The sequence below is a fragment of the Humulus lupulus genome, chromosome 5 (genome assembly GCF_963169125.1).
Source record: "Humulus lupulus chromosome 5, drHumLupu1.1, whole genome shotgun sequence".
NCBI classification, from domain to species: domain Eukaryota; kingdom Viridiplantae; phylum Streptophyta; class Magnoliopsida; order Rosales; family Cannabaceae; genus Humulus; species Humulus lupulus.
The window spans coordinates 25,441,504-25,513,592 of NC_084797.1; the positions used below are offsets into that span (position 1 = coordinate 25,441,504).

Consider the following 72,089-nt stretch of genomic DNA (forward strand, 5'->3'; position numbering starts at 1 on the left):
TAGCCCTAGAGAGTGAAAGGGAGAGAGACAAGAGCTATTCTTCAGTTCAAGGAAAATATGAGTCGGTTCCCTAAGTTTCTAAACAATTCCTCTATTTTGTTTTATTCAGCTTAAATCTATATGGTTACCTCAAGGCTCGGGGTACCAAAACGTCCCCGAGGGAAAAACGGTAAATTTCCCAAATATTCCCACCTAGACATTCTATCCTCAAATATATCTCCAAATATATATTTTCACGTCCCAATAACCCCATAACTTATTACCCCTCGACTCGCCCCGAGTCCGAATCTCAACCCCGTTGTGACTCTCTGGCTAACCGCTCCCCAGGACTGTCTCGGATCGTGCTGTACAGACATATCACACATATACAACATATATCTCATTTATCACATTTATGCCCCTAATATCCATACGGGCCCCACATGGACATTTAACTCAATTAAACATGCATCATAATCATATATACACATAAATTCACATATAAGCATATTAAACAACTTATTGCCCTCCAGGCACACTAATCAAGGCCCTAAGCCTGATTAGCAAATTCGGGTCGTTACAAGTCCCATCGAAGAAGCACTTACGACCAGGACGACAACAATCGATTACTGGCTGAATCTTTGGATTTTATTGAGGAAAAGCGAGAAAAGGTGAGCATGAGAGTTGCTGCTCATCAACAAAAGGTGGCCAGCTATTTCAATTCCAGAGTTAAAGATCGAAAGTTCCAGGTTGGATATTTAGTTCTCAGAAGAGTGTTCATCAAAGACTTAGGAGATGGAGTGTTGGGACCAAATTGGGAAGAACCATATCAGATTGAGCAAGTCTTGCCACTTGGCACTTACAAACTTTCTAGGCTGAATGGTGAGCTGATCATAAACTACTAGAAAGGCGAGCACCTTAGGAAATATTATCAATAAATACCACTTGTACAATGGTAGCTTAGATTCAAGTGTTTTACTTGTTATTTAAGTATGTTTATGATCTGGTTATTTTCTAACCAATCATTTGTTTTAAAAATATTTTTGTTTGTTTGAGACTCATTATTAGACAAGTTTTGCCATTTTCAAATTGATGAGTAATGAAAGAGACTATGTGCATCATGGTCGATTCTTGCTATAAATATTCATATGTGTTAATTTTTCAAACAGTGTTTAACTGATTGGAAAAATCGGGCAGTGTTCAACTGCTCGGTGTGTTCAAAAAGTGTTCAACAACTTGGATATTTTCTTTATATTCAATGTTTCATGAGTAGTAATTGCTCGAACAGATTCGATCAAGTAGCAAGTGACCAAGGATCTTGCAACCCTAGATCACTTGGGGGGCATGATAAATGAGTTTTAGACTCGTTTATCTATGTCTTTTTAGGTAGAGTATTAGGTGTTTAGTTTGTTTTGTTCTATTTTACACTTGTGTTTTGTGTGTTTTCAGGTGTCGAAGGGCTTAGGTGACTTAGGTGTGGAAAAATGGTGGAAAAACTGACAAAAGGACAAAACTTTGTGGAAAACAGTGTTTCAGAGCACTTTTTGCGATCGCAGAAAGGCTGTCTTGCAGCCGCAATTCTAGAAAAGTTTTGGCATTTCTAGGGCATTCCTGCAATCGCAGGAATGACATCCTGCAACCGCAGGATATGTCTAGAAATATAAAAAATGCAGATTTTTAATGAAGGGTGTTTTGGTCATTTCATGTTTAAAAAACACTAATTAGTTTTAAATCACGATCAAGGAGAGAAAATGAGGCACTTTTTGGCAGACCTAGACTAGAGAAGAGGTTTAGGAGTGCTTTGGATGAAGATTGGATCTATCATTTAGGGTTCTTTTCTTCTCTTTTTACTTTTAGTTTATGTTGATTTCATGATTATAGATTTCTTAGTGATAAACATGAACTAAATTCTATTTAGGGTTTTTAATTGAATCTCTTGAAGCTTTATTATGAATTAATGCAAGTTTTCTATTTCTTCTTCATCTAAGATCTATTCAATTTTTGTTTATTGTGTATGTGATTGACTGCACACCTTTTACATGCTATTTATGAATTCGAATCAAAATCTGAGAAGTGAGATTTGGATATGCTAAAATTGAATACACATAGATTTCAATTTAGAACGAGAGTATCAAATTGGTCTATGTGATTTAGGACTGAGTTCACTGCTTCCTATTGTTTAAATTTCTCATAGAAATATAAAGAATTTGCATTAGGTCGAGTTTTATATTTCTTAACTCGAATATTTAACACTTTTGCATGTCTTCCATCTTAGTGAGAAGAATTATCTTTGTGATTGCATTAATGAATAATAAAGTGGATAGTAGAGGAGATTAGAATCCCTACTTTCTCAATTATATTTGAATCAAGTTTATTGTTCTTTGTTGTTCTTCATTTAATTTTGTTATTTCTTATTTTTATTTCTAAAATAAATTCAAATTTCGATTACCAAATAGAAAATAAAATAGGCTATTGGTACTTGATAATCAGTCTTCGTGGGAACGATATCGGTCTTACCAAAATAAACTACAAAAATGATTACGTATACTTGCGTAGCTTTAAATTTTCGCAACAAGTTTTTGGCGCTGTTGCCGGGGATTGATAAATTTATCAATGTCAAATAGCTAGTTTTGTTTCTAATTTGGTTAGTTCTCTTGAAATAATTTCTAACTTGTTTGGTTGCAGTTGTTCTCCATCTCAGGTACTTTCTTTATATGCACAGTAGAAGGGGAGTTGACAGTCTAGTTCCAATTAATCTTGAGATCGAGAAAGAGTGCAAGCAAAAACATAAGAAACAAGAGGGCTGAAAGTTGTATTGTTGTTACAGCTGATATTAATAAAAATAGTGTGGAAAACATGAACAGGGGAGAACCACAAGATCAGAATCCTGCTTGTCAAAGACCTCTACGGGAATATGTACTCCCTACTATCATAGGGGTACACTCATGCATCCGTCCACCAGTAGTAGAGGCAAACAATTTTGAGATCAAGCCTGCTATCTTGCAGATGGTCCAAACTGCAGTTCAATTTGGTGGCCTCCCCATTGAAAACCCCAATATGCACATAACCAATTTCCTGGAGTTGTGTGCCACCTTCAAGATGAACGGGGTGAGCGATGATGCCATTAGATTGCGCTTGTTCCCATTCTCACTACGGGAGTGAGCGAAAAGTTGGCTGAATTCACTTGAGGCCAATACTATAACCACTTGGGATGCTCTAGCTCAGAAGTTCTTAGCGAAGTTCTTTCCACCTGCCCAGGCTGCTAAACTGAGAGGGGAGATCAATAACTTCTCTCAAATTGAGGGAGAATATTTGTATGATGCTTGGGAGAGGTTCAAGGACTTGATCAGAAAATGTCCTCACCACGGTATCGAGAAGTGGATGTTGGTCCACAACTTTTACAATGGTTTGTACTGTACCACTCGCACAATCATTGATGCAGCAGCGGGAGGAGCGTTTATGAGCAAAAGTGTTAATGAAGCTAATGAACTCTTATAGGAAATGGCCAATAATAATTACCAATAGCCAAGTGAACAATCGGGCAGTAATAAAAAGGTTGCAGGGGTTCATGAACTAGATGCAATCACAACCTTAACTGCTCAAGTTGCGTCTCTAACTAAGCAACTGCAACAAAATACCATGTCTGCCTAGGTTGTGCAAGCTCAAGTAATGTGTGAATTGTGTGGGGGGCCTCATCCTTTTGACCAGTGCTAAGCTGCTTTATAGCCCAACAATGTCCCATTAGATCAAGCTCAAATCCAAGCAGTGGGTAATTTTCAGAGGCCCTATAACAACCCCTGCTCCAACTCATTTAATCCAGGGTGGAGAAACCATCCTAACTTTTCATGGAGAAATAATCAGGGCCAACAACAACCATTTCAACCACAGTTACAACGGCCTATGACTCAAGCTCCACCACAAGCATCAACCTCTCAGCAACCTAGGTCATCATCTCCAACAGAATAGCCTACTGAACTGCAAGCAACCCTATTGACTCTCACCAACACTCAAACTCAGTTTATGATTGAGACTAGATCCTCCATCAGAAATTTGGAGATGCAAGTGGGGTAGCTGGCCAATACATTAAATACTAGGCCTCAAGGGAATTTGCCTACCAATACAGTGGTAAATCCTAAAGAGCAGTGTCAAGCTATCACTTTGAGGAGTGGGAAAGAAAACCAAGATCCTTCTCTAAAGGGGACTCAAGAAAAGAAGGCAGAAGAAGAGGGGAGCTATGAATAAGTTGAGCCCTAAGTGGAGAAAAAGGTTACTGAAGGCCTTGCAACCAAAGAGAAGATTCAACCGGTAGTTGTTGATTCTAATGCCAAAATCCCGTATCCACAACGACTCCGGAAGACTTCTCTTGACAAACAATTCTCCAAGTTTCTTGAGGTGTTTAAAAAGCTTCACATTAACATCCCATTTGCTGAGACTTTGGAGCAAATGCTCAGTTATGTGAAATTCATGAAAGAGATTTTATCAAAGAAATGGAGGTGGAATACTTTGAGACAGTGGCACTTACTGAAGAGTGCAGTGCAATTCTCCAAAGGAAGCTTCCACAAAAGCTTCAAGATCCGAGGAGCTTTACTATTCCTTGTACTATAGGGAAATCTGAATGCAAACATGCTCTTTGTGATCTTGGAGCAAGTATCAATCTCATGCCTTTATATGTATTTCAGAAGCTTGGTCTTGGTGAGGCAAAGCCTACTACTATTACTCTTCAGCTCGCGGATCGATCAATCAAGCTTCCAAGGGGAGTTATTAAAGATGTGCTTCCTAGGGGAGTTATTGAAGATGTGTTAGTCAAGGTAGGCAAGTTTATTTTTCCAGCAGATTTCATTGTTCTAGACATGGAGGAGGATGCAAACATTCCCATTATTTTGGGAAGACCATTTTTAGCCACAGGGCGAGCTCTAATTGATGTACAAAAAGGGGAGTTGAAGCTGCGAGTGCAAAACGAAGAGGAAACATTTAATTTTTTTTTTAGCAATTGATATTCCAACTTGTTGTAGAGTAGATGTGGTATGTAATGGTGGTAGTAATTTGGAAACCACCAAGAGAAAAACCAATGCTGAAATTTGTAGTCGAGCAGTTCATCATTGTTTGAAACGGTTCTATAGTGGGAAGGCTCGAAGGCTACACGAGCGGTGGAGGGCTCCGATGATTAGCAACATCAAAAGATGAGTTTTTGCTTATGACACTATGGCTTTAAAAGATGAGCGGGGTGGACTTGACCCGAGTTGAAGTTTAATGAAGGAAGTGAGCGTCCATCTGGAGACGTTAAATAAAGCAACATTGGGAGGCATCCCAAGTTCATTTAAATTTATTTAAGTTCATGAAGTTTTTAAGCTATTTTAGTTGAGACAATTTTTATTTTTTAAGTTAGTTTTTGTTTAATTTTAATTTTCTTGTAAATATTGTTGATTATGAAATCGTGAAATACGTGAAAAAAAATTGAAAAATGATGAAAAAAAAAATTCAAAAAAAGCCCAGAACATAAACTAAAGGATGGACACTTTGGTGTCTCAGTTCCAGCAGCACCACTTATGGAGTGTCAATGTGGCACATAATCAATATGCCTACAGCCAAGCCTTCGCCACTCATTTTGGCATCGACACTAGTGGATTTCCACCATATCCACAACCACCTAACTTTGGGTATCCTCCACCCAAGGGGGATGACGAGGCAAGTCCTTCATCATGAGTCGAGTCAGGTAAGTTTCCTTTCCTTAGCTTTTATTTAAACATTGGGGATAATGTTTTTGGTAAGTTTGGGGAAGATGGATTTATTTTAGTTATTTGTGTTAAGTTAGTTGAGTCAAGTTGCTGTTTAGTTTGGTATTTTTTTTTAAATTGTGTTTGGTTTTGTGTGTTGATTGTGTTGCGTGTTAGGGTATCTAGAGAGTCTGTCGAATCAAGATAACAATGATTAGCCGATGAAAATACGTGAATGACTTGTAATATAATTTGAGATAAATATATTTGATTGTAAAAAAAAAATCAGCGCCCTTGGTTTGACCACTTCTTTGGGTTACTTTAATTCATTGTAAAACTGAATATTTGATCATGATTGGTAAATTCTTGCATTTAAATGTATGTACACTTGCTGAATTTTGAATGTGGAAAGAATGTATGAAAAATTCTAGAACTTGCTTGTATGTTTGTTTAGGAAAATGATTTAGGCGATTTTTTTTGGAACATTTGAACCTTTCAAGGCAACCTTAATTAATTTATCCGTAGTTGCCATTTTGAGCCTAAAAGTATAACTTTTTATTGTTAAACACTTATTTTGAGCCTAATTGAACACTTTATTAATTTCCATTCCCTTAATTTATACCATGAGCATATAAATATGTGAATGGGGATTGATTTGTAATGGGTGTTATTTTGTGATTTGGTTGTGACAATAGAAAAATAAAAGGAAAGATTGAGAGAAAATTTCGATTTTTTTTTTAGATTAAAAATAAAATACACTTCTTATGTTTACTCACATTGAAAAACATAAGTTTGGGGAAGTGTAGTTAAAAAAAAAAAGAAATATCTAGTGTGAATTTTTCTCAATCTTGGAAAATAAAGAGAAATTTGGGGTTGTGTTGGACTATGATGTGAATATCAGGTGTGGTTGTTTGGATTATATGCGTATGGTATATATGAGCCTAAATGACTATCTTATCCTCCGTTACCTAAGCCTCTCAATACAAGCTATAAAAGACATTTTGATTCTTGAACATACATTGATTTATATTAGTGGAGAATAATAAGTTAGAAACCATATGGAATTATGGGATTTGATGGATTGATGGTGAGAATTAAACATTTTTAAATCATTTTAAATGTGTGTTATTTACTGTTCATGGTTGAGTAGACAAAAATGATCAATGGGTCATGGTAAGTTGAAGAAGTGGTTGGATTGAAAATCTGGATTACTTGTCAGTTATTTTTCGAAAATTATGTATGCTTGTCATTCATTAATTTTGAGGCTTGAAAATTGTGGTTATCTTGATTCATTTGTTTAGTGTCCGTATTTATTTGTTTAGTTTATCTTGAGTCTTTTTTTCTTTGCTCGAGGGCAAGCAAATGTTAAGTTTGGGGAAGTTTGATAAACGAGTTTTAGACTCGTTTATTTATGTCTTTTTAGGTAGAGTATTAGATGTTTAGTTTTGTTTTATTCTATTTTATGCTTGTGTTTTGTGTGTTTTCAGGTGTCGAATGACTTAGGTGACTTAGGATTGGAAACATGGTGGAAAAACCGACAAAAGGACAAAAATTGGTGGAAAACAATGTTTCATAGCACTTTCTGCGACCGCAGAAAGGTTGTCTTGCGGCCCCAATTCCAAAAAAGTTTTGGCATTTCTAGGGCATTCATGCGACTGCAGGAATGACATCCTGCGACCACAGGATATGTCTAGAAATGTGAAAAATGCATATTTTTAATGAAGGGTATTTTGGTCATTTAATGTTTAAAAAAATGCTTATTAGGTTTAAATCACGATTAAGGAGAGAAAATGAGGCACTTTTTGGCATACCTAGAGTGCTTTGGATGAAGATTGGATCTATCATTTAGAGTTCTTTTCTTCTCTTTTTACTTTTAGTTTATGTTGATTTCATGTTTATGGATTTCTTAGTGATAAACATGAACTAAATTCTATTTAGGGTTTTTTATTGAATCTCATGAAGCTTTATTATGAATTAATGCAAGTTTTTTATTTCTTCTTCATCTAAGATCTACTCAATTTGTGTTTATTGTGTATGTGATTGACTGCGCACCTTTTACATGCTATTTATGAATTCAAATCAAAATCTAAGAAGTGAGATTTGGGTATGCTAAAATTGAATAGACATAGATTTCAATTTAGAACGAGAGTATCAAATTGGTATATGTGATTTAGGACTGAGTTCATTGCTTCCTATTGTTTAAATTTCCCATAGAAATATAGAGAATTTGCATTAGGTTGAGTTTTATATTTCTTAACCCGAATATTTAATACTTTTGCATGTCTTCCATCTTAGTGAGAAGAATTATCTTTGTGATTGCATTAATGAATAATAAAGTGGATATTAGAGGAGATTAGAATCCTTAATTTCTCATTTATATATTTGAATCAAGTTTATTGCAAGTTTATTGTTCTTTGTTGTTCTTCATTTAATTTTGTTATTTATTATTTTTATTTTTAAAAAAAATTCAAATTTTGACTACCAAATGGAAAATAAAATAGGCTATTGGTACTTGATAATCAGTCTCTGTGGGAATGATATCGGTCTTACCGAAATAAACTACAAAAGTGATTACGTATACTTGCGTAGCTTTAAATTTTCGCAACAGGGCACATGGTGTATAATGGTAATTAATTCAACACATGAAATTAGAGCACAAATTAATATATTTGTTTTTAGGCTGACTTGTAAGTTTTCGAAGTCGAAAAGGGCCATTGAGCTAGCTTGTTTTTCAAAGCTTAAGTAACTTGGCATCTTTCAAAATTCCACCAAGTTAAAAGAAAATATTTATGTGAAATAAAACATTAAGCTCATAAAATGTTAGAGAAATAAGAGTGTGAGAAAGTATACTTAGCAGGGACTTATGAAATGTCTGTAATTTATAAGTTAGAAAACTAAGCACTCATGCGAAAAATTCATGGCATAGATCAAAGAGACTTTACTATTCTCAAAATACTTGGGATGTTTTAAGAAAAGTAAAGTAAAGTGTCAAACAGCTCGGCCATACGAGCAAACTATAAAAGCCACTGAGCAGTAATTGTCTCAACAAAAGTATAAGCAAAATAAGTAAATTGCTGGCTAGATATAAAGTTTCTGCTGGTCAGATGGGAAGCCCTCTAGTCGGCTAAAGCATGTTTACTGGTCAGGTAAACTAGTTTCTGGTTGGTTAACACCATCATCGACGTTTGGAACCTCCTCTGGTCGGAATGATAGAGCAGGAGAAGTAGGCACAACACCAGTTGGATTAGCTACCTCCTCGGCGGCCTTGGCTTCACATTTGGCAAGCTCTTCCGCTCTTGCCTCTTCTGAGAGAAAGTCAAGGTTGAGAGGCTTCTTTAGCTTCCATATCTGATAGAAACAGGTGAAACAGATCTCTTCATAACGGGAAAGATCAACTTCTTTGGCCTGTTTCAACTCTTCATTCTCATGAGCCATTTTCTCTAGTTGGTCGGTCAACGTCTTGTTGGTTTGAATCTGTTTTTTTATTTTCACCAGCCAACTCCCTTAGAGATCCATCTCACTCGGAAATTTTCTTCTCTACCTACTCAGCCTTGGATTGAAGATCTTTCTCAAAGTTAGTCAAAGTTTCAATTTTAGCTTGGGCTTCAACCAACTGATCATTCAAGACCTTGATCAACTCTTTATAGTCGACTGCTCAGCGTTGGGCATGACTAACAGTGACAAGTCCCTGGAATAAATAACCGGGAATTATTAAAATACGAGTGATCAATAAGAAAGTAAATGTTTATGGTAAGATGCTTACACTCATGATCTGAGCAAGGCCTTTGTGGAGGACAACTTCGACGCTTTGTCGGGGTAGAGTCTCAAAGGTCTGAGTTGTAGTTTCATGGTGAAGAGTATGGTATAGTAACTCTTTGTCATATTCACCAATGACACGAAGAGGCTATAGATAGGGTAGACTATAGACTAGCAAGTTGACCGGGTAGACTATAGACTAGCAGAAATGGGAATTGACGGAGGAGCCAAGCATGGGAGAATGATTGACTGGTCGGACGATTTTCCCTGGCTATGTGGCGTGGTCTTTATAACCTTGCTCAGAGGATTTAAGTTGCTACCTTCACCAGTCTTCCTCTTTTGGGCAGAGGGGGTGTTAAATTGCTTGAACATGGTCGAATATGCATAACAGTAAAGCCAAAGTTAGGTTAGTAGAAACAATAAATGAACATAGGTCTGGTGGGGAAGGCGGGTCGGTGAGGATTTTCACAAGGAGGATCTCTAATAATGGGACCACCTGGTTGATGTGGATGAAGGGATGGAATAGGAGAAAACTGGTCGGTCACTACTTCGGTGTCGGCATTGGACTGATCAGTCGTGTCTGTTTCATTAGTCGTACTACCCACAACAATATCTTGGTTGTTCGGTAACAATCCCACCAGTCGGAGATTCTCCAAGGAGACCAACTATTCAACATCCTTTTCATCTAGAGTCATGTTAGCAAGTTCTTCTGCTCGAGCATACATTTCCCTAGTTGGGAGAGGTTGATCAAAAGGGTCGGCATGTGTAAAAGCCAGGTTGTTGGCTTTAATGTCTGCAGTAAGGAAGTATTCCGTATAATACTTCCCAGGAAAGAGGTGGAAAAAACCTATATTCTTTGTGGCTGTGGTTAGTCCTAAAATCGAACAAATAATGTACCTCATGAGGAATAGGCGAGTTCCTGCCCTGGAAGTGGTAAAGAATGTATAGAGCAGACAAGGCTTGTACACCATTTGGAGCAATCTGGAAGGGAGACACGTTAAAGTAATCTGCTATTGATATGAAGAAAGGATGCAAGAGGATTGTGGCTCCTGCATATATGTGATACTTAGACCAGGCACAATAGGCTCCACATGGATTATTGGCTCTTTGGTTAGGGTGTGGACATATCACATTCACTCCTTCGAGACCCAAAGTCTCGATATGCTTATCAAACATTTTGGAATGGAGCTTAGAGGGCTTAGCTACAAACCAGGAAGGCACACCATCTTCTTTGTTTCTTGGCCTATGTGTAGCAGTTTGTTGGATGCCTGTGGAGAATGTTTGGGTAACCTTTCTCCTGGGTTTTCCAGTTTTGCGAGCTTAACGAAGGGGTTTTGAAGAAGCTTCAGTCTCAGCTTCTCCTAATAAATTTTCTCCCATACAAGGTATGTAACGCCCTACTACCTTAGAGCCGTTACTAAGTGAGTTTAAAACAGAAATCGTGCTTTTGACTGATTCTACGTGGTTTCTAAAACCAAAAGTGTGAATAAACCAGTATTTAAGGCTGTACTCTTTGAAAATGTTTAGTTTCATTGAAAACATTTACAACCAGTATCAAACATCTGGGATCCCAAAAATAAGGTTTACAAAATATTTACAACTCAAAAATAGCTTTACACCAGGTTAACTATCAAAAGGATGAGTTAATACAGCCATATACTAAATGCCCCCAACCAAAGTAGTCGGGCAGGCCGAACATGTACGCGCCGCCCCCACGCTCTCCATACTCATGGCAGGTTGATTGATTCCTTGCTTTTACCTGCCACACAGAGCACCCGTGAGCCGAAGCCCAGCAAGAAAACCCAAATAGTACATAACATATGCATAGAATATAGCTGCCATAATCCACTGATAAATAGGAAAACCATCAGACTGAACAAGCACGGCCATGCTGCCCCAGAGGCCTTACCAAAGCTTGGGGTCTCGGTCCTCACCGTAAGGATAACTCATGTATCCCTTGGGTCCCACCCTGGCTATAAGCACCCCATGTGCTGAGTGTTACTTCCGGCCCCAAGGCCGTACCCGACCTTCGCCGCTCTCGGCCTTAGCCGTTCATTTCATTATAATCGCACGCATAATACATTTCGAAATAATCATTCAAACATACAATAATTCATCCAAGGTTATACATTTTCACGTAAAACAATCTAGGGCCATGCCCTGCAATAACACTGTGGGCCCATGCCCTTATCTCGGGTGTTACGGTTTTCTTACCTTTCAATTCGGTAGCCTTGATCACCTGACTCCTCGAGCACGATCCTACTTGAGCCCTAGCGCTTACCTAAGAAAAATCCATAAGTCAAAGTCATCACCAAACCTCAAGTCCAAAACCTAGCCTCGGGACCAATCCCGAGCCCCCGCGAAGTCCTAGATCCCCAAAACAAAGTGGTGGAACCGAGCCCCGAACCCTAGGTCAAAATCCCTTAACAAAAGCCCAAAAATCCCCTTCTGTGAATAGTGCAGCGCTACAGCGCTCTAAAGAGGGCGCTGTAGCGCTACAAGCAGAACCACACACCCCCAAAACAGGGGCTAGCGCTACAGCGCCCACTGACTAGCGCTGTAGCGCTAGTTGCAGCCAGACCAAACCCAAAAATCGCTTCAGCGATTTTCCTTCAACTATTTCAACCCCAAACTTGTCCAAACCTTTTCCAAACCCAAAAATAAACTTATCCACACCTCACACTCATCCCAAGCATCCCAAGAACTCAACCCCAAGCTCAAGCAACCCAAAACTCAAAATCTATCATAATGAACCCAAAAACCAGAAATTCATTCAAACAACAAGATAAAGTCTTAGAAATCATACCGTGGATGGAAATTCGACTTTGGGTTGAACCCTAAACCTCCTTAGCTTGATCCTTTACAACCTTGACCTGATTTCCCCAAAAATCCCATCTATTTAGCTCAAATACACAGTTCAAACTAGTCAAGCCCTAAAACTGAAATCCCCAAGAACTTACCTCAAATTTCTGGTGTGATCTTGCTAATCCCTTGCCAATCCTCAAGTCTAGCTTAGGATCCTTGATGCTCAGCCTACTCTAGCTCTCCACTGAGCTTAACTCCAAGAAAAATGAAGGAAAATGGTTGGGAGAGCCACAAACCGATTCTTTGGAACAAAACCCTTCAGCTTTTCTCTCTTTTCCTTTCTCTTCCTTCTTTCTTCCTTTTTTAGCCTTAACTCTTTTTCTACAAAATCCACTAAGTATAAAGCTCCCTTTAACTTATCTCTAACAAGCCTAAATACCAAAATTCCCTCCCTAATAATTCTAAACCTTTTTGCCCATAAAGGGACATTTTAGTCATATTACCCAATTCCCACTAATTCCTCAAGTGTTCCTAATAATTCCCGCTCGCTACCCAATACCTGATTAATCACCAAATATACATTCTTCATTATCAAGATTAACCTCAATATATTTTCCAAATTCTCATTTAAACTCCCCAGGCTTAACCCAAGCCGGGTATAGATTCCCGCTTTGACTTTTCCGCTAACCCGCTCATTCTAGGATCGTCTCGAGTCATAGATCACAAATATCAACACAGTCATGCCCAAAATGGCCAAATTACAATTATGCTCTTTCTAAGATAATCAGGTCTACATGCATACTAATTCACATAGTCATGCATCTCAAATAATCAAATAGTCATATAACGTGCATTAAATCATAATCATGCATTAAACTCATTAAAGTCACACACAAAATCCCATTATGCCCTCCAGGCACACTAATCAAGGCCCTTAAGCCTTATTAGAGAATTTGGGTCGTTACAAGGTACTTTTTCTACCATATTTTGTGTTGCTCCACGAGCAAGTTGGGGATCTTGTTCTTGAGGGAGTTGATTAGACTTCTTCACCTTCATCGGTCGGTGCTGGCTCTGTTACTTAAGGAATTGATCTTCATGAAGGAAATATAAAGCTGACCACGGAAGGATTTTCTTGAGACGATGGAGACGGTCTTCAGGAGTTCGTCTGTTGGGGGATTTGGAAGAAGAATCACTGCTCGAAAAAGTGTCCCTTGAAGCGGGAACTGAGGAATCAGAGTTTGTTTGGTTGTCACCTCCCCTGTAGTCGAAGCGATTCATCTACAAAAGATAAAAGGAGGTGAGTAAACATAAAGTGAATGAAAAATATATATATACAATGCTCTGTGAAAACAATTTCTTTGAGAAGAGAAATCACTTTTCCAAAGATAAAAACATTCATTTTTTTGGGGAAATAAAAGTAATTTTGAGAGATTCAAGCAAATTGTTTCGAGTGCCGAGTGGTGTTCAGAGGAATAAGGCCTAAGCTAGGGTGTTCAAGTGATTCGGGTGTGCGTTTGTGTGGATGTGTTGTGCTCCAAGTGGCTGGGAGGATGCCCTAGGGGTTGGGTGTTCGAGGAGCTAGAGCATCCGAGGAGATAGTGTGTCCGAGTGATTCGGGTGTGCGTCCGAGTGGATGTGCTGTGCCCGAGTGGCTAGGATTTGCATGTCCGAGGAGCTGGAACTTCCGAGGAAATAGTGTGTTTTAGTGATTCGGGCATGCGTCCGAGCGGATGTGCTGTGCCCTGAGGGTCCGAGGAGCTGGAACCTCTGAGGAGATAGTGTGTCCGAGTGATTTGGGTGTGCATTCGAGTGGATGTGTTGTGCCCGAGTGGCTGGGAGCTGCGTGTCCGAGGAGCTGGAGTGTCCGAGGAGATGGTGTGTCTGAGTGATTCGGGCGTGCGTCCAAGTGATTCGGGTGTGCGTCCGAGCGGTTGTGCGGTGCCCCCCGAGCGGTTGGAAGAATGCTCGAGGAGCTGTGTGTCCGTGGTGTTGGAGTGGTGTCTGAGGAGCAAGAACGTGTGTTTGAGAAATTGGATAAAAATACTCGAGGGTCGAGTAGGGGTCCGATCGGCTAGATAAGGCAAAGGGCATGGGTTTGATGGGCTAAAGGGTAAAGAGCATAGCATGATGTATAAACATATTTTCTTAATCTTGGACTATGCAAACAAGATTAAAAAGTAGAATTCTAAGAGTTCAACAAGTCTCAAGGAAATATCATATGCTCTTCTTAAACCCATAAACCCAGAACTAAAATGTGAAGTGGGAAATAATTTTTCTTGCAAAATTTCATGAAATTGAAAGAAAAATTGACTAACCCAAAGCCTAAACTATACTATATCAACCACAAAGTCTCTATCCTACAAAGATTTATCACGAAGAAATCCAAGAATATGTTTCAAAATGGGGGTTTTGGCATTGTGTATTCTAACAAGTTTTTTGTGTAGATTTTTAAGTTTTCAAAGCTTAAAGAAAAAGATGAAGAAGGAGAAGCTTACCCAAATGTATTGAAGAACCTTTGATTTCTTGAGAAAACTTGGATTTTCTTGGAGAAGGTGAAACGCCTTGGAAGTTTGTGGAGGTTTTGGCCAAGAGGAAGGAAGAGTGTTGTTGAAGATGAAATTCTTGCTTATGAGTAGTGGGCAATCGTGGGTCTATTTAAAGGAGAGAAAGGGAGACTCCAACTTACCCTGAAGACTCTTGGTATTCTCTCTCCCACGATTGGAAACAAGTAACTGCCATTTTCATGGCTGAAAAATTTAATTATACTTTTATTTGCAAAAGGCGGGAAAAATGTCAAAGTTCATTTGTGGAATTTTAGGACACGGTAATTATTAAATTTGTTGTGGATCTTTATGAGGAGTAAGAGGAAAAGTTTATCTATGAGAAAATCATATAATAAACTTGGGGGGCAAATATTATCCCCAAAAGTTTTTTTCAATGACATGGCAATCAGATGGACAAGTGGCAATGCATGGCCAGTAAATGACACATTAATAGTCAATAAATGTGTTATTTAAAGAAGTGAAAAGGTTGAGAATTGACCTAGGGAGTTGTGATATTACTGGTCAGGAAATAAATTTAGCCGACCAGTGACCAGCCATGCCCGACCAGTGGTGTGCCATGCCCGACCAGTGGTGTGCTTTGGCCGACCAATGAGGTGTCTTGGCTGGCCAATCACTTCGAGGGAAGGATTTGGTCGATCGACGGAGTAGAATCTCAGAAGTTAACCATCTTGTGACTCTTCAGTAAAGCCTCAGTAACAGCTTCAACCCGAGTCATTCGTAACTACCGCGAGAATCTCTCAGATATCCCAGAGTAATAACTATATTGTTGTAATTTGAATTTATTTATATTTTCTTAAGTAAAGTTGGTTGGAACAACCAAGGACCTCGTCAAAAGGGATATTTATCATGTACGATCCATGAGCCCATAAATAAGAGGCTCAGGGCATCATTTGGGGGATTGAAAGAAAAACTCATCGAGTTTGGAGACTTTGGGACCATCACTTGGGGCATTCTAGGAGCATTTTCTTAGAGTTCAGAGAGAAACACTGTATTTTCCTTCTTATACTTGAGAAACTCAATTGACCAAGGTTCATCTGATCTTAAGTATAAGTTAAATATATCACAACTCTAAGTGGATTAGGCTATTACCAACAAATTGGGGCTAAACCACTATAAAAATTACTTGTGTTATTTACTTTTTATTCAAGGTTCATTGTCGTTTTTGCGTCTACTCACAGTTTGCCAAAACCGTGGTCAACAATACTAGTGTTATAGAATGCATTCGGTAAGCTGAATTTGACAAGGTAAAAATTCACTACTAATATTCTATACCTAGCTACCCACTCTCTCTTAGTTTTCTCTCTAGGAAATCTCCTCATGTGTTGAGAATTGCCCACACAAACACTAGGTTGTTTTAGAGAAAGACTTGGAAGACTGTGATCTTGTTTCAAAGCGGTTTGGATTCCTTGCAATACCTAGCATTCAACAAGGACAAAATATTAGGGAATCCAAAGGGTGCAGTCATTGTTCTGCTACGCATCTTGTAAGTATTCTAATGATTTTATTGCTATATTTACGAATCTCTCTATGAAAATCACTTCTATGCATGTATTTATGTTTTTTTATTATATGTTATTTTGTGCAATAGAGAGCATGCATATAGACTTATATAAATGAGATCCTATAATTTTAATTAGACTTTGTTGGAAGATGTTTTTTTCTAATATAATTTTTATTGCAAAAATCTTAAAATAATTTTAATTAATTTATAATGTTTTAAAATTTTGAAGCTTAAACTAAAACAATAAAATATATATTAAAGAGAAAGTCATATAAGATTTTATTTTTTTTAAAAAATACACAGTTTAGTTTAAAAAATTATAATAAATCAATTAAAATTAGTCCTTCGTATTTATTTTTGCTTTTATTTTTTTAATTTTAAATGTTGCTGATTTAAATTTTGGTTTTATTTTGAATTATTTTATTTCAATATGTTTTTACTTAACAATGATTTATAGAAAAAGAATCGATGTAAAATATTTGAAGATGTCATATCATTTAAAATTAAAGTCATTGATTGAAAATAGTATAAAAGTAAATACAGTGGAGAAAAACCACGAGTGTGTAAAAGGTATGTTTAGATTTTCAATACTAGCATTAAATTGACCTATCGATATCCCCGTAGGCGAATATTGTGTGTTGACTAAGACTCCAATTGTAGCAGTGATAGGAGGTTGCTTTGAAATTGTGTGGTCTAAGGTTTTATCTAGCCACAACGGGCTCCACCATTAGGATGAGGACTGGTCTAGGCCACAGTGATAGAAAATCATTTTTGAAAAAGAAAAAAGAATTGATAAGGTATATATAAAAATGTTAAGTTCTCTAAATTAACAAAAAATATGTGCAAATTCGTCAAAATTCAATTATTAATACTTCTCAAATGTATATGTAGCTTGATAACTATCATAGAGTGATCTTTTTCTAATGAAAAGTGTGTAGATATAAAAAAAAAATCATGTCTAAATTAAGAATTATGAAAATTATGTTAGATCAAAATTAATCTAGATGCATAACAATCTTAATACGAAATAAACATGTTGTTACATAAAATTTAGAGGATTGAATATATGTACCTTCAGCCATTATTATTGATAATCTCGATCTACAACTCTAGATCTACAAAAGAAAAAGAACAGAAATTAGAACGAATACATGGGCTTCCAATCTCTCACTAACTCTTTTAGATGAAGTTACTGAAAGACACAAAAATGAGCAGTGAGCTTGGGGACCGATACCCTATATTTATAGAGTGAGATATTCCATCAGAGTCTATGCCACAGATTGAGATATTCTCTCAATCAGTCGGGATATACAAAACCGGGAAACAAATAAAATGAGATAACAAATAACGTTGACCATTAATTAGAATATTTGTCAACAAATAAAACATTGACTTTGATATAATAAATGAATTTAAATCAATTAGTTGTAACATACTTGATTTTATATACCATATAAATAGATATTCTAATATTCTCCCACTTGGTCAACATTTAAATTAAAGTACAACTTAAGCCCAACGATTATCCCTGTTAGATAATAAACACATGAATCATGGCGATAGGTCCTCTATTTATGGTGAGTATTATCTTTCATGTATTACAATATATTTATTACATAACAATGTACTTTATGTGGCTATGTACTTAAACGAATAAACCATATGTTTATTCTGGTCTTATGAAGATAAAATTTTATCAAATAAAATTAAGATGCACATAAATATGAGAAAACATTAAAATAAGAGTTTCATTGATAATGATTTCAGTTTGTATAATAGATTTACATAAGGGAACCAAGTCCCATGTTCAATACATGATCCTTGAATTTATGAGGTGGCAAGCTGTTGTGGATTTTCCTAAGTGTGTGCAAGTGTACACAATCGTTGAACAAGTAGTATAATGAAAGTAATTTTTATCGTCTTCTCAAGGATTTCTAAACAAATATTGTAAGAATCAACATCAAACAATTTGGGGTACAATTAAATATATATATATTTTTTTATGATTTAAACAATTGAACTAAAGAACAAAAAGAACTAAACAAGAGAAGTGAAGTAGGTCTTTAACAATAAAGCTAGAAAATGACAAATTATGATTAATATGATGATAAAAGTTAGGCATATAAAATCCCCATAATTTGTAGTTTTGTCCCTAGTGTTGCAACAAAGTCCATAGCAAAGTTCTCTTGTAACTAGGATTTCCAATTTAATGCACATGCCATTTTTCCAAATGCTCATGTTAAAGTTCCATCAATTAGATTCACATATTCCTATGCTAAATGCAATTTCAAGAACATAATTCCAAGTATCAATCCTTCAAGTTTGCAAGGTGAATAAAATATCCCCAAGTTATTCACTAATCAATAACAAAATTATCAACATGCATCAATCATGCATTTCCACTAATTTTAACCCTTCCGGAATTAAAACTAGCTTATCTCTCACCTAAGTTGATCATTCTCAAGCAAGAAATTTGCACAATAAAAATGGCTCAAATGAACAAGAGAAAATTTTCATAAAACATTCAACACTTTGGGGTTGATTACAAATTAAGGTTCATCAATATCCCTAACACAAACAAGTTAGTTCATAGTCAAAATACCCAAATCACCACAATAAACATTCAATATTATCTCAAGAGTTCAAGAAAGAAAGAAAAAGAAAATAAAATTATATGAAAGTAGAGTTTAGAAAGACAAGCCAAATTGATAGAGATATTTTATTCTTTGTCTTCTAACTCTTCTTCTTCTTCTAGCTTCCTTCTCCTAGGTTTCTCCTCTTCTCTTCTTGATGATTTTAACTCAAAAGTGCAGAAAAAAACTCTCTTCAATGGAGCATGGGCGGCAGGTTCTTTCTTGGAGAAGAAGATGATATCTTTTTGGGCTCACAAAGGGTATAAACCCTCCCTTTCTCTCTCTACACGTGGGGGACCACTTCCTTTTCTTTTTCAGAATTTTGTAGCTCATTTCCACCTCATGTTCCCACTATTCAAGTCTCTCTCCACCTCATTTAATCACATGCCAAGTGTGCAACTTTATGCTGCTGGTTGCCCACACTTTGCTGCAGCAAAGTTGACTGATGTTACAACAAAGTGCCAGAATTTCAGGTCCAAAATGATTTCCTTGCACATGCTTTACTAAGCTTTCCAAGCACCCTCTCGTTATGCCTTCAAAATAGATACCACATTTTTATAACATAATTCCATTATTTTCCACAAGAGTTATCATTAATTAAAACAAAATCCACAAACAAAGTTAAGAGACAAAATGACTAAAACCACACAATAATAACACAAACACTCTATTTTACTTAAATTTTTAAGTCCAAAAGCTCAATTAATAACTCTAAAATATAAAGTTATCACAAACGTAATGCATTGCTCGCACCGAGTGATGACTCTAAAAATAAAAGACAAGAAAGAAACAAAGAAATCCAACTCAACACAAGACACACACGCAAAATAACAACTTAAGACGACATAACACACCACACAACTATAACAGACACCACCCACAACACAAAGACTCAAAATAAAACAAAACTAGGAATCAATTTGGAAATGATCATATCAAAGTGGGAATAGAACTCTCAAATCAGTGATTAAAAAGATAACTCAAGTGTATTTGAAAGCCAAGATCCTCAAGTATTAAGATGCTATCAAACCAAGAATCAAGTGTTTACCCTTAAAGTGTATACATAGCTCTTCCCAAACATTCTCAATTCTCCCTAAAGTAAATTAGATCTTGATCCTAAAGCCTAATTATTGTCTCCATAAGTTGAATTAATGATTCCCTCTCCACTAATGTAGACAAACACTAACCAAGGATCAAAAGGTCTTTAACAAGCTTGTAGTGCAAGGCTTAGGTGTGGGTGGTTAAAATAAGTCATTTTAGGCTCAATTCACTTTAAAAGAACCTTAATTTTCCTAAGACCAAGTAAGAGCTCACAATCACTTCCCCAAAAGATTACTCCCCAAAAATCAAAGTCACGCTTGCCATTATTCTTTATTGCTAACATAGACAGAAACAAACAAACAAAGAAAGGAAATGAGACATAATGCTATTTTTTTTTTTATAAGATGCTACACCCCCAAACTTGCTTTTAACTATACGAATATAATTTGCAACTCTTTGATGATTTTTTTATAGGGGGTGCACTCTTTTCTTTACAAATACACCTTTTTTTAATATTATATTTTTTTATATATAAATATCTAAATTTAAATAAAACAATGGCAATGACACAACATGAGATCCACTTCCCCCAAACTTAAAATGAGACCCACACTAAAATACCCTTCACAAAGGCACACTCCTCTCACCCTCCTTCATGATGCATCACTCAACATATATTCAAGAAAAATCAAGGTGCTCAAAAGGTATGGTGCATGGATATGTATATAGCTGGGCTAGCATGTGGTAAAGAAAGAAAGGGAGTCTAGTAAGCTCAATGGGGTGACTAAGGATAAAAGAGTATATAATGGTTGGCTAGAAAGGCTCAAACGATCCAAAGATAGCTTAAATCATGTCCTTGGTTTAGTGTTGTCTAGGATTTTGCCTCAAGGGAACCACTGAGCAATTCTAGAAACTTAAGCTCTCCCAAAAATCTAGCTAAATTTATGGGTTTATGGAATTATTGGTCAAGCTATGCACACAAAATTGGGACACATTCTCATTATGGTTGAATTAGCATAAAAAACTTTAAGTACTAAAGGCTCGCTCATACACAAGAGTTAACAAATGATGCAATTTTGTTTTCTGACATTTTATCATCGAGCCATTCCACACTTAAACGCAACCATTGGAAGAATTGATTCCATTATAACTAGACTCACGACTCAAGAATTCACACACAAAATACTCCTAACAATATCTAAAACATAAGAAACATAAAGGAAATTAAAACAACACAATAGTTATAAACAACACCCCCCCCCCCCCCCCCCCCCCAAACTTAAGGGAGAGCACTGTCTGCAGTGCACAAAGAAAAAAAAACACAACGGAACAAAAAGAATAGATAAAACAAATAACATAAATAGAACAAGAAATGACAATGATGCTGGAAAATAAAGAAACTCCCTCTACTCGCCATCCTCCTCCTCGTCCGAAGAGGTAGGCGCAGCGAATGGTTCAGGTGCAAGCCACCGCTCCATGATGGCCTCAGGAAACAGTGGGAAAAGCTCGAGGGGCCAGAAAGAGTGACACAAGACATCGTCATGTTGGCGCACATAACCCTAATAGGTGTGTTGTTGGGCCTCCATATGAAGTATCATACTATGCATACTCTGCTAAGTGGCATAAAGCTCAGTGACAGTGGGGTTTGGAGGCATAGGTGAGCCATGGTGAGACGACGCCGGTGGGACAGAGGTCGAGGCCTGCTCTCTCTGAATGGAAACAACTTTGGTAACCTTCTGAATTGTATGTGCGTCAATGTAATCAGGAGAGTGATGTTGTTCATCATCCAGCGCTAGGGGCACACCTGCGTGGTGGCGCAAGGCAGTGATCAATGTGGGAAAAAATAATGGTCCCTTGTTCTTGATAACATCCAAGGCGACTATCTCTTCGGAAAGGAGCTCCCCCACATTAATGGATAGGCCACACAAAATGCTGGAAAGGAGGACAACCCGATCTTTGCTAACCGAGGTGTCATGAGTGGTGGGCAACATGTTGGTTTTGATAAAATGATTCCATGCACGAGCTGGAGTCGCCAAGGAAGTGCGGGGAATAGTATGAACTCCAAATTTCGGCAAAACATTCCATTGCGTCCCCGCCACAGGAACTTCTGTCAACATATTGGCAAGTTCTGTATCACTTTATCTTGGGGAAACTTCTCCATACTAAGCCGCTTCAATATTGGGCAACCCAAAAACAACATTGATGTCTTGAGGGGCATAACTAACTTGCTTGCCTCGGACGGTGACTTGTCTCAATTGCTGCGACACAAAGTTTGCATAGAGTGCGGAAATAAGAGTAATATAGTACCTTAGAGGAGCAGGACACCCTTGTGAATGCACTGTATGGTTGCAAAATTTTTGTGAGACCCCAATGAAGAGAATACAAGGAGCTGCCCAAATCTTGATGTTGTGAATAGGTGCATGAGGGCTAGGTCAGAGTGAGAGAGCTGTGGGTGGGTCTTGGTGGTGTGCAAGAGGTGGTCGTGGGTCGGGTTGGGTTGTAGTCACTGGGAGGGAGGCACAGCTATGAGGTGGTCTGGGTTGTTGGGGTGGGTTCGGGTCTGGTTCGCTGCGTGGGTCGTGGGTTCGTGGTCGGAGTTGGTGGGGGCCGTGGGTTGGGAGATCGAGGCCATGGGTTGGCTGGGTTCTTGGGGTGGGTTCGGGTCTGGGTAATGGCTTTCAGCCGTGGGTTTGGCTGTAGGATATGGGAGGTGCGGCAGGGAGTTGGGTTTGGGCGATGGTGGCGATGGTGGCGATGGTGGCGAGGGGTTGGGTTGACGGGGTCAGGTTCGGTTTATGGCTAGGAGGTGGCTAGGAGGCGAGTCAATGGGATGCGTGAGTTGGGATGGCTGAGAAATGTGAGGGGTGTAGGGGGGTTTGGGAGATGGGTTCAGCCGAGAGGTGCGACTGAGAGGTGGGTTTCGACGATGGTGGCGAAGGTGGTGGAGATGGGTGGGTTCGTGGTGGCTAGGGGCGGCAGAGAGGGCTGAGAGGTGTGGGTGGCGGCTGGGTGTTTACAGAGAAAATGGGAAGAAGAAGCTAATGGACTTAGGGTTTCAAAAATGGACTAGGGCTTTGGGCATGAGATTTTTGCCCAAATTTTACTCTTCTTGTCTTTTAACAACTTTGTTGCAACATCATAGAACTTTGCTGTAGCAACAGCAAGTCAGAAAGTACCCTGAATTTGATGTTGTAACAACATGGAACTTTGCTGCAGCAACAACAAGTCAGAGAGCATGCCCAATTTGATGCTGTAACATCATGGAGCTTTGCTTCAGCAACAACAAGTCATAGAGCATGCCCAATTTGATGTTGTAACATCATGGAACTTTGCAACCCCTTTTTGATTCCATTTTTTCTCTGCAACCATAAACACATTTAACCATCAAAAATCATAATCTCAAAGAAATGTATTATATACATATATATATTTTCATATATATATATTTTACATAATATACATCTATATAAATCTTGGGTTTCTCTACAATTAAATCTCAAAGTTCCACAGCAACCCAAATTTTTACATATTCTTCAAGGATCCTCCAAAGAGATTGAGCACTTGTTTCGCTCAACCTCACCTCCCCAATAATGCTTGATCCTTTGGCCATTAACCTTGAATTCCCTTCTGGAGTCTTCTTCACGCAATTCCACCGCTCCATAAGGATACACCTTAACCACCAAGAATGGGCCCGACCATCTTGACTTGAGCTTGCCTGGGAATAGTTTCAAACGCGAGTTAAAGAGCAAAACTCGCTGGCCTTCTTCGAACACCCTTGGATGAATATGCTTGTCATGCCACCTTTTTTTTTTCTCCTTGTAAAGTTTGGCCTTTTCATAAGAGAATAAGCGCATCTCTTCTAATTCATTTAACGATAACATTCTCTTTTCTCCTGCAAGTTGCAAGTCCATGTTGAGTGTTTGAATAGCCCAATAAGCGCGGTGCTCAAGTTCCACTGGAAAGTGACATGCTTTTCCAAACACCAAACGATATGGTGACATCCCCAATGGTGTCTTGAAAGCTTTTCTATAGGCCCACAATGCGTCATCTAACCTCTTGGACCAATCCTTGCGGTTGGGACTCACCACTTTCTCAAGGACACCTTTTATCTCTCTATTGGACAACTCAGCTTGCCCATTAGTTTAGGGATGGTAAGCCGTAGCTACTTTGTTCCTCACATCATATTTAGCCAATAAGATAGCCAACACTTTGTTCACAAAATGGGTTCCCTCATCACTAATGATAGCCCTTGGAGTGCCAAAACGAGTGAAAAAATTCTTCTGTAAGAACCTCATGACAACTTTAGCATCAATAGTGGGAGAGGCAATTGCTTCCACCCATTTTGAAACATAATCCACAACTACCAAGATGTACAAGTTTCCATAAGATGGAGGAAAAGGGCCCATAAAATCGATACCCCACACATCAAACAATTCAACTTCAAGAACATTAGTTAAGGGCATCTCATTCCTTCTAGAAATATTACCAACCCTTTGGCATCGATCATATCTCAACACAAAAGCATGAGCATCTTTGAATAAGGAAGGCCAAAAGAACCCACATTGAAGTACCTTAGATGCGGTGCACGATCCCCCAAAATGACCTCCATAAGGTGAAGAGTGACAATGATGTAGGATATCCTCCATCTCTTGCTCGGAAACACATCTCCTAATCATTTGGTTGGCACATTGTTTGAACAAAAATGGCTCCTCCCAAAAATAGTGCCTCACGTCATGCAAAAACTTCTTCTTTTGTTGGCTTGTCAGATCCGGAGGCAACAATCCACTAACCAAGTAATTAGCAAAATCCGCAAACCAAGGAACAACATGAGATTGGTTGACCTCAAACAATTGCTCATCCGGAAATGTCTCTTTGATGGGCACTAGAACATTGGATCCTTTTTCACCTTTCACTCTTGACAAATGATCCGCCACTTGATTCTCGACTCCCTTCCTATCTTGAATTTCCACATCAAACTCTTGAAGCAAAAGCACCCATCTAATTAAACGAGGCTTGGCATCCTTTTTCTCAATCAAGTACTTTATAGCGGAGTGATCTGTGTATACTATCACCTTGGTGCCCACCAAATAAGCCCGAAACTTGTCAAAGGCAAAGACAATAGCCAAGAGTTCCTTTTCTGTCATTGTATAATTAAGTTTAGCACCTATCAAAGTGCGGCTAGCATAATAAATGGAGTGAAATATCTTGTTTCTTCGCTGCCCCATAACAACTCCCACTGCATAGTCACTAGCATCACACATTAATTCAAAAGGCAAGTCCCAATCTGGAGCTACAATAATTGGTGCTGAAATCAATCTCTCTTTCAACTCTTCAAAGGCTTTCAAACATGCTTCATCAAAGTAGAATGGTGCCTCTTTCTCCAATAGGTTGCAAAGAGGCTTAGAGACCTTGGAGAAATCTTTTATAAATCACCTATAGAACCCGGCATGCCCAAGAAAACTTCTAATATGCTTCACCGAAGTAGGAGGAGGGTGCTTCTAAATAACTTCAATCTTAGCCCGGCCAACTTCAATTCCTTGCCTTGATATCTTGTGGCCTAAAACAATACCTTCCTTAACCATAAAATGACATTTTTCCCAATTAAGAACAAGGTTTATTTCTTCACATCTTTGCAAAACCTTGGCCAAGTTGCTCAAGAAATTGTCATATGAATCACCGAAAACAGAGAAGTCACCCATGAATACCTCTAGAAAATGCTCCACCATGTCAGTGAAAATAGCCATCATACATCTCTGAAATGTGGCAGGAGCATTACATAAACCAAAAGGAATCCTTCGAAATGCGAAAGTACCACAGGGACAAGTGAAAGTGGTCTTGTGATGATCCTCTGGAGAGATTGCAATATGATTGTAACCAGAGTATCCATCTAGAAAACAATAATACTCTCTCCATGCAAGTCTGTCTAACATCTGATCAATGAAGGGAAGAGGGAAGCGATCCTTTCGAGTGGCCTTGTTCAGTTTTCTGTAGTCCATGAAAATTCTCCACCCTGTCACAGTTCTAGTGGGTATCAGCTCATTGTCTTTGTTTTCCACAATTGTAATCCCACCTTTCTTTGGCACACACTGGACAGGACTGACCCATGAGCTGTCAGAGATGGGATAAATAAGACCTGCATCGAGCCACTTGATAATCTCCTTTTTCACCACTTTTTTCATGATATGATTTAGCCTTCTTTGCCTTTCAATAGACCCTTTTTCATTGTTTTCTAACAGAATCTTATGCATGCATAGAGAAGGACTAATACCCTTTATATCTGCAATGGTCCACCCAACGGCCTTCTTGAACTTCCTCAATACATCCAGCAACTTTTCTTCTTGTTCCATACTTAACTCAGCTGAAACAATCACAGGTAAGGTGGAAGACTTATCCAAATAGGCATATCTTAAGTGTGATGTTAAAGCTTTTAATTCCAACTCCGGAGGCTCTTCCATTGATGGTTTAGGGGCTGTGAAAGTGAAAGACCTCGAAGAAAGCTCCAAAGATTCAAAATGCTTTCTTGTATGCAATCCTTGTGAACTAGCTTCTAGCCAAGCCAAGTATTCATCCTCATCCTCTGCATGCGAATCAAACATCAAGAGTCTCTCTAGAGGATCATCAAAATTATTTTCTAACTCCTTTGAAGCCAAAGAATCTACCACTGAAAAAATAGAACACTCTTCGACCTCATCTAGAAATCTCATAACCTTGAAAACATTGAAAGTCACCTGCTCATCTTGAACCCTCATAGTAAGTTCACCCTTTTTCACATCAATCAAAGTTCTACTAGTAGCTAGAAAAGACCTCCCTAGAATGATTGGCACCTTCTTGTCTGCCTCATAATCCAACACAATGAAATCAACTGGAAAAATGAACTTATCAAATTTTACCAAGACATCCTCAATCTTCCCATCTGGATAAGCAAGATGTAACGCCCCAACTCCTGGGACCGTTACGGTGTGCCTTGTAAACAGTGCTAAACTCGCTAATCGAGTCATTTGGCCAAAAACGTAACTAAGTATGATTAGTGGTTTAGGGATTAAACATTTTGGTTAAGATGTAACATTTCACTAGAACGTTTAATATATACATTGGGATCCCGAAAATATAGTTTCAGAGTCTATTACAGAAAACATTTACAACAGGCCGTTCTAAGCAGCAAAACAAGGTTTAACCCTAGTTCCACTTTAAACCTCAGTTGTGGCGGACGAGCAGCTGCATATGTACACATCATCACCTAAGCTCTCCAACTCAAGGATGGTCCAGCTTCCTCTTGCCTTTACTTGCACCACTTAGCACCCGTGAGCCAAAGCCCAGCAAGAAAACACAATAAAGCATGAAATAATATCAACAATAATCATAATAGCCAATTAGGACCAACGGTCCAAAACAGATAGGTGACATTAGCCAAAAGTCACAGAAATGGGTACGGCTCCCTCTAGCCATGTGACGATAGGGTCACCAGGGCTTAATTGATAAGTGGTTCTTTCATAAGCTTGATCAGGATAGGTGCATGGTGATAGGTCACCAACATAACCATCCTCCCGACTCTAGAGTCGTAACTAAGGACAGCGTCCCCCAACCTTGTGACAAGCAGTCACCGGGGTCATATACCTTGGCTGTGATCATCTGGTCTCAGACCAGGCAAGCGCTTATAGTTCTCATTGACCTTCCGGTCGGTCCAGCATTAATACCCTATATGGGTCATCCAATGCCAACCTCGATTAGATCTAATCTTCATTTGGCCCGGCGTTCACAACGCACTACCACATCTGACTCTTGGGTCGGTGAAACACGACCAGTGCTCAGCCCGTTGTGAACTTAACTAATAAGTCACAGCTTCACAGACGGACCTGACACCATTGCCGATTTTGACTAATAAGTCAGCGGCATACACATGTATGCCATGCCACCACACATATATCACATGTCCAATATCCATAAACAAGGCATTCAGCATGCTTACTTAATAGATACTAGTACAATTAGGATCACTCACAACACAGAGGCTCAAGCTCTGAATGATATCATACTCAGTGTACAAAGCATGTCCTAATCACATGTTTCTCATGCATCACATGCATAATACTCAGCAATCCAACATGCGCCAATAACCGCCATGCATGTCACATTCAATAATCAACCAACATGCATCAAGGATAACCATGCATTTCATACTTAATAACCAACCAACATGCATCAAGAATAGCCATGCATGTCACATATACACAGGGTGCAGTTTTCTTACCTCAGAGTCGAGCTAGAATGATTAAAAGAACGACCCTTGAGAACGATCAACTTTCAGTCCTTTAGCGGTCACCTAGTCATAACCAAATATAAGATACCATCAATAAAAATGATCAACATAAATTCCCAAACCAATATCTAGCCTCCGGGATATCAATCCCCACTTAACCGGGTACTAGGTTCAACCCCGAGGCCTAAGGCTTGAATTCCCAAGCAAAAAACATGATTCTGGCCAAAATTTCCCTAAGGGCCGCGGCCCTCCCCAGCTGTGCCACGACGCGCCCCTCAAACAGAGGCAGACCTCCCTGCCAGACGCCAAGGGCCACGGCGCACCACAGCCGCGGCGCGGCGCCCAGCCCAGACTAGCCAAAAACTCAGCACGCAACACCAGATTTTTCCCTGCGTTTTCCCTTGAAACCAGCCCTTCAAACCTGTCCCAAACCTCAACCTAACACCCAATTCAACCACCAAACATCATCTACAACTCACCCTCATCATAACCTAAGTTAAACCTCAACTAAACTTCCATTAATTCTCAACTAACACATCAAAATCCTTAGCTGAAAACTTAATAGAAAAACAGGGTATAACTCAAAACTCAGGTTCAATTCCTTACCTTAAGCTGGTTTGAATCCTTCCCAATAGCTGAGCTAAGTGTAAAATCCCCAAGCTTTGATTTCCCTAGCTTGTTCTTCAATTGGCTCTAAAAAATTTGAAAGGAAGATGAAGGAGAAACCTTGTACGGGAGAGAAGGAGAAGAGATGAGGATGGGCTTTGTTTCTGTTATAATTCCACAGCCTTCTAAACCCCAAAAGCTGATATAAATCCTTAAGGTCAAAAGACCATAACGCCCTTAAGCCAAATAAATCCCTCTAAAGGCTTCCGAGGGTAAAACTGTCCTTTCCCGCCTATCTCGTTAATTATAATTAACGCTCTCCAATTCCCGATATTCTCAATATTCCCAAATACCAATAATTCATATCCCGTTACCCTATTACTCCCGGTAACGCTTTAATCATTAAAACACTCCGAGACCCCGAGCCCCGATCTTAAACCCGTTATGACTAGACCGAACACTTACATCTCATGATCGTCTCATGCTGATTAGCTCGAACCAATCCACCTTATAATGTGGCTATATTAATTAATCACAACCATGCACCCAAACTACACAATTATGCCCTCAGCGGCCAAATTACCAAAATATCCTTATAATAACAAATACTCCCATACGCATGCATTCACCATCATATAATAATATAATTCACGTAAACATGCATATAATCATTAAATACCATAATAAATCAATTATGGCCCTCTCGGCCTCCTAATCAAGGTTCTAAACCTTATTAGGAAATTTGGGGCATTACACAAGAGATCTATCTACAAGCTGTAGAGTCACTGTGGTAGGTCGGACTTCACCAATCCCCAATTGTCTATACACAGACATAGGCATCAAATTTATACTGGCACCCAAGTCACATAATGCCATGCCACAATAAGAATTACCAATGGTGCATGGAATGGTGAAACTCCCAGGATCTTTCATCTTCGGTGGCAGCTTGTTTTGCAAGAATGAGCTACATTCCTTGGTAAGAGCCACTGTCTCAAATTATCCTAACCTTCTCTTCCATGTAAGAATATCTTTCATGAATTTCCCATAGTTATGCATTTTCTCAAGTGCCTCTACAAGTGGGATGTTGATATGCAACTGCTTTAACATATCTAGAAATTTCTTGAATTGAGAATCCAACTTTTGCTTCTGAAAACGTTGAGGAAATGGAGGTGGCTACTTTTAAATTGGACTTGCTAGGTGACAATGTTGCGGCATCCTTGCAGCATTCTGGACAGAGGCAGATTTCTATGCACTAGGAAGTTCAACATCTTTTTGGAATTCCTCATTTATTTGGATTGAAGAGGGCTCACCCTCATGCCAAGAATTGGTCTTGTCCTTCTCCAACTCTTTCCCACTCCTTAAAGTGATAGCTTTACAATGTTCCTTGCCCACATTCCTTGGATTCTCCGTATCACTTGGCAGTGTACCATGGGGTCTATTTCTAAGCTCATTAGCTAGTTGCCCAACTTGGTTCTCTAAGCTCCTCAATGAAGCTTCTTGGGTTTGAATCATGGCTTCATTCTTCACTATATATTCCTTCAACATGTTTTCAAGAGAGCTAGATTGCATTGCTTGTTGTTGTGGCCTTTGTTGTTGTGCTTGTGGGGTGTAACCTGGTGGAAAATTTGGTCTTGGAGGCATAGAAGGATTACTAGGGCTAACTCCTTGATTACTCCATGAAAGATTGGGGTGTTTCCTCCATGATGGATTGTAGGAATTAGAATAAGGACCATTCTTATTTTGGCTCCCCATATAACATACAGCTGCCGGATTAGAAGGACAGTTGTCAAAAGTATGACCCTCACCACAATATACACAAGAAATGCTCTCCAATTGCCTCATTTATGTCCCCATAGGCTTCCCCATTGATTGATTCATCCCCATATTCATTGTCTTGAGCATATTAGAAATAGAAGACACTTGGGCTGCCAAAGAAGTGATGGAATCTACATCATGAATATCGGCCACCTTTCTACCTGTAGACAATCTAGAAGTGGGCCACTAATAGTTGTTGTTGGATATTCTCTCAAGGATTTTATATGCCTCATTATAGGACTTAGCAAGAAGAGCCTCGTTCGCTGAAGCATCAACCACCATCCTAGTATGAGCGTTAAGATTGTTATAGAAGGTCTCCATTTGGATGCAATGAGGAATGCCATGGTGAGGGCATTTGCACAACAACTCCTTAAACCTCTCCCATGCCTCATATAAGGATTCTTCATCAAGTTGTTGAAATGAAGTAATCTCATTGTGGAGCTTGGCATTTTTAGTGGGAGGAAAATACTTCATCAAAAACCCCTCAGCCAACTCTTGCCAAGTACTCACAGATGGAAAAGAGTTCAACCAAGCTCTGGCTCTGTCTCTCAGTGCATCCTCTGTCACTTCGGGCAGCTTGAAAGAGCCACTCACTTCTATGAACAAGCGAAGGTGAAGGTGAGGATCCTCTGTTGGCATCCCACTAAACTGGCCCATAGTTTGAAGCATCTGGAACATGACTGGCTTCAATTCAAACTGTGCTGTCTGAATTTATGGTCTAACAATGCTTGGATTGAGCTCATTGAAGAGGGGGAGAGCATATTTCCTGAGAGCACGATCTCTGTCATCAGCTACAATAACTGCATTTTGACCATTATTGGCAGCTACTCCCCCTTGAGCTACTCGAACTTGAGCAGCTCCTGCAAAATTTACTGGTGGATCATGAGCGACTACTGATAGATTTTCTGCCCTTTGGGCAGCTCCCTATTGATCCCCTTGATCAACATCCATCACTACTACTTCCTTTTTTTACTTTTGTATCTTTCGCCTTCTTCTAAATGCACGCTCGATTTCTGGATCAATGGGAAGTAGTTCAGGGCCTTGACTCTCACTCATACACTATGTAAACCTGAATTGTTTTCACGAGAATCACCCAAGTTAGCACAAAAGAAAAATTAAACCAAATTGCAAGATAATTAACTTTACAATTGTTTACCCAAAAATGGCTCCTGATGACATTGTAATGCCCCGAATCTCCTAATAAGGGTTAGGACCTTGATTAGGAGGCTGGGAGGGCCATAATTGATTTATTATGATATTAAATGATTATATGCATATTAATGTGAATTATATTATTATATGATGATAAATGCATGCATATGGGTGTATTTATAATTATAAGGGTATTTTGGTAATTTGGCATGTTGAGGGCATATTTGTATGTTTGGTTGCATATTGTAATTTGTGAATGAGATTTCATTATTATGGAGATATATATTCGAGCTATTCGGCATGAGACGATCTTATATTATGAGTTAGCGATTTTGTTATAACGGGGTCAATTATTGCGTAATAAGAATGTTTATTTGATGATAAATTGGGAGTATTTGAGGTCAGGAGGAAATTCTTGAAGTTTTGACTATAATGTCCTCAGGGGTGTTTTCGGGACCCCGAGCATTAGGTTTTATTTGAGGTTACTTAAGCTTGAAGTAGCTTGTCAGATAGAACGTACGTTAGAAAATATTTCCTCTCTCCTTCGTTAGCTCATTTTACTGTTCGAAGCCTTTTTGAAGAAATCTCGAGTTCTAGGAGTCGGAATCAAGCGAGGATTGAGGCATAACTATCCTAGGAAATATTAGAAGCTTCTTAACTGAAGGATTCAATGGAAAACAACCCGATCTAAGGTAATCTACGTTTAAGTTCTGGGTTTTTAGAGTTTCTATGCTTTGAATTGGACTTTGTGAATTGTTGAGTTTTTGGTTCGATTGAGCCTTGGGTTTTGATGGTTTTGGATCATTGGGAAGCTTGGGAACTTTGATTTGATGATTTGGTAATGTTTAGGCATGATTTTGGAGGCTTTGGGATGTTGGAAATCGTATTTGGGGATGGCTCTGGGTTGGGGGCCGCGGCCCTAGCTCGAAGAAGCAGGTGGAGCAATTTTTCCCTTGCTTGGTGCCGCAGCCCTTGGTGTTGGGCGCCGTGGCCCTTGCTTCTGGAGTGGCTGGGGTCCGCGGCCCAAGGTGCTAGGGCCGCAGCCCTTGAGCAGGGTTGAGCCCGTTTGAGTGTTTTGGCCCCGGGAACTTGGTTTTAGGCCTCGGGATAGTTCCTACTACCCGGATTAGTGGGGATTGATGTCCCGGAGGCTAGATCTTGGTTTGGGAACCCTTGATTATCATTTTATTTATGGTGTCCTATATTTGGTTATGAATAGGTGACCACTAAAGGACTAAAAGTTGATCGTTCTCAAGGGTCGTTCTTTTATTCATTCTAGCTCGAATCTGAGGTAAGAAAACTGCACCCTGTGTATGTATGACATGTACGTTGGATTATTAAATGTGGCATGCATGATTATTTTTTAGGCATGTCAAGTGGTTAAATATGATGCATGTGATGCATGAGAAACATGAGATTAGGGCATGCTATGATTATTGAATATGGGAATGTTCAGAGCTTGAGCCTCTGTGTTTATGCATGGTCCTAATTATGCTAGTAATTGTTAAGTAAGCATGTTTAATGCCTTGTATTCGAATATTGGATATATGATATATGTTCGGTGGCATTGCTTACTTGTCTATGGTACTGACTAGTCAGGGATACTGACCTATGAGTCAGAAACGGCAATAGCGTGCTGAACGCATGGCTGAATGAAGATTAGATCTAATCGATATCAGCGTTGAATGGCTCTAAGGCATTAACGTTGGACCGACCCTAAGGTCGATGAACTTATAAGCGCTTGGCTAGTCGAAGACTAGTTACTCAGAGCCAAGGCCTAAGGCCTAGGTGTCTGCTTGTCACATGGCTAGGGAATGATGTTCCAGGGTTATGACTCTATGGTCATGAGGAAGGTTATGTTGGTGACTAATCATCATGCACCTATCCTATCTAAGCTAGTGAAAGGATCACTTATCTAGTCAACAGGTTTATGCTAGTGACTATTTCACCAGATACCTATCTTGTTTAAGCTAGTGAAAGGATCACTTATCTATAGAGCCCTGGTGACCCTAACGTCACATGGCTATTGGGAATAAACCCACCTTAGTGACTGTACCACTGTCACTCTTCTATATTGGGCTAAAAGCCCTAGATGATTATTATGATCATTGGTTGATGTGTTATAATCAACATTACGTGAACTCATTTGCCTGCTTGAATAGGGCTATATCTGCTAGGCGTGTGCCTTATGATCTGATGACATGTTATAACTGTTCATGAGCATATTAAGTTTTTGTAATGCCCCGGATTCCCTATTATGGTTAATGGATGGTTTAGTAGGCCGGGAGGGCCATAACTGTTTAATTATGCCATTTAAATGTGTTTATGCATGTTTATGAGAATTATATTATAATATAATGTTAAACGCATGCATGTGAGTCCACATTTGTTTACAGGGGTATTATGGTAATTTGGCCCGTTGAGGGTATAATTGAATATTTGTTGTATGTTAATGACATATTGTGAGACCACATTATAATGTGGATTGGTTCGAGAATTTCGACATGAGACGATCGTTAAACATGATTTATCGGTTTGGTCATAACAGGTTGGAGGTCGGGGCTCGGGGTGAGTCTCGAGGTGATATTAAAGGTTATAGCGTTACCGGGGATTTTAGAGTAACGGGTTATGAAATATTGGTGTTTGAGGATTTTGAGGTTAGCAGGAATTGGGAAGCGTTAATTATGATTAACGAGTTAAGCTAGAAGTACCAATTTTGCCCTTGGGTTGGTTTAAGAGGCTTGAAATGGTATAAGGGCATTTTGGTCATTTTAGTGAGGATTTATATAAGGTTTAGTGGCTGAAGGCTGTAGAACAAATAGAGTAAAAAACAGAGTTTGCCTCTTCCATTCCCGTACATCCTCCTTGCTCCATCTCCTTCATTGCTTCTTTGGGAGTTTTGTGTTCTTGGTGATAATTCAAGCTAGAGGAACTCAAGGCTGGGTTGGAGCACTTGTGTTAGCCTGTGTGGGAGGTTTAAGCTAGTCTCAAGGTGAGTTTTGGCCATTAATTTCAGTTAGTACTCTGTTTTCGTTTTGGTTTTTAACTCATGGATTTTGATGTGGGGAGTGAGGATTAAAGGGAGTTTTTGGTGTTAGTTGATTGGGTTTTGGTGAGGAGGTGTTATAGGTAAGGTTTGGGGGTTTAATTACAAGTTTGGAGGAGGTTATGTGATGGTTTGAAGGTCTGGTTTGAGAGGGAAAACGCAGGGTTGAAAACTGGTTCGTGTTGTGCATTCTTGCTTTTCTGGGCTGGGTGCCGCGGCACGGCTTTTGTGTACCGCGGCCCAGGTGCGTCTGGCAGATGAGGCTTAGGGGCGTGCCGCGGCACGGCTTTTTGGGGCCGCGGCCGAAGAGGCCAAATTTTCTAGAAAATGGGTTTTAGTTTAGGGATTCAAACCATAGGCCTCGGGGTTGGACCTAGTACCCGGTTGGGTAGTTTTTGAGGTCTCGGGGGGCTGGGTTTTGGTTTGGGAAACCCCGGTTATCATTTTTTATTGATGAATCCTATATTTTGGTTATGACCAGGTGACCGTCGAGGAATTTAAAGGTTGATCGTTCTCAGGGGTCGTTCGTATAATTATTTTCACTCGAACCAGAGGTAAGAAAACAGTGTATGAATATAGTTGCACCCTGTACAGGTATATGGCATGTATGGTTTGATATTTGAGGCATGCTGGTTGATATATGTGGACGTGGATTGCATATTAAATGCTATTGAACGCTGATTACCTGCTTGAGACACTGACTAGTCAGGGACCGACTCTAAAGTCGAGAATCATGCATTGAATGGCTTTATAGCATTAATGCCAGACCGACCCTAGGGTCGAGAAACTTATAAGCGCTTGCCTGGTCTACGACCAGATGACTATAGCCAAGGTATATGACCCCGGTGACCGTTTGTCACAAGGCTAAGGGACGTTGTCCATAGTTTCGACTCTAGAGTCGTGAGGAGGGTTATGTTGGTGACTAATCACCTTGCACCTGTCCTAAACAAACTTATAAATGAAACACTTATCGATTAAGCCCTGGTGACCCTATCGTCACATGGCTAGAGGGAGCGATGCTCATTATTGTGACTTTTGGCTATTGTCACCTATTTGTTGGACTGATAGTCCTGAAGGAATAAATATGATTATTGTTGATATTATATCATGCTATATTGTGTTTTCTTGCTGGGCCTCGGCTCACGGGTGCTATGTGGTGCAGGTAAAGGGAAGGAAAAACTTGGCCAGCCTTGAGTGGAGAGCTTGGGTGATGTGATGTACATACAGGGCCGCTTGACTGCCACGGTCAAGATGTACTCAGAGGGACTAGGGGTTTACCCTATTTTTGCCACTTAGGCCGGCGGGGATTGTATATTTGGAACTGTAGCAACTCTTTTGTAACATGAACTACTTGTAAACGTTTTAAAAAGGCTCATGAGCAGTGTATTTACTTAATGAAATGTACCCTTTCCTTTTTATTGGTTTTTCACCTTAACCTGTTAATGGTACCTAGATCACGTTTTTAACCAAAGGACTCGGGTAGCGAGTCAAATTTCCGGTTCACCGTTCACCGTAACTGTTCTGGGGTAACCAGGACGTTACAACTTGGTATCAGAGCAATGCGAAGGTTAGGGTTCCTGTAGACTGGCTGGGTATGTACACACATCACCGAAGACAAGCTCGACTCACGGTTTGCTAACTGTTTACGTGGTTACATGAATAATTGTTAAAACGTGATATATATGTGTTACCTGCGTGCATGAGATATTATGTTGAGCCTGTGCCCTGAAATATCATATCTTCAGAAAATGTGTACTGATTAGTACTGAGATTGCTGGCACCTGCTTATTAGTATGGTTGTTTATGAGTTATTATGTGATACATGCTGAGTGCTGAATGCCATGAACATGTATCTGATTGTGCATATTGAATGACTGTGGAACGTGGTAATTGTCTGTTGTTCTTGGACCGTAAGGCGGTAAGAGGTTTAGTTATTACTACCTGACTGGCCGTATTGATTATTGTTTCAGTAAGGTATCAGTGATAGAATGAACCTAGAACAGACAGGCACTTCGGCTGGCCAGAATGGTCAGGGTCAGAATAATGACAGTAGTCAGGGTCAAGTGAATGACCAATCTCAGGTTCCACAGCCAGCACCTGCAAACTGGCAACAATTGTTTAATGATTTGCATGCTATAGTGTTGAAACAAGGGGAGGAGCTTCGTCTCCTAAGACAGCAGCAAGTGCCAGTGGTAGCCAGTGTTGCAGAGGCACCTTCTGTGTCGGTGCCAGTTATTGGGCCACTGCCTGGGGTTGAAAACAGATTGGAACCTCTTTATGAGCGGTTCAGGAAACAGCAACCTCCTGTGTTCGAAGGCAGTGCTGATCCCACCAAAGCTGAACAATGGATGAGCATGCTTACCACTATGCTTGACTTTATGAGGGTAGTTGGTAATGAGAGGGTGGCCTGTGCTGCCTATATGTTTCGGGAAGATGCCCGGATTTGGTGGGAAGTGATTGGCCAGACCAAGGATGTTAATCTCCTGAGCTGGGAGGAATTTCAGACCTGTTTAATGAAAAGTATTACAATGACGCCATTAGATCGGCGAAGGCTGATGAATTTATGAGGCTACTTCAGGGGAACTTATCAGTGACCGAGTATGCCTTAAGGTTTGATCGTTTGGAAAAGTTTGCCAAGGAGCTGGTGCCCACTGATGGGACTAGGAGGGAGCATTTCTTACAGGGGCTACAGCCTAGGTTAGCCCGAGATGTGCGCATCACCACTGTGGCAGGAGTCACTACTTATGCACAGTCGGTGGAGAAGGCACTTATAGCTGAAACTGCAGAGATAAAGATCTGGCGTGAGAATGCTGCCAGAAGGGATTTCAGGAGGCCAGGTCCTCCATTTATGGGTTCTGGTAGGGGTGTTGGCCCCAGTGATCAGAAGAGGAAGGTTCCTGACACCTTCCCAGTTCCAGGTCCCGACAGGAGACCTCGTGGTGTTACAATAGGTCGTCCTGGGGGCAGTGAAGCCTGGAAGTCCTATCCTGAGTGTCCTAGATGCAAGAGGCATCACTTGGGAGAGTGTAAAGCAAGGGCCTGCTTCTCTTGTGGAGCAGTGGGTCATCTGAAAAAGGATTTCCCTAAGGCAAGAAAGGAAGAACCCAGGAAGGCAGACAGCTCAGCCCCAGCGCGAGTGTTTGCATTGACTCGGGCAGAAGCTGAGGCTTCCCCCTCAGTTGTTACAGGTCAGCTTCTTAGTGCAGGAACTGCTTATAATGTATTGATTGACTTAGGTGCTACGCATTCCTTTGTTGCTAGTAGCGTTATTGATAGATTGTGTAGACCTTGTGATTTCCATGCTGTGGGGTTTGGTACCTTGTTACCCACTGGGGAGCTGGTTGTATCCAGGAGGTGGGTCAGATCTTTGCCAGTGATAGTGGAGGGCAGAGAGTTGTCAGTGGATCTTATAGAGTTGGTTATGACTGAATTCGATATGATACTGGGTATGGATTGGTTGGCCAAGTATGGGGCAACCATTGACTGCAGGAGGAAGATGGTCACCTTTGAGCCTGAGGGTGAGGATCCTTTTGTATTTGTTGGTACTATGCATGGACCCCGTATTCCTATGATTTCTGTATTGAGGGCTAGGGATTTATTGCAAGAGGGTTGCATTGGATTCTTAGCCAGTGTGGTTGATACCACTAAGGTCGTGCCAGTGAGACCAGAGGATACTAGACTTGTGTGTGAGTTTCTGGATGTATTTCCAAAGGATTTTCCAGGATTGCCACCACATAGAGAGATTGAGTTCGTTATAGAACTGGCCCCAGGGACGGAGCCAGTGTCTAGAGCACCATACAGAATGGCCCCAGCTGAGTTGAAAGAATTAAAGGTACAGCTGCAAGAGCTGTTGGATTTGGGTTTTATCAGACCTAGCTTTTCACCTTGGGGTGCGCCAGTTCTGTTTGTAAAGAAGAAAGATGGTTCTCTGAGGATGTGTATAGATTACAGAGAACTGAATAAGCTAACAATTAAGAACCGGTATCCCTTGCCAAGGATAGATGATCTGTTTGATCAATTGCAGGGTAAGACGGTATTCTCTAAGATTGACCTTCGTTCTGGTTATCATCAGTTGAGGGTTAAGGAGGGAGACATACCGAAGACCGCTTTTCGCATTAGGTATGGGCATTATGAGTTTCTAGTTATGTCATTTGGGTTGACTAATGCCCCTGCCGCTTTCATGGATATGATGAACAGGGTGTTCAAGGATTATTTGGACCAGTTTGTGATTGTCTTTATCGATGATATTCTGGTGTATTCTCAGACCGAGTCAGAGCATGAGCATCATCTGAGGTTAGTTTTACAGAGGTTGAGAGAACACAGATTGTTTGCAAAATTCAAAAAGTGTGAGTTTTGGTTGTCTCAGGTGTCCTTCCTTGGGCACATTGTCAGTAAGGAGGGGATTAAAGTGGATCCATCAAAGATTGAAGCGGTCAGAGATTGGCCAAGGCCAAAGAATGCTTCTGAGGTTAGGAGTTTCCTTGGATTGGCAGGGTATTACAGGCGTTTTGTGGAGGGGTTCTCAAAGATTACTACTTCGTTGACTGAGCTGACACGCAAAGGTCAGAAGTTTGTGTGGTCAGACAAGTGTGAGAACAGCTTCCAAGAGTTGAAACAGAGGTTGATTACAGCTCCAGTTCTGAGTCTTCCTACAGATCAAGAGAAGTTTGTGTTATACTGCGATGCTTCTCATCAAGGTTTGGGTTGTGTTCTGATGCAATCAGAGAGAGTCATAGCTTATGCTTCTCGTCAGCTGAAGGAGTACGAGAAGAGGTATCCTACTCATGATCTGGAGTTGGCAGCGGTGGTTTTTGCTTTAAAGATTTGGAGGCACTATCTCTATGGAGAGAAGTGTGAGATTTATACAGACCACAAGAGCCTGAAGTATTTCTTCACTCAAAAAGACTTGAACATGAGGCAAAGGCGTTGGCTGGAATTAGTGAAAGATTATGATTGTGAGATTTTGTATCACCCAGGGAAAGCCAACGTGGTAGCTGATGCTTTAAGCCGGAAGGGTCCGAGACAGATTCATGGTATTAGGCTGATAGCCAGAGAGTTAGCTGATGATATGACCAGAGCTGGTATAGAGTTGCTGGTGGGCCAGTTGGCCAATGTTACACTACAGTATACACTGCTAGAGAGAATTAAATAGGGTCAGTTGAGTGATCCACAACTGATCAAGATTAGAGAGGATGTTCTGGCTGGAGCATCCAGGGATTATACAGTGTCAGATTTGGGGTTGTTGAGATATAAGGGACGGATATGTGTTCCGTTAGACACTGCATTGAGGCGGGAGATTCTGGATGAATCTCATACTACACCTTACTCTTTGCATCCAGGCACCACGAAGATGTACCAGGATGTAAGATCATTGTACTGGTGGCCAGGGATGAAGAGAGATGTAGTGGAGTATGTGGCTAAGTGCTTGACTTGTCAACAGGTCAAGGCTGAGCATCAGAGGCCGGCAGGGTTATTGCAGCCTCTGGATATCCCAGAGTGGAAGTGGGAAGACATCACAATGGACTTTCTGGTGGGCTTGCCCAGGACAGTTGGTCAGCACGATTCCATTTGGGTGATAGTGGATCGTTATACCAAGTCAGCTCACTTTCTACTGGTGAGGACTACCTATACTATTGACCAGTATGCAGATCTCTATGTGAGAGAGATCGTGCGCCTCCATGGAGCTCCTAGGTCGATCGTGTCAGATCGGGACCCTACGTTCACTTCCAAGTTTTGGAAGAGTTTACATACAGCCATGGGTACGTGACTGAAGTTCAGTACAGCTTATCATCCTCAGACAGATGGGCAATCTGAGAGGACGATCCAGATATTGGAAGACATGCTGCGGGCATGTGTGCTGGACTTTGGTGGATCATGGGGTAAGTATCTGCCTTTGATAGAGTTCTCCTATAATAACAGTTATCAGTCTACCATTGGTGTTGCACCTTATGAGATGCTATATGGTAGGAAGTGTAGATCTCCCATACATTGGGATGAGACAGGTGAAAGGAGATACTTAGGTCCTGAGGCGGTTCAGAGGACCAGTGAGGCTATTGACAAGATTAGAGCTCGGATGCTTACTTCTCAGAGTAGACAGAAGAGCTATGTAGATCCCAAGCGCAGGAACGTGGAGTTCCAGGTAGGAGACTATGTCTTCCTTAGAGTCTCGCCATGGAAAGGGGTGAGAAGGTTTGGGAAGAAAGGCAAGCTAAGTCCCAGGTTTGTAGGTCCATTTGAGATCCTGGAGAGGATTGGTCAAGTGGCTTACAGGCTAGCTTTGCCTCTGGCGTTGTCGGCCGTGCATAATGTGTTTCATGTATCCGCTCTTCAGAGGTATGTATCTGATGAGAGACATGTCTTGAATTATGAAGATCTGGAGCTTGAACCAGATCTCTCCTTTGAGGAGCAGCCTGTTCAGATACTTGATCAGAAGGATAAAGTCCTCAGGAATAAGACAATACCTTTGGTTAAGGTGTTGTGGAGGAACAGCAAGGTCGAGGAGACGACCTGGGAGTTGGAGTCTGATATGCGGAGTCAGTTTCCCGAGCTGTTCAAGTAAATTTCGAGGACGAAATTTCTGTAAGGAGGGGATAGTTGTAATGCCCCGGATTCCCTATTATGGTTAATGGCTGGTTTAGTAGGCCGGGAGGGCCATAACTGTTTAATTATGCCATTTAAATGTGTTTATGCATGTTTATGAGAATTATATTATAATATAATGTTAAACGCATGCATGTGAGTCCACATTTGTTTGCAGGGGTATTATGGTAATTTGGCCCGTTGAGGGTATAATTGAATATTTGTTGTATGTTAATGACATATTGTGAGACCACATTATAATGTGGATTGGTTCGAGAATTTCGACATGAGACGATTGTTAAACATGATTTATCGGTTTGGTCATAACAGGTTGGAGCTCGAGGCTCGGGGTGAGTCTCGGGGTGATATTAAAGGTTATAGCGTTACCGGGGATTTTAGAGTAACGGGTTATGAAATATTAGTGTTTGAGGATTTTGAGGTTAGCGGGAATTGGGAAGCGTTAATTATGATTAACGGGTTAAGCTAGAAGTACCAATTTTGCCCTTGGGTTGGTTTAAGAGGCTTGAAATGGTATAAGGGCATTTTGGTCATTTTAGTGAGGATTTATATAAGGTTTAGTGGCTGAAGGCTGTAGAACAAATAGAGTAAAAAACAGAGTTTGCCTCTTCCATTCCCGTACATCCTCCTTGCTCCATCTCCTTCATTGCTTCTTTGGGAGTTTTGTGTTCTTGGTGATAATTCAAGCTAGAGGAACTCAAGGTTGGGTTGGAGCACTTGTGTTAGCCTGTGTGGGAGGTTTAAGCTAGTCTCAAGGTGAGTTTTGGCCATTAATTTCAGTTAGTACTCTGTTTTCATTTTGGTTTTTAACTCATGGATTTTGATGTGGGGAGTGAGGATTAAAGGGAGTTTTTGGTGTTAGTTGATTGGGTTTTGGTGAGGAGGTGTTATAGGTAAGGTTTGGGGGTTTAATTACAAGTTTGGAGGAGGTTATGTGATGGTTTGAAGGTCTGGTTTGAGAGGGAAAACGCAGGGTTGAAAACTGGTTCGTGTTGGGCATTCTTGCTTTTCTGGGCTGGGTGTCGCGGCACGGCTTTTGTGTGCCGCGACCCAGGTGCGTCTGGAAGATGAGGCTTAAGGGCGTGCCGCGGCACGAATTTTTGGGGCCGCGGCCGAAGAGGCCAAATTTGCTAGAAAATGGGTTCTAGTTTAGGGATTCAAACCATAGGCCTCGAGGTTGGACCTAGTACCCGGTTGGGTAGTTTTTGAGGTCTCGGGGGGCTGGGTTTTGGTTTGGGAAACCCCGGTTATCATTTTTTATTGATGAATCCTATATTTTGGTTATGACCAGGTGACCGTCGAGGAATTTAAAGGTTGATCGTTCTCAGGGGTCGTTCGTATAATTATTTTCACTCGAACCAGAGGTAAGAAAACAGTGTATGAATATAGTTGCACCCTGTACAGGTATATGGCATGTATGGTTTGATATTTGAGGCATGCTGGTTGATATATGTGGACGTGGATTGCATATTAAATGCTATTGAACGCTGATTACCTGCTTGAGACACTGACTAGTCAGGGACCGACTCTAAAGTCGAGAATCATGCATTGAATGGCTCTATAGCATTAATGCCAGACCGACCCTAGGGTCGATAAACTTATAAGCGCTTGCCTGGTCTACGACCAGATGACTATAGCCAAGGTATATGACCCCGGTGACCGTTTGTCACAAGGCTAAGGGACGTTGTCCATAGTTTCGACTCTAGAGTTGTGAGGAATGTTATGTTGGTGACTAATCACCTTGCACCTGTCCTAAACAAACTTATAAATGAAACACTTATCGATTAAGCCCTGGTGACCCTATCGTCACATGGCTAAAGGTAGCGATGCTCATTATTGTGACTTTTGGCTATTGTCACCTATTTGTTGGACTGATAGTCCTGAAGGAATAACTATGATTATTGTTGATATTATATCATGCTATATTGTGTTTTCTTGCTGGGCCTCGGCTCACTGGTGCTATGTGGTGCAGGTAAAGGGAAGGAAAAACTTGGCCAGCCTTGAGTGGAGAGCTTGGGTGATGTGATGTACATACAGGGCCGCTTGACCGCCACGGTCAAGGAGTACTCAGAGGGACTAGGGGTTTACCCTATTTTTGCCGCTTAGGCCGGCGGGGATTGTATATTTGGAACTGTAGCAACTCTTTTGTAACATGAACTACTTGTAAACGTTTTAAAAAGGCTCATGAGCAGTGTATTTACTTAATGAAATGTACCCTTTCCTTTTTATTGGTTTTTCACCTTAACCTGTTAATGGTACCTAGATCACGTTTTTAACCAAAGGACTCGGGTAGCGAGTCAAATTTCCGGTTCACCGTTCACCGTAACTGTTCTGGGGTAACCAGGACGTTACAGTTTTCTTGCTGGGCTTCGGCTCACGGGTGCTATGTGGTGCAGGTAAAGGCAAGAGAAAGTTGGACCATCCTTGAGTTGGAGAGCTTAGGTGATGATGTGTACATATGCAGCTGCTCGTCCACCATGGTCGAGGTTTGAAGAGGAACTAAGGTTAAACCCTGTTTTGCCGCCTAGATCGGCTAATTGTAAATATTTTCTTGTAATAGACTTTTAAATTATATTTTTAAAATCCCAATGTATATAATAAACATTCTAATGAAACGTTACATCTTAACCAAAATTTATAATCCCTAAACCGCTAATCATACTTAGTTACACGATTTTGGCCAAATGACTCGATTAGCGAGTTTAGCACTGTTTATAAGGCACACTGTAACGGTCCTTGGAGTTGGGGCATTACAGACATGGCAAGAATTTATTACATGTGGTTGGCGCGTGGCAGCGTTAAAGTGAAGGGATGCTGTTCGCCTATCGACTAGATGTCTATTGCTTCATCAGATCTCACAATTAGATGCGACCAGTCTAGTCGCACACTTCAGTTTAATTCCTTTAAGATATGTAATCTTTTATTTCCTTGATACACTGAGATGAAGGATAATGAAGGCCCATTGGCCCATGTTAGCCCCTTGAGTCTATAAATATGAATGAGAGGGCTCAAGGAAGGGACTTTTGAACCTTGAACTTGAATACTCATAGAAAGAACATAGTGTGATTATCCACCGAAAAGTTATAATTCTCCTAAGGCTGGTGAAACTCAAGAACCCTAGTTCTTTGATCACGGCATTAGGATTCAACATCAATAAGAACACTAAGCGGACGTAGGTTATTACCACATAGTTGGGGTCGAGCCACTATAAATCATTTGTGTCAACTTCTTCCCATTTGATTTCATTCTTGATTTCCTTTTTGTTTCTTTGTCATTATTTTGACTCCGTGTCATTGGCCTAATCGAGGGTCAACATTCTGGTGCTCTCGTTGAGAGCTGAACTCAAGAAGCTTAAAGAAAATCAAATGGCGAAGACATCTAAGAAAGCTGGACAGGCTGTTGGCGCTGCGTCGTCTCAACCTCCTCCTCCAAATGTGGCTGAAAATGAACCACACTTGGATTTTGAAGAGGAGGAAATGGATTCCAAGACACTGAGGGCAACACTAGGCATGTTGCAGGATGAGTTGGCCAGTCTGAGGGCCCATCAGGAAAATGCAGCAGAGACCTTGGCGCAGCAACAAAGGGAGATTGAGCATCAGCGCCAGGAGCTAAATGAGCGGCAGGCAGAAATGGACCATCGACAGAGAGATGGCACAACCTCTCTTGAAGCAGCCATTCAGCTGGCCAGAGGGCATGCTGTGCTGGCCTCTCAACCGGATCAGCCACCAAGTGCACCACCACAACGGGCCCCTAATCCGAGTCCTCTGATCCAGCCAGTAAGCCCACAAAGGTTGGAGCAGCCACCTGTTGCTCAGGATGATGTCCCAATTCGGGATCCTAAGCAACAACCACCTTCTCAGGCTGGTCGCGGCAATCCCCAGTACCAGAGGCAGAATAGGGCCGGGCAACCACCCCATAGCCCTAGATGCCCAGGGGACGATGAGAAAAATCCACCGAGCAGGGGCCAACGTCCTTCTGCCAACAGAAGGCATAACGAGTCAGGATTTGCGGTCAGGGCCCCCCCACGACATTATAATGAACGGGGACCCACCGACCAGCGCAGGCCTCCCCCAGACACTCGGGAAATGCCAGCTAGAGGAGGAAACAACGTGACCAGCTGGTCGCACCAAAGTCGTCCACAATTTAGGGATGACCATGACTACAATGAGGCCGATTTTGGCAGGGGGAATGCTAGTCGAAGGCATGAAGAAAGAGTTTGAGACATGAACCCCCTACCAAGAGACAATAGGCCTATAAGCCATAACGCTGGGGGACAACCTAAACAACATAACGTCTTTGATCGGTTAGGAGTTAGTGAGCAAAGGCTCAGGGATGATGACTTGAGAGGCGTACTAAACGACAGGCACGAGAGGCATGATGAGTACGGTCCTCCAGCACCAGTCGCCCCAGCAATCCCGGACGTAGTTCAGGCTCAAATTGATGCTCTGAACCAGCGAGTACAACAACTTATTGGGAGATGAACATCTCACATAGACTACGACCGGAGGAGAGGCACTCCGTTTGTGCAGAGGATTGCTGTGGCAGAAACCCCCAGCAAGTTCAAAATGCCAGTACTGCCAAACTTTGATGGGTACGGGGACCCAGTATCTCATGTCAAAAAATTTGAGATACAAATGGATATTCAGAAGGTGTTGGACAATGCCCGCTACAGGATCTTCCCCGCCACACTATCTGACACAGCCCAGGAGTGGTTCTTTAAATTCCCTCTTGCTAAAATAGTGTCCTGGGAAATGTTTGTGAAGGAATTTTACGGACAATTCTATGCAGGTCTCGTACACCCCACTGAGGCCAACCAGCTAGTCGAGATACGCCAAAAGGAGGGAGAGCCCTTAAAGGAGTATGTCCGGCGCTTTATGTGAGCAGCAGCTGGAGCCAAAACAATGGGTGACGAGGGAAAGATAATGGCCCTAACTGCCAAGGTTAGATGCCATCCCCCCCTTTGGAGTAGCCTGAGAAAGAATGGGGTAAGAAGTACCCAGGAATTCCTGGATCGAGCTGATCGATACATCAAGCTCGAAGATGTGATTGCCAACGAAGGGAAGTCACCCACGAAAGATAAGGGACCAAAGGAAGATCCCACCAAGGCCACCAACGGGTCGGATAAATCCAATGGCAACAATAAAAGCAACGGGAACGGAAATGGCAGAAATGGTGAAAAAAAGGCGGGCAATGAGCCAACAACATCTGAAAATAAATGCCCCAAAGGCAATAGATATGAGCCAAGATTCACCAGCTATACGACCCTTGTCTAAAGTAGAGCAGAGGTCTATCAAGCGACCAACTCTAATGTCCCTTATAAGCAACCAGCGCCTATAAGGAAGGATATCTCCAAGAGAGATACGACAAAATTCTGTCATTTTCACAATGACTACAGACATGACACCAATGAGTGTAACCAGTTAAAGGAAGAGATCGAGTTCCTGATTATGCAGGGACACCTAAGGAGATACATATGAGCCACAGGAGGTTCTCACCGAGAGGCTCTAGGTGGCAACGAGCAGGCGCCTGCATGCCAACGCTCTCCACCTTTACAACCAGCTCCTGTGGCCGGAACGTTACTCACCATCTGTGGCGGCCCACACATTGCAGGGGATAGTGGGAAAGTGAGGGAACGATATGCTCGGACTTTTCTCCACGGCCAGGACATCGAGATGATGAGTGTGGAGGATCGAGCACCAAAGAAAGCTCGAACAGAGGAAGAGTTGATAACCTTCTCTGAGGACGATGCTTAGCACATCCGATTCCCACACTCCGATTCGCTGGTCGTTGATGTCCAAATCGCCAACATGATGGTTAAAAGGATGTTGGTTGACACGGGAAGCTCAGTCAACATCTTGTACAAGTCTTCACTGGAAAGAATGAAGTTGTCCATCAAGGACCTAGAGCCATGCAACCAAACCATATATGGTTTTTCTGGCGAAGGGCTCGCCCCGACAGGATCGATTAAGCTCCCAGTTACAACAGGAACTGCACCTGCAAATAGGACATTACTCACTACTTTCATAGTAGTTGATTATCCTTCAGTGTATAATGCTGTAATTGGAAGGCCAATTTTGGTTGACCTGCGAGCCGTTACCTCAATATGGCACCTTGCCATGAAATTCCCAACCGACAAAGGGATAGGGTGCATGTTGGGAAACCAGCGGGAAGCGAGGGAGTGCTACAACGCCTCAATATCTAAACAGAAGAAAGGTGTATCGAGGGAAGCTGCCGGGAAAGAGTTGCATGCCACCAGTGATATGCAAACCCAATCAGGTGATTGTGTCACCAAATAGGGTGTTTCCCAAAGTGAGGATAGAGATTTTGATCCTCGCTTTAGGGATTTTGATGAAGAGATAGGACCCATCGAGGACCTTGAAGAGGTCCAACTCGATGACGCAGATCTGACCAGGGTTGTGAAAGTCGGTAAAAACTTAGAGACAACAACAAAACAAAGGCTGGTGGAAATTTTAAGAAAGAACCTGGAAGTCTTTGCCTGGTTGCATAAAGACATGGTTGGAATAGACCCTGCGGTCATTAGCCACGTTCTGAACATAGATAAGAGTTTTCCACCAACACAACAAAAAAGGAGGCTGCTCGACAAAGACAGATCAAAAGCTCTAAAGGAAGAAGTCGAGAAGCTAAAGGATAATGGATTCATTCGGGTAGTGTTTTATCCATCCTGGGTCTGTAATCAAGTATTGGTTCCAAAGACGAATGGAAAGTGGAGAACATGCGTGGATTTCACAGACCTTAATAAAGCTTGCCAGAAAGATTGCTTTCCACTCCCTAGAATCGACCAGCTGGTCGATGCCACTGCGGGGCATGAGATCCTGTCATTCATGGATGCGTACTCCAGTTACAATCAAATTAGTATGCATCCCCCTGACGAGGATCACACTAGCTTTCGGACCGATATAGGGCTCTACTGTTACAAAGTAATGCCCTTTAGTTTGAAAAACGCTGGTGCGACTTACCAATCATTAGTCAATCACATGTTAATGGAGCTGATTGGAACAAACATGGAGGTATACATCAACGGCATGGTGGTTAAGTCGAAGAAGGCAGGAGGACATATATGGGATTTGCAAGAGTGCTTCAACATCTTGAACAAATATCAGATGAAGTTGAATCCCCTTCAGTGTTCCTTCGGAGTTGGATCAGGGAAATTCCTGGGATTTATAGTAAACTCATGAGGAATTGAAGCCAATCCTGAGAAGATCAAAGCCCTGGTCGATATGAAATCGCCAACAAAAATCAAAGATGTTCAAAGCTTGACCGGAAGAATTGCTTCTCTCAGTAGATTTATTTCCAAATCGACAGACAAATGCGTCCCATTTTTTAATCTACTCAGAGGCAATAAGAAATTTGAATGGATGGAGGAGTGCGAACAAGCTTTTCAAGCCTTAAAGACTCACATGTCACAGCCACCGATTCTATCAAAGCCGATTGATAAAGAAACTTTGTTCATCTACTTGGCGATCACAGAATATGCTGCTAGTGCTGTCCTAGTAAGAGAAGAGGAAGGTGTGCAAAAGGTTGTTTATTATGTAAACAAGAGGCCAATAGGAGTGGAGCTACGGTATCCACCTATTGAAAAATTAGCCTATTGCCTGATCTTAGCCTCCAGAAAATTGCAGCCATACTTCCAAGCTCACCCAATCATAGTTTTGACCGACCAACCTTTACGGCAAGTTCTGCAGAAACCAGAAACCGTAGGCCGATTGTTGAAATGGGCGGTTGAACTTGGGCAGTTTGATATCTCTTATTTACCACGAGCAGCAATAAAAGGACAAGCTCTGGCCGACTTTGTCGCAGAACTCAGTGGACTTCCAAATAGCGAGCAGCCAGAAGAGCCTAGAGAGCCTGAACCTCAAAACCAAACTCTCTCATGGAAGTTGTTTACAGACGGCTCTTCTAATGAGTATCACGCTAGAGCCAGAGTGATTTTGATAACGCCTGAAGGTCATCGATTTCACTGCAAGATTAGATTCGACTTCACCGCTTCAAACAACGAAGCCAAATATGAAGCGCTGCTCGCAGGATTACGGCTAACTAGAGACATGCACATAACATCACTTGATATCTACAATGACTCTCAATTATTGGTCAATCAAATCATTGGAGAATACTAGGCCCGAGGCTTAAAAATGGTTGCTTACTTGAATAAAGCGAGGGATCTATTGGCGCAGTTTGATAAGTACACTCTCCAGAAAGTACCTCGCAACCAAAATTGAAACGCCGATGCTTTGGCTAAGTTGGCAAGTGCCAAGGATGCTGACACCCTAGACATAGTGCTGGTTGAGCGACTATCTGTGCCAAGCATCCAAGCAGAAGAGGCCTCTTTGGTGATTCAAGCGGCGGATACATGGATGGCACCTTACATGGAGTACCTAACGAAGGAAGTGTTACCAGCAGACAGAAACAAAGCCAAGACTCTTCAACGATAGGCTACCAGGTATATCTTGGTTGATGGAGTCTTGTACCGAAGAAGATACTCAATGCCACTCCTCAGGTGTATTTCGAGGAAAAAGGCCAACGAATTGATGAAAGAGATCCACGAAGGCTTTTGTGGAGACCATGCTGGGGGGCAGAGCTTATAAAAAAAGATCCTAAGGCAAGGATACTTCTAGCCAACAATGAATGAAGACTTGGTGGAATTTTTGCGGAGGTGCGACAAGTGCCAGAGGTTCTCCAAAATTCCACGAGCAACCCCTAATGAACTAAAACAGATGCAAAGTCCATGGCCATTCGCAGTCTGGGGTATAAACTTAATCAGATCTTTGCCCACAGGAAAAGGCGGCGTCAAGTACACCGTGGTGGCTGTTGATTACTTCATAGAATGGGCCAAAGCTGAGCCACTTGCAACCATAACGACCAAGAAAATGTTGGATTTTGTGGTTAAAAACATTGTGTGTCGCTATGGATTTCCAAGAAAAATTGTCTCAGTCAACGACACACAATTCGATAGTGATTTGTTCACAGATTTCTGCGAACGACATGGAATTATCAGGAGCTTTTCTGCAGTTGTTCACCCTCAGGCAAATGGACAGGTCGAGACAGTCAATAAAACACTGAAGGATACTCTGAAGAAAAGGCTTGAGGAAGCGAAGGGCGCATGGCCAGAGCAATTTCTTGAAGTCCTTTGGTCGTACAGAATGTCCCATCGCACAGCAATAGGCCATACCCCATTTTCCTTAGCTTATGGATATGAGGCTATGTTTCCTGTTGAGTTAGATCCGCTATCGCATCGAAGAATAATGTACAATCAAGGCTCTAATAGCTAGCTATTAATGGAATCTCTAGATTTGGTCGATGAAAAGCGAGAGCAAGCCCAACTCTAAGTAGCAGCTTACCAGCAAAAGGTCGCCCGATATTTCAATTCTAAAGTACGCGAAAGGAAATTCAATGTCGGAGATCTAGTACTTCGAAGGGTTTTCCTCAACACCCGCGACCAGGCTGCTGGAGTACTCGGACCTAATTGGGGAGGACCGTACCAAATTGAAGAAGTCCTCCACCCAGGCACTTACAAACTTGCTTGCTTGAATGGAGATCTCATTACTCGCTATTGGAATGGAGAACATCTGTGCAAGTACTATCAATAAACAATTCTTCTTAAAGAATTGGCTTGTATTAATTTTACTTTTTACAAGTTATGAAAAAGGGTTGGTCATTTTATGTGACTGGTCGCTCATAAGTGTAAGATCATTTTGGTGATCACTCATAGAGATATGTTTTGTCCATTTATTACGATAAATAAAAGGGAATGTGCGCAGCCAGTCAATCTTGCCAACTATTGTATTTATTACAAGTATTTGTTCATTACGTGTGTTGTTTTGCTATATTCTCATTTTAAAAATTATCCTACGAGTAGAAATGTTCGAACAGGTCTTAGTCAAGGTAAGTGACTGAGGACCTGAAGCTCCTCAATCACTTGGGGACATATAAGGTACCTAGTAAGCAAAGCATATCGAAAAGTATGTAAACACATGAGCAAAATAAGTGAAAGCATGCTAGGGTACTTAGAGTATTTTTCAAAATTTTGTTATTATGTTAAATCAATCCAAAGTACTATGCTAAGTTCGGTCATGCGAACAAATGTTATAATAAATGCAAGTATAATAATATCAAAAAAAGAAAAAGAATTCCTTTACACCGCGAGCAGTACTGCTCAGATGTAATTGGTTTATTAAAAGAAAAGAAGCTGCCCATGCAGCAATAAAAATTAAAAAAAAAAAAAGAAGTTGTCTTTACATCACGACCTGTAGGTCGCGTATTTAAAAGATAATAAAATACAAAGAAAAATAAAAGACTACGAGGCTGGAGGATCTTGAGGAATGCTTTGGTCGACAGTGGTGCCAGCTTCATTGTCAGTGCCGTCAATCCCCGTTGCTAAGGAAATTTCTGGGGAAGCAAGTATTTTGGCTCTTTCTTCTTCCTCCAGGCGAATGGTGCATTGGGTTATTTGAGTTCGTCTCAAGCACTCAGACAGATAGCTGAAGTCGGCCTTGTGATTATGCTTCCAAAACTCGTAGAAGCAAAGGTGGGTGGCTTCCCTATACTTCTCCAAGTTTTTGGCATTAGTCTCTTCAAGCTCCTTAACGCGCCCCTCCAGCTCTTCCGTCTCCTTTCTGCTCGCAATCAGATCGAGCTTAAGCTGCTTGGCTTCTTGGTAGTTGAGTTTGGCACTCTCCCTAAACTTTTCTTTGTCTTCTTTAGATTTTTTAAGGGCAGCCCGACACTCCAACAGCTCTTCGGTCAGCTAGGCTTTCTGCTCGTGCAGTTCACTGTTATGGTTGGTTACGTTTTTCTCGAGCAAGTCAACATTCTTCCCCTTGAGCACCTTCACTGCCTTAGTATGCCTGATGTCAAAGTCTTTGGTCTGGGTGACCAAAGTCCCCATGCGGCGCCAATCAGCAGTGATACTCAACAATCCCTGCGATCAGATAAAAGAAATAAGACGATGGCAGAAATAAACAGAGTAACATGACTTAGCAACAGAAAACAACTTACACTGGCTATCTCATTCAGCCCTCGGTTTATTATTTGGTCGGCCTCCATGGAGCTGGTACCGACAATGGCCTCTTGACTGCATTTGTGCTTTGAGAGTTTGTTTATTCTCTCCCTGGCCGAACTGACCACGGTGTTGGCTAGAGTGTCTTCAGGTTGAGTGTGGTGTGGCTGGTCAGTAGGCGTTGGAGGAGTAGAGTGTTGGTCGACCGGTGCAGTTGGAGATGATTGGTCGAGTGGAGAAGGAGGTGGCATTGTTTCCTTTGTGGGAGGTGGCGTGGTTTCCTTCGAAGGAGTAGTTGCCGAAGGACCCTCAGTCTGAGCCTTCTTTGAAGCGGTTTTGCTGTCTTTCTTCCTACTCGAGGGAGTAACAGCGGTGGTGTAATGATCGAACATGTCTCCAGATGACATATCTACAAGTGAAGAAACATTGCGAGTAGTTAAACAAAATGTATAGGAGGAGATGAAATTAAAAGCAAGTAAAGTACCCGTGCAATAGCTACTGGTCGCTACATTACTTACTGAACTACTGCTACACTCACTCAATGCCTGGAAGAAATCTGAATTTAAATTTGGAGTGCTTAAAGTTGCTGTCCCTGTCAAATAAATGACAGGGAATGGGAAAACTGTCTAAGAATGAGAAGACAATACCGTTCTCATCTGAAGACTCGTCGATGGGTGCAGGGAGTTCAGAAGCTTTCTTTTTTCCCTTTTCAGTAGGGGCAGGGGGAGCAACTGCTTGCGGGGTGCTGGATGGTTCCCTGATTGTCACTCCAATCGTCCTCCTCCTCCTTTGAGGTTGAGACACGTTGGGGTGTTGCTCGGGAATTTCTCCACCAGTGGCATTCTCCGCCATTGACTCCCTCAAGTCCTGGTGAGGTGCCAAAAGCCCGACCAGTCTTGGGTTAGCTTCAGTGACCAGCTGTTTGACGCTTTTTTTTCTACGTCAGTCATGCTAGCCTGTATCACTGCTTGAAGCTCCATTTCTGGAGTAGGAGCTAGTCGCAGCCATGGACTTGAAGAGAACTAATTTTCCAAGGAAAATGCAGATAAAATAAATGACATGAGTACGAAGAAGTTACCTCCTTGGGTGAAGGCTGGGTTGTTGGCAACCAGGTCAATGGTTAAAAAGTACTCATGGTGGTACTTTCCTACATTAGACTTGTAGGTAGTCTCACTCAGGAAGGTGCGGTTCGTTTCCTGGTGGCAGAGATGAAAGAACCCCGTGCTATCCTGATTAGGGTTAGATTTGAGATCTAACAGGTAGTTGATCTCGTGAGGTGAAGGGACAGGCCATTTTTTATGGCTGTAAAGGATATAGAGTGTGGAAAGCATTCTATACCCGTTCGGGGTTATTTGGAAAGGAGCGACCCCGAAGAAATTGGCCACTCCCTGGAAGTAAGGATGAAGAGGCAGGATTGCTCCTACCTCAATGTGATACCTCGACCAGGCGTTGAAGGCACCATCAGGTAGGTTTGCCCGTTGGTCGGTGGTAAGAAGGAATAAAGACACCCCAAAAAGTCTGTACTTTATGAGGAAATTATTTATCATCCTAGCAGTGATTGTGCTAGGGGGAGCAAGGTAACATTCGATGACTGGTCGAATGGCATTGCAGAGACGGGCCTGTGTTTGGATTTCGAAATCACTGGTTTTGGCTCTACCACTGGTCGAAGGAATCTTAGTTCGAGAAAGGCTAATTTTCAGAAGGTTTTGATGGTTTCTTTTTCTAGGCAGTGGATTTTACTCTACCCATTTTGGATGGACTAGAAATAGGTCTGTTGGGGGGAATTCGAGAAAAAAGGATTTCTGGAATGAGAAGCAATGGCTGTTCTTCGTTCACGAGAAGTTGTGCAAGCAGGTCGTCATCAATTGGCCTCTCTCCTCCCCACGGATCTTGCATGAAAATCTGCGAATAGAGAAGGGAGATGAGAATCTATGGCCTAAAAACTTGTGTTAAAAAGTTGGAATAACGTTGCTCGCGTATACAAGTTAAGCGTTTATACGACCAGCAACATTTAAGCAAAAATACTATGTTTTATACGAGCAGTTTGGAAAATGGATCGAAAAGCAGAAGTAAAATTTTTTTCAGGAAAAACTTTTTCGACTCTGAAGGGGCAGGAGAAACCCAGTTTTGTACAAGCTTAAAAATCGAATTTTTACTTCGAATTTGTGCCCTAAACTCATGATCATATCTAACAAACTAATTCCTAACCCCAACAAGGTGTTATTTTTCTACTATATTTAGCATAGTTCATTGTACCCATTTACCCCAAGATCATTTTGTAAGAACTAACAGAGATATTCAAGAACTCAAAAATCGAAAAATGAAGGGAAAAAAAGTACAGCGCAGCATAACAAAAAGAAATCGACCAGAAAACTTACTTGGATGAAAGGTTAGAGTGAAGATTTCAAATTATTGGATAGGCGCACCTTGGATCAGTGAGATTTTCTGGGTTTTTCTTACTTTGTTCTTCAGAGTTCTTGGAGGCAAGAAGATTGGTAAAAAGTAAAAAAATGAAGAAAATGGGTTATTTATATTGATCGTGGCACTGTAAAAGAGGTAATAATGGGATTAATTTTTCATGGCATGGGGAAATATAATAACCGTCAGACAACTTTTGGGAAACTGAAAAGACATGATTGGTTGCCTTTTTTGAGAAAGCATGGGCGACTCTGACAGATTTGGTGGGGTATGCGAAGGGTCAGTCTCTTAAGTTTACTTTATGCTGGTCGCAGTAAAATAAACTTGGGGGGAAAATGTTTACCCAAAAATGGCTCCTGATGACATGGAAAGAATTTATTACATGTGGTTGGCACGTGGCAACGTTAAAGTGAAGGGGTGCTATTCACCTATCGACCAGATGTCTATTGCTTCATTTGATCTTGCGATTAGATGCGACCAGTTTGGTCGCACGCTTCGGTTTAATTTCTTTAAGATATGTAATCTTGTAATAACTATATTTATTATATTTTCTCTTTATTTCCTTGATACGCTGAGATGAAGGATAATGAAGGCCCATTGGCCCATGTTAGCCCCTTGAGTCTATAAATATGAATGAGAGGGCTTAAGGAAGGGACTTTTGAACCTTGAACTTGAATACTCATAGAAAGAACATAGTGTGATCATCCATCGAAAATTTGTAATTCTCCTAAGGCTGGTGAAACTCAAGAACCCTAGTTCTTTGATCACGGCATTAGGATTCAACATCAATAAGAACACTAAGCGGACGTAGGTTATTACCACACAGTTGGGGCCGAACCACTATTAATCATTTGTGTCACCTTCTTCCCATTTGATTTCATTCTTGATTTCCTTTTTGTTTCCTTGTCGTTATTTTGACTCCGTGTCGTTGGCCAAATCGAGGGTCAACAACAATAATTGACTTTAAGCAATCCCCGGCAACGACGCCAAAAACTTGTTGCGGATTTTCCTAAGTGTGTGCAAGTGTACACAATTGTTGAACAAGTAGTATAATGAAAGTAATTTTTATCGTCTCCTCAAGGATTGCCAAACAAATATTGTAAAAATCAACATCAAACAATTTGGGGTATAATTAAATATTTTTTTTTATGATTTAATCAATTGAACTAAAGAACAAAAAGAACTAAACAAGAGAATTGAAATAGGTCTTTAACAATAAAGCTAGAAAATGACAAATTGTGATTAATATGATGATAAAAGTTAGGCATATCAAATCCCCCAAATTTGTAGTTTTGCCCCTAATGTTGCAACAAAGTCCATAGCAAAGTTCTCTTGTAACTAGGATTTCCAATTTAATGCACATGCCATTTTTCCAAATGCTCATGTTAAAGTTCCATCAATTAGATTCACATATTCCTATGCTAAATTCAATTTCGAGATCATAATTCCAAGCATCAATCCTTCAGGTTTGCAAGGTGAATAAAATATCCCCAAGTTATTCACTAATCAATAACAAAATTATCAACATGCATCAATCAAGCATTTCCACTAATTTTAACCCTTCCGGAATTAAAGCTAGCTTATCTCTCACCTAAGTTGTTCATTCTCAAGCAAGAAATTTGCACAATAAAAATAGCTTAAATGAACAAGAGAATTTTCATAAAACATTCAACACTTTGGGGTTGATTACAAATTAGGGTTCATCAATATCCCCAACACAAACAATTTAGTTCATAGTTAAAATACCCAAATCACTACTATAAACATTCAACATTATCTCAAGAGTTCAAGAAAGATAGAAAAAGAAAATAAAATTATATGAAAGTAGAGTTTAGAAAGACAAGCCAAATTGATAGAGATATTCTATTCTTTGTCTTCTAACTCTTCTTCTTCTTCTTCTTCTAGCTTCTTTCTCCTAGGTTTTTCCTCTTATCTTCTTGATGATTTTAACTCAAAAGTGCAGAAAAAACTCTCTTCAATGGAGCATGGACGGCTGGTTCTTTCTTGGAGAAGAAGATGATATCTTTTTGGGCTCACAAAGGGTATAAACCCTCCCTTTCTCTCTCTACACGTGGGGGACCACTTCCTTTTCTTTTTTCAGAATTTTGCAGCTCATTTCCACCTCTTGTTCCCACTATTCAAGTCTCTCTCCACCTCATTTAATCACATGCCAAGTGTGCAACTATATGCTGTGGACTGCCCACACTTTGCTGCAACAAAGTTGACTGATGTTACAACAAAGTGCCAGAATTTCAGGTCCAAAATGATTTCCTTACACATGCTTCACTAAGCTTTTTAAGCACCCTCTCGTTATGCCTTCAAAATAGAAACCACATTTTTAGAACACAATTCCATTATTTTCCACAAGAGTTAACATTAATTAAACCAAAATACACAAAAAAATGGTAAGAGACAAAATGACTAAAACCACACAATAATAACACAAACACTCTATTTCACTTAAATTTTTAAGTCCAAAAACTCAATTAATAACTCTAAAATATAGAGTTATCACAAGCCTTTCATCTTAGGATCAACAATCATCAATTCAGTGCTAATGTGTTGAATGACCACTTTATCTTCTTTAACACGTTCTCTCATGGCTAATGCAATGCCCCAAATTCCCTAATATGGCTTAGCGCTTGGATTCGGGGACTGGGAGGCAATAATTGAATTAATTGAGTGCCTATGTGTTATGAGCATGTTATTATATGAATTATGTGAGTTATATGATAATATGACTATATTGGCATGTTTAGGTGTATTAAGCATGCATGTGGGCCCAATTCTTATTAGAAGGGCATTTTCGTAATTTTGGCCCTTTGAGGGCATATTTGAATATATGTATGGTATATGATTGTGACCACATCATTATGTGGATATATTTGGGTTATCCAGCACGAGACGATCTTAGGGGCCAAGTTAGTGGTTTAGTCATAACGGGGTCAAATACCTAGCTCGAGGTGAGCCTAGGGATATATTAGTAATTTAGCACATTACCGGGATTTATCGGATAATGGGGAAATTATTTAGTGATTATTTGAGGATATTAGAGATAACGATAATTTATGAGACGTTAATTATGATTAACAGGAAAAAGTGGCAAACGGTGGTAATTAACAAAGTGCCCTTGTGAGCATTGAAGAGGAAAATTTGGGTTAAGGGTATTTAGGTCTTTTGATAGACCTTAGCTTGACTCAACTGGTTTGGAAGGCTGTGGAAAAGTAGAGGAGCAAGTAGAAAAATAAAAGGAAAAGCTCTCAATCTCTCTTTCCCGTAGCTCTCTCTCTCTTTCTCTCTCCTTCCTTGGTGACTTGAGAATTTTGAAGTTTTTGAGGAAACAAAGCTTGGGAGTTGAAGGTTTGGTGTTTAGGATCAAGCTAGGAGTAACTTGGGGTCATAATTCAACTAATGGAGGTAAGGATTCATTTTGTTTGTGAGTTTAACTTCTGGTGGTTTAAGTTTTGTTAGAATTTAAAACCTTGATGGGTTTTGAGTTTGAGTTTGGATTTGGATCTGAGTTGGTTATTGGGATGTTTGGGATGTATATGTTGTGTAATAATGCTTTTGGGACTCATTTGGGACTTTGGGGAAACCTTAGGGTGATTTTGGAAGGTTTGGGTTTGGAGAAAACACAAGAAAAACCCAGTTTTTCTAGGTTCGCGAAGGAGCGCCACAGCGCTGGTCTTCCGAGCCGTGGCGCTGGGATGAACTATAGCAAAGGGCTCTGGTTGTGTGCTGTGGCACTTGGGGGGCTGCGTTGCAGCGCTAGGCCAAATTTTAGGATCCCCAAAATCCAATTTTTAGGGTTTTTTCCCCGAGGCTCGAGGGACGACTTCACCACCCCGTTTGGTGGAATGGGAGGTTCCGAGAGCACGGGATTGGTCCCAGGATTCATTTATGGAATTGACTGTTGATAAGATATTATCTATGGGTTGTGACTAGGTTATCGCTAAGGCTCAAGGGTGGATCATTCTCGGGGGTTGTGTTTGCTTGCTTATTTGCTTATGCTTGGACCAAAGGTGAGAAAACTGCACCCAGAATATGATATACATGATTAGGGCTTGGCCGAATATTGAATGTAATCTTTATTTGGGCATTAGGCCTGTGAATGTGCATGATTATGATTATGCCTATGTATGTTTGACTAAACGTGTTATAATACATTGTATCTGTAAAAATGTATGATAAATGGAATATGTGATTGTCTTTTGAGATTAGTAGGCTCGGTTTGTAAACCAGGGAATTGTTATGATATTTAGTTAGAGATTGACTTATTAGTCGAGGGCATAACTGACTCGAGGGGCTCGGATGTCAAGGATCTCCAAAGCTCGACTTACAAGTTGAGGGTTTTAAAGCTTCGACTTACAAGTCGAAGGTCTCCAAAGCTCGACTTAAGAGTCGAGGGTCTTAAAGCTTTGACTTAGAAGTCAAGGGTCTTAAAGCTTCAACTTACAAGTCGGGGGCATGTGAGGCTTGACTTATAAATCAAGGGCTTGTAGGACTCGGCTTATGAGCTGAGGTTGGCATTATGCACATGGAGTGCAGGCCACCATGGATGGGCAACCTTGGGAGTGCAACACGCACTTGACTGGCTCGGATGCCAAACAAATGAAAGGGAGTGCAATACGCACTTGACTGGCTCAGATGCCAAACAAATGAAAGGGAGTGCATTATGCACTTGACTGGCTCGGATGCCAAACAAATGAAAGGGAGTGCATTATGCACTTGACTGGCTCGGATGCCAAAGGAATGAAAGGGAGTGCATTATGCACTTGATTGGCTCAGATGCCATAGGAATGAACGGGAGTGCGATACGCACTTGTGTGACCCTATGGTCACTTACTTGTACAACGTGTGTATGCTTGGTTCAAGTTATTACTGTTGAGTGTGCTGTTATTTTCTGTGGACTATCTGAATTTGCTAATGTGTTTTCTTGCTGAGTCTTTTGGCTCACGGGTGCTTTGTGGTGCAAGTAAAGGTAAGGAGAACCTTGGCAAGCAATGAGTTGGAGAGCGTTAGGGGGGATGTGTACATATGCAGTTTGCTCGACCACCACGGCCGAGGTATCGCAAGGGAACTGGGGTTGGACCCTGTTTTGCTGCTTAGGTCGGCTTATCTTGTAATCCCTGAGTTGTAAACAAATTTTTTTAAAACTTGTATTTTTGGGATCCCATGTAAAGACTAAAGTTTTCTTTTAAAGGAAATGTTTATTCGTTGACCCAGATTTTTAATACATGAAACCTTAGTGGCTTAATCATATGTTTTAGTCCAAATGACTCGTTTAGCGAGTCCCGCACTATTGTAAACACACATGGTAACAGACCCTAATTAGTAGGGTGTTACAACTAAGTACTTTATGTCGATGTGCTTGCTTCGACTACCACTTTTGTTGTTCTTAGCCATGAATACAACAGCTGAATTGTCATAGAACATTCTCAATGGTCTAGATATGGAATCTTCAACTCTAAGGCCTGAAATGAAACTCTTTAGTCATACACCATGCGATGTAGCCTCAAAACATGAAATGAACTAGGCTTCCATAGTAGAAGTAGCAATCAAGGTCTGTTTGTTAATCCTCCATGATATAGCTCCATCAGCAAACATAAACACGTAACCAAAGGTTTATTTACGTGAATCAGTACAACCAACAAAGTCTGAATCTGAGTAGGGAACAACTTCCGGGTTGTCGGTTCGTCTAAACAAGAGTTTGCAATGCTTAGTACCCTGAAGGTGCCTCATAGCTTTCCAGTGGTCTAACCCTGGGTTACTCTGAAATCTTCCTAGCATTCCGACAACAAAGGCAATGTCGGGTCTTATGCACACTTGAGCATACATCAAGCTTCCAATAGCAGAAGCATATGGGATGTTTTTCATTTCTTCCTTTTCAAAATCATTCTTTGGACACTAGCTCAAATTTAATTTACCACCCTTAACAATAGGAGCAACACTTGGTGAACAATCTTTCATCTGAAATCTCTTTATAGCTTTGTTAATGTATGCTTCTTGAGATAGACCTAAGATATCCTTGCATACATATCGATGGATCTTAATGCCAATGACATAAGACGCATCACCCATATTGTAATGTCCTGAATTTTTTATTAAGGCTAAGTGCCTTGATTTCTGTGCCTGGAGAACCTAATTGAAATTATATGTGTGACATTAATGAATTATGTGGTAATGTGATCAAACATGCATGTTTATGTGTATTAAATGTGCATGTGGGCCCATTTCTGTGAATAGGGGCATGTTTGTAATTTTGGCCCGTTGAGGGCATAAATGTAATTATGCTGGTATTGTGAGTGAGACCCCAGTGTTATGGGGATATATTTGAGATATGTGGTCCGAGACGATCCTAGAGAGTGGATTAGCAGAATAGTCACAACGGGGGCGAGTACCTGACTCGAGGCAGCCTAGGGGTATTTTGTGAACATAGTTCGTGTTCGGGAATTACTGGGTAGTGTTTGTTTAAGAGTGTTGGGGATTTATAGGAACACTCGAGGAATTAGCGGGAGGTGGAAAATGATGAGATTTCCCTTGGTGGCACTAAAAGATTGAGGATAGACTTGGGGGAATTTTGGTCATTAGGTAGTTGGGGATAGGCTTAAGCTGATCAAAAACACTAGAGTCAATTAGAAGGAAATAGAAGGAATCCCTTAGACTGTTCTCAGCTCTCCCTCACGTCTCTCTTTCTCTCTCAAGGATAAAGAGGGATTTTATTGTATTCAAGGGGGGAAGGCTCAGAACTCAGAGGGATTGGAGCTGGGATTAGAGCAAGCTTTTTGTTGAATTTCTCTGTTTTCTTTTTAGTGTCCTAGGAGTTTTTGAACTCAAGAGATTATGTTGAGTTATAATGAAGTTTTGGTTCAGTTTTAGGAGTTTATGTATTGCTCTAGGTAGAGTGAAAGTATTTTAGGACACAATTTAGGCATTAGAATATGTTTTGACTGATTTGTATGAGGTTTAGAAGTCTAAAAATTGTGGAGTTACTGGGTTTTGGGGCTCGAGTCGTGGCCCTCTAGAACACAAAGGCTAGAGAGCCTCTGATTTTTCCCAGGCGCCGCAACCCATGTTTCCCCAAACATGAGACCAATGCTCTCTGACTTGAGCGCGTCGTGACCCTTATGGGCTGGGCCGCGACTCAAATAGGCAATTTTTGCCAAATGAGGATTTTAGGCTCGGGAAGGATTCTACTACCCAGATTAGTAGAATTCAAGGTCCTGAAGGCTAGTGTTTGTATCTGAAGATCTAAACTGATTAGAGATTGATGGATATCTATTTGTTGTGGCGTTGTGAGTAGGTTTTACTACTGAGGCTCAGGCTTAGGAGTCGTGCTCGGGATCACTTTGGGTTGTCAGCTCGGGACACCAGGTAAGAGAACTGTTTTGTATTCGTAGAGCTTTGTGGTGTATAATACTGTATGTATTGGTTATAGCTGATATGCCATACATGTGATTCTGATTGAGTGGCAAGAGTCGGGAGCAGCAAGAGCCGGAAGCGGCAAGATCCTGAAACGGGAAAGGGCATGGATCGGCGTTAAGCATGTTGAATGCAGGTCGTCAGGGTGAGACCCTATAAGGGTTTTGTACACACCCATTTGGTTAAGGCTGTGGACTCGGTGCTTGGTAGTGCAACTCAATCGGCGATGGCCGAAACTATGCTACTGTGCTGTTGTGTTACTGTGCAGCTATTATATTGTGTTATTATTGTATTACTGTGTTATTTTGTTACCGTACTCCTATGTTGCTGCACTGCTATGCTATTGTACTATTAGGCTGTTATGCCATTGTGCTATTGTGTTGTTAGGCTGTTGCGTTGTTGTGCATTCCAATAGGAATTTGTAATTGTTGGTTGTTTTGATTAAGTATGTATTTGTTGAAGTATATTATTATATGTTGTGCTTGAAGTTCTCTTGCTGGGCCTCGGCTCACGGGTGCTCTGTGGTGCAGGTAAGGGCAACGAAGAGGTCTAACAACCATGATTTTGAGGGCATGGAGCGATGTGTACATGTTTGCCTACCTGGCCACCATGGTTGTGGTTGTTTTAAGGAACACATGGTAAACGTTCGATTTTGTCGCTTAGATCGAGTGTACTGTACCTTTGGATTGTAAATGTATTTCAAAACCATATTTTGGGATCCAAATGTAACATTTTTACAAATTTCAATGAAATACCAACTCTTTGTACTTAATTTTTGTTAAATGAGTCTTTATCTTGATTTAAGCACACGTTTTAACCTAAAAACTCGATTAGCGAGCTAATGGCACATTTATAAATCACATGGTAATGACTCTAAGGAAGTAGGGCATTACAACTTGGTATCAGAGCGTGCCAAGGTTTATGGTTCCTAGAGATTCACCAAACATTTACGCTTGCTACCAGAGACAAGCTCGACTCAGGGTTGGTCGATATTAAATGTAATATTTGTTTAACTGCTTATTTTAGTTTCCTTATCTGATAAAATAGGGAGCATGATAGATATGTTTGTCTTTTTTGGGATTGGCGTTTGATGAGTGATGCATGGGCATTATGGATTTATGTTCTGGTATGCGTATTATTTGGTTATTGTGTTATTTGGCCTTGCTGTGGTATAATGCTGGATAAGAGTATCAGGGCGACTGGTAGCCTAGGTTGTCGGCTGCAGATAGATTTGGAAGTTTTGTATCCAAGGCAGTCAACTGGATCAAGCAGTGTGAATGATGACAGTTGAGGACAGAATCATCTGTCGGCCCTGAGATTGGCGATAGGTGTTTGTTGGCATGCATGTAGGATTGTAAAGGAAAGAGGAAGAGATTAGGTGATCGAGACAGTGGATTCTGTCAGGGAATGTTTCCCTGTGTGTGTTGGAAACAATGGAACCAGTTACGATTTAACCTATGGGTGGAAACAAATGGGAAATACTATATGAAAGATTCCAGAAGTGTTATCCTCCAGTTTCTGAGGGAGGTTTGGACCCGTTAAGAGTTTAATAGTGGATGGGCATGGTTAGCTCCATCCTCAGCTATATAGGAGCGAAAGGCAGTGATAGGGTGGCTGGTGTCGCGTATGTGTTGCAGGAGGATGCCCGAACTTGGAGGGAAGTTGTATCCCAAGCCTGAAATGTTGTCGTGGTGGGTTGGAAGGATGCTCAGACAATGGTTCAATGAGAGGCACTATTGTGACGCAATTTGAATTACAAAGAGCGATGAGTTTATGAACTCATTTCAGGATAGTAAGACAATGACAGAGTATGTCAGTGAACTTCGTAGATCATCCATATTCGCTTTTGTCTTGGTACCAATGGATGTGGCCCAGAAGGAGCGATCCACTCAAGGATTGAACCCTGGGATGGCCCAGAGTGTTAGGATCACTCTAGTATAGGAGATTGTTACCTACGCTTGGGCATTAGGGAGGGCCCTTGTTATAGAGGACACAGGAGTCGAGACATGAAGTAAGAGTGTCGTTGGGAGGAAACCTCAAGCAAGGGTATCCCCATTTACAGGATTAGGTAGGGGCAGAGGCCTAGTAACCAGAGGGAGAGCCCTCCCTATTGGTCCTAACAACACAATTCATAGTAATCAGGGTCGCCGCTAGGATGATGATGAGGTCTAGAGGGGTTACATAGTATGGGCTAGGCACAGGAGACGTCGTGTGGGAGAATGTTGAGCGAAGGCATGTTATCAATGAAGATTGGTAGGGCAAATCAAGGGGGAATTGCCCAAAGACAAAGACGAAAGAACCAAAGAGTACAAATAACCCTACCCTAGTTCGAGTGACCGTCTTGATATGGTTAGAGCCTGAGGCTAGCCTCTCAGAGGTGACTAGTTGGCTTTCTAGTTCTTGTTCTTATTTATAAATTGAGCTGATTGAGTTGGTGATACGTACCTCTTAGGAGAGACATCGTCATGTGGCATATGCTATATGGTTGTCACACCATGGGGCTTGAGATTTTAGCATATATCTGGGAAAATTGGTAGTAATTGATTGAACTGGTTCTATGAGGTATAGGAGGTGATCTTGAGTGTGGATTTTCCAGTCAAATAAGGGACAACCATGCACTGTAAAATAAGATGGTGACTTCTGAGGTTAAAAGGAAAGGACTCGGTTGCAGTTACAGGGTGTCAAGCTGTTGAGGAATATACCGCTGAGGTTATATCAGTTAGACCAGATGAACACTAGACCGGCTGGTAAGGTTCCAGATGGGTTCACGAGGACTCGTTGGGATGATTGTCGCATTTAGGGAATTGAACGTGTAACGGGATTAAGGCAGAGATAAGATCAGGATCAGGGACATTATGAATAATGATACTAGTTAAGTATAAAGGATTAAAGGTTCAGTTGAAGAAGTATTTGACTTGAGGGTTGATCGAACAGAACATCTTGACACGTCAACACCGTTTGCCAAGAGTGAATGATTCATTACCCGGTTGCAAGGGTAGGACAATGCTCTCAAGAATTAACCAGTTGAGGATCAAGGCTGGAGACATTTCAAGAATTTCCTCTTGCATTAAGTAGGATGTGATGGATTATCGGTGAAGGGTACTAAACTGACCAATGCTTCAGCGGCCTAGGTAAGTTTGACAAGTAGAGAGTACAAGGATGGTAAGGACAAGTCATATTTAGATTGAGCAGGGATGTTTCGAACTACACCCAGCTAGAAGCAGAGCACGAATGACAACTTCATTAATAGTATCAGGGCTAAGGATGTTGGGTTGGTAAGGTTCCAAGAGGGACAATTTATGATTCTCCAGAAGACATTCAAGGTCATGCTATGGGAGGTAATGGGATCATGTATGAGGTAATTAAGATGAAAATCGTAAGGGAATTACTAAAGGAATGCCTTGGGGGAAAAAAGCACCGTGAAACCAATGGGACACATCGGCTACTACTTGAAGCAGCTTCGAGGGCAGCCATACCTTGATTGAAGTAACATGAAAACATAAAAGTTTTTCTGAATGGATAGTTGCGTACCGGATTTTGAGAAGTTAGAATGAAGATTGATTCACATGTCATGGTATTAGAGTTTGTATGTACGGACTGGTACAGGAGAACGATGCGAAAGGCATCGTTCTTGCTTAGAACATGGGATTTTGGTGTGGTGCGTCGTGTGTAGACTGGGAACAGAGGTTATTCATGCTTCATGATTGAAAGAGGTATAAGAACATAGATGCTCAACATGGGACTTAGATGTTCTACCTTGGATTTCAAATTGATAATAATGTCGGTTAGTCGCAATTAGAATGAAGTAATGACCGGGTTGGTTTGTAACCTGTGATTGATAATTGGTGGATACATTTCTATGAATGAATGGTGAAACACAAAAAGAAAATCTTGTAGGAAAGGTTAAGAATCCTTCCACTTTGGAATAGATGGGTTTAAGATATGCATGTTGGACCAGTGATTCGTAGGATACTGGAATTGAGGGGAAGAGATGGGGTGAACCTTAGGTTACCCCTTATGATTATTGTATCTAAGAAGTTTGGATGGGTGTTGAGACTACAATCTATATATCGGGAGGGCGCACAACCTAATCGTTTAGTAAGCAAGAGATGACGATCAGAAGCCTGAAGGGCTATTATGACTCTAGTGTATCCTGAGTTAGTATAGAGGAATATGATTATGAATTCTAGGGGTGGACCACCTTGGATTACAGATAAGATGAGTGGATGTAAAATTTGTGATTTGACCTATTGGGTTGACACACCATGGTTGGTGTGAGTGAGATATCAAAAGAGGGAGTGGGTATGAATGGAGACCGTACGTCTCCATTGGACACCGAGATTGATAGTGTCAAATTGATACCCATGGACTCCCAGGTTCTGGAAAAAAGGGTCATAGAGTCACTCTGAGTAAGAGATTGTGAGATAGGGAACGAGAAGTGTTTATTCCGGAAAATAAAACCATGGATATGAAGTATCCTAGTTCGGAAAAGGCTAAGAGGACGAGTGAAATTGTTAAGGAATGTTGAGGGCAGGAGTGTCTGCGTTATTAGAAGGACATGAGAGTTCTCAAGTCTAGATATGGGAACGTGGAGTTTTAGGATTAAGGACTTTGTATTCTCCGAGTATTATGGACTAACCAAGGTAAGGTGGTTCGGAAAGGAAATAGGAGTTTGAGTCTAGATTTGATATATATTTGAGAAATCCTAATAGGGATTAGGCCAGGGGCCTACAGATTGGCCTTACCCTAGCATGGGTAGAGGCTCACAAGGTGTTACTGGTGCCAATGTTTAAGAAAGAGGTGACAAGTACAACCCCTGATTGCATGAGGAGATCCTGGAAATTCAGTGAAACTTATCGTGTTAGGAAAAGCCAGTGGAAATTCTGGATAAAAGAGATAAAGTCTTATAGATTAAGACTATCGTTCTTGTGAAAGTGTTGCAAAGAAGGGATGAGGTAAAGGACTTGACTCTAGAAATATGTTCAGGTTTGCGGAATTAGTATCCTGAGATATTTGAATAAATTTCGAGGACGAAATTTTAATAAGGAGGGGATAGTTGTAATGTCCCGAATTTGTTATTAAGGCTAATTGCCTTGATTATTATGCCTGGAGGGCCTAATTGTAATTATATGAGTGACATTAATGAATTATTTGGTAATGTGATTAGACATGCATGTTTATGTGTATTAAATGTGCATGTGTACCCATTTCTGTGAATAGGGGATGTTTGTAATTTTGGCCCGTTGAGGGCATAAATGTAATTATGCTTGTATTGTGAGTGAGACCCCTGTTATGGGGATATATTTGAGATATGTGGTCTGAGACGATCCTAGGGAGCAGATTAGCGGAATAGTCACAACGGGATCGAGTACCCGGCTTGAGGCAACCTAAGGATATCTTGTGAACATAGTTCGTGTTCGGGAGTTTCTGGGTAACAGGTAGTGATTTAGTGTTTGTTTAAGAGTGTCGGAGATTAAATGAGGATTTATAGGAACACTCGAGGAATTAAAGGGAGGTGGAAAATGATGGGATTTCCCTTGGTGGCACTAAAAGATTGAGGATAGACTTGGGGGAATTTTTTTCATTAGGTAGTTGGGATAGGCTTAAGCTGATAAAAAATACTAGAGTCAATTAGAAGGAAATTGAAGGAATCCCTTAGACTATTCTTAGCTCTCCCTCACGTTGTTGTCTTTCTCTCTCAAGGCTAAGGAGGGATTTTGTTGGATTCAAGGGGGGAAGGCTCATAACTCAAAAGGATTAGCTGGAGGTAATGGGAGTTAGCTCAGGGTCAAAATCAACACAGAGGTAAAGTTTAGAGCAAGCTTTTTGTTGAATTTCTCTATTTTTTTTAGTGTCTTAGAAGTTTTTTTAACTCAAGAGATTAAGTTGAGTTATAATGAAGTTTTAGTTTAGCTTTTGGGGTTTATGTATTGCTCTAGGTAGAGTGAAAGTATTTTAGGACTCAATTCGGGCATTAGAATATGTTTTGATTAATTTGCAAGAGGTCTAGAAGTCTGAAAATAGTGGAGTTTTTGGGTTTTAGGTCTCGAGCTGCAGCCCTATTCATCAGGCGCTGCGGTCTACTTGAACACAAAGGCTTGGGAGCCTCTGATTTTGCTCAGGAGTCGTGGCGTGCATCAGCTTGCGCTGCGGGTCGTGTTTCCCCAAACATGAGAGCAATGCTCTCTGACTTGAGCCCGCCACGACCCTTATGGGCTGGGCCGCAACTCAAATAGGCAATATTTTCCAAATGAGGGTTTTAGGCTTGGGAACCCAAATGTTAAGGCCCGGGAAGGATTCTACTACCTGGATTAGTAGGATTCGAGGTCTCAAAGGCTAGTATTTGTATCAGAAGTTCTAAAATTATTAGAAATTGATGGATATCTATTTTTTGTGGCATTGTGACTAGGTTTTACCGTTGAGGCTCGGGATCGCTTTGGGTTGTCAGCTCGGGACACCAGGTAAGAGAACTGTTTGTACCCGTAGAGTTGTGTGGTGTATAATATTGTATGTATTGGTTATATCTGATATGTCATACATGTGATTACGAATGATCGGCAAGAGCCGGGAGCAACAAGAGCTTGAAGCGGCAAGGGGCCGAGATCAGCATTAAGCATGTTGAATGCAGGTTGTCTGTGCGAGACCCTCTAAGGGTGTTGTACACACCTATTTGGTTAAGGTCGCAGAATAGATGCTTGATAATGCACCTCGATCGGTGAAGGTTGCAACTATGCTACTGTGTTGTTGTGTTATTGTCCAGCTATTATATTGTGTTGTTATTGTATTACTGTGCTATTGTGTTACCGTACTCCTGTGTTGCTGCACTGCTATGATACTATACTATTAGGTTGTTATGCCATTGCGCTATTGTGTTGTTAGACTGTTGTGTTGCTGTGCATTCCATTAGGAACTAGTAACTGTTGGTTGTTTTGATTAAGTATGTATTTGTTGATGTATATTATTGTATGATGTGCTTGAAGTTCTCTTGTTGGGCCTCGGCTCACGGGTGCTCTGTGGTGTAGGTAAGGGCAAGGAAGAGTTCTAACAACCATGAGTTGGAGGGCATGGAGCAGTGCGTACATGTTTGGCCTACTTGGTCACCATGGCTGGGGTTGTTTTAAGGAACACATGGTAAACGTTCGATTTTGTCGCTTAGGTCGTCTGTCCTGTACCTTTGGATTGTAAATGTATTTCAAAACCGTATTTTGGGATCCCAATGTAACATTTTTATGAATTTGAATGAAAGACCAATTCTTTGTACTTAATGTTTGTTAAATGAGTCTTTATTTTGATTTAAGCACACTTTTTAACCTAAAAACGTGATTAGCGAGCTAATGGCACATTTATAAATCACATGGTAACGCCTCTAAGGAAGTAGGGTGTTACACATATCGTTCATCTCAAAGTTCTTTGATAGAAATTGCTTCACCTCATGTAGTATGCCCTTATCATTGGTTGCAAGAAGAATATCTTCCACATATAAAACAAGAAAACAAATCTTACTCTTACCAACCTTCTTGTATATACATTGATCCGTGACATTCTCTTCAAATCCAAAAGAAGAGATGACATCATGGAATTTTAAATACCAATGGAGGGATGCTTGTTTTAAACCATATATGGACTTCTTAAGCTTGCACACCAATTTCTCACCATCACTAGAGGAGAATCCGTCTGCTTGTTTCATGTATACCTCCTCCTCTAGATCACCATTCAGGAAAGCAGTTTTCACATCCGTCTACTACAGCTCTAAATCAAAATGAGCAACTAATGCCCGGATAACTCTAAGGGAATCTTTCTTTGATACCGGAGAAAAGGTCTCTGTGTAGTCAATTCCTTCTTTTTGAGTGAATCCCTTAGCAACGAGTCTCACTTTGTGTGTCTCAATGTTGACTAATGAGTCTTTCTTTGTTTTGATGACCCATTTACACCTAATATCCCTCACCCCATTAGGCAACTCAACAATATCCCATACTTCGTTGATCTTCATAGAATTCATTTCTTCATTCATGGCCTTGTACCACAATTCCGATTCTTTTCTATTCATAGCTTGTGAAAATGTTTCTGGATCATTTTCGGTTCCAATATTGTAGTCAGCTTCTTGCAAATACACAATATAGTCACTAGGTATCGTTGATTTTGTTGTCCTAGTGGATCTTCTTAAGGCTACACTAGCAGTCTCTTGGGGAGCGGGTGGTTCAACTTATTGTTCGACAATTATAGGCAACTCCTGAACAACTTGATCCATTTGAACTTCATCATTGACTTGTGGACCTTCAACAATTGGTTGTGGTGGTTCAATATCCATTTGGAATCTAGGGGTGTTCTCAACCACAATCAATCTTGCTCTTTAGGTGGAGGGTTCTGAAAGATCTTTCTCAGAACCTAAGTCCTTTGATTGATCACTCCCACTAATCAAGCCATTTTCAAGAAATTTTGCATTCCTTGATTCCACAATCCTAGTACTATGAGATGGACAATAAAACTTGTAACCTTTAGACCTTTCAGCGTATCCAATAAAGTATCCACTTATGGTCCTTGGGTCCAGTTTCTTCTCTTATGGATTGTATATCTTAACTTTAGACGGGCATCCCCAAATGCGTACATGTTGCAAACTCTGTTTCCAACCTTTCCATAATTTAAAAGGAGTTTTTGAGACTGCCTTGGTTGGAACTTGGTTTAATATGTACACGGATGTCTTTAGAGCTTCAATCCACAAGGATTTAGGAAGATTTGGGTTGCTGCTAACCATACTCCGCACCATGTCCATCAATGTTGGGTTTCTCCTTTCTGCAACACCATTTTTCTCGGGTGTACCGGGCATGGTATATTGGGCAATAATCCCATTTTCTTGAAGAAACTTTGAGGGCCAAGTGCTTGTCCATTTTCAGTGTATCTACCATAATATTCTCCACTTCTATCAAATCTCACTATCTTAATGTGCTTGTTGCATTGTTTCTCTACTTCGGCTTTAAATATCTTAAAGACGTCTATTACTTCGCTTTTGTTGTGAAGTAAGTAGATATGCATGTAGCATGAGTAATCATCTATAAAGGAGATGAAGTATTTCTGACCATATGAGTCCATGTTTGGACTACATATATCAGTATGTATGATTTCTAATAGTTCGGAACTCCTATGGACACCATTTTTCTTAGACTTGGAGGTATGCTTTCCCTTAATGTAATCCACACAAGTATCAAAATTAGTAAAATCTAAGGTATTGAGTACCCCATCTTTCACTAATCTTTTAATTCTATCAATGGAGATCTGTCCCAATCTCCGGTGCCATAATGTAGAGGAATTATCATTCATAACACATCTTTTATTGCCATCGTGAACATGCACAGTATTATAAGCGGTATTGTTTTGTAAATTAAGATAGTAAAGACAATTAGACAAAATATCATTTCCAACACATTTAGATTTATTATATAAATTAAAAGATTTGTCTGAAAATGTAAAGGAAAATCCAAAAGGTACAAGTCTTGAAACTGAAATCAAGTTTCTAGAGAAACTTGGTACATAAAAGATCTTTTCTAACTTTAAAATAAAACAGCTACTTAAAACTAAATGGCACGTTTCAATAGCCTCCACATGTGAGCCCATCTTGTTTCTAGATAAGATGCTTTGCTCACTTCCCACTGGTTTCCTTAGGTTTTGTAAACCCTGCAAGGAATTTGAAGTGTGAATTTTTCATCTAGAATCAATCCACCATGTGTTAATATTAACATTAAACATATTAGATTCATAACATACTAAGGAAATT

The 72,089-nt window shown here is 40.8% G+C and overlaps 1 protein-coding gene and 2 non-coding genes across 3 annotated transcripts; 1 reads left to right on the forward strand and 2 right to left on the reverse strand.

Moving 5' to 3' along the window:
* Window positions 1-3,243: 3,243 nt before the first annotated feature.
* On the reverse strand, window positions 3,244-3,350 carry LOC133780893 (small nucleolar RNA R71). Its single transcript, XR_009869701.1, has one exon. It is a non-coding gene; the product is annotated as a small nucleolar RNA R71 (small nucleolar RNA).
* Window positions 3,351-23,526: 20,176 nt separating this feature from the next.
* LOC133778977 (uncharacterized) lies at window positions 23,527-23,994 on the reverse strand. Its single transcript, XM_062218985.1, has one exon. The coding sequence runs from the start codon at window positions 23,992-23,994 to the stop codon at window positions 23,527-23,529; it is 468 nt and encodes a 155-aa protein (XP_062074969.1).
* Window positions 23,995-31,008: 7,014 nt separating this feature from the next.
* LOC133780839 (small nucleolar RNA R71) lies at window positions 31,009-31,115 on the forward strand. The gene has a single exon (XR_009869649.1). It is a non-coding gene; the product is annotated as a small nucleolar RNA R71 (small nucleolar RNA).
* Window positions 31,116-72,089: the final 40,974 nt, after the last annotated feature.

Excerpts from the sequence above, each read along its gene's own strand:
- LOC133778977 (XM_062218985.1), bottom strand. The coding sequence starts at position 23,994 with ATGTCACCATATCGTTTGGTGTTTGGAAAAGCATGTCACTTTCCAGTG.